The sequence below is a fragment of the Eretmochelys imbricata genome, chromosome 23 (genome assembly GCF_965152235.1).
Source record: "Eretmochelys imbricata isolate rEreImb1 chromosome 23, rEreImb1.hap1, whole genome shotgun sequence".
Classification (NCBI taxonomy): domain Eukaryota; kingdom Metazoa; phylum Chordata; order Testudines; family Cheloniidae; genus Eretmochelys; species Eretmochelys imbricata.
In genome coordinates, this window is record NC_135594.1 from 14,942,821 (window position 1) to 15,010,387 (window position 67,567).

The 67,567-nt window shown below is 65.6% G+C and overlaps 2 protein-coding genes across 2 annotated transcripts in view; both read left to right on the top strand.

Annotated features, from left to right (window-relative positions):
• Window positions 1–9,243: 9,243 nt before the first annotated feature.
• Window positions 9,244–33,397, top strand: PPFIA3 (PPFI scaffold protein A3). Its single transcript, XM_077840547.1, is given in 33 exon segments — window positions 9,244–9,396; window positions 9,398–9,471; window positions 12,433–12,541; window positions 12,784–12,828; window positions 12,831–12,950; window positions 13,427–13,501; window positions 13,694–13,774; window positions 14,034–14,264; window positions 14,494–14,529; window positions 14,531–14,656; window positions 16,522–16,656; window positions 19,319–19,331; window positions 19,334–19,401; window positions 19,821–19,952; window positions 20,841–20,903; window positions 21,085–21,164; window positions 23,798–23,924; window positions 24,278–24,468; window positions 25,008–25,230; window positions 25,623–25,786; window positions 26,038–26,183; window positions 26,485–26,578; window positions 26,671–26,752; window positions 27,164–27,364; window positions 27,910–27,972; window positions 28,115–28,141; window positions 29,984–30,159; window positions 30,570–30,667; window positions 30,871–31,046; window positions 31,358–31,426; window positions 31,678–31,840; window positions 32,185–32,249; window positions 32,347–33,397. Coding segments are annotated over 32 exon segments (3,600 nt in total). The 3' UTR covers window positions 32,244–32,249; window positions 32,347–33,397.
• Window positions 33,398–47,288: 13,891 nt separating this feature from the next.
• Window positions 47,289–67,567, top strand: part of TRPM4 (transient receptor potential cation channel subfamily M member 4) — a 31,196-nt gene continuing 10,917 nt past the window's right edge. The window contains 14 exon segments of the mRNA XM_077840190.1: window positions 47,289–47,315; window positions 47,623–47,690; window positions 48,101–48,278; window positions 48,402–48,582; window positions 49,145–49,311; window positions 49,566–49,743; window positions 50,451–50,515; window positions 50,720–50,902; window positions 62,616–62,715; window positions 63,134–63,249; window positions 63,564–63,893; window positions 64,326–64,454; window positions 64,737–64,866; window positions 66,073–66,218. Coding sequence (XP_077696316.1) covers window positions 47,289–47,315; window positions 47,623–47,690; window positions 48,101–48,278; window positions 48,402–48,582; window positions 49,145–49,311; window positions 49,566–49,743; window positions 50,451–50,515; window positions 50,720–50,902; window positions 62,616–62,715; window positions 63,134–63,249; window positions 63,564–63,893; window positions 64,326–64,454; window positions 64,737–64,866; window positions 66,073–66,218 — 1,998 coding nt within the window.

Genomic DNA, 67,567 nt, shown 5'->3' on the forward strand with positions numbered 1-67,567 from the left:
CTGTGGGCTGGGACGTGTCACCAGGTTGCATGCACTGCTGCATGTCTCGTGGTGGTTTGCAGCAGTGCATGCAACGTGGAGAAATGAGCACGTTCGGGCGAGGCAGGCAAATGCATTTCTCTGCGTGGCATCAGCTGGTGCATTTCTCTGGGCTGCCAGTATGGTGCCTTTCCCTGGGGGTTGGGGCATGTTTTAGGGGTGCACGGTTTGGTGCCTTTCTCTGGGGGTTGGTGGTTGGTGCATTTCCCGGGGGGTGCGGAATAGGGGCCTTTCCCTGGGGGTTGGTGCATTTCTCTGGGGTTGGTGCATTTCCCCAGGGGTTGAGGGTTGGTGCTTTTCTCTGGCGGTTGATGGATTTCTCCCGGCTTTTGTGCATTTCTTGGGGGCGCAGGGTTGGTGCATTTCCCCGGCAGCTGATGCATTTCCCTGGGCTTGGTGCATTTCTCGGGAGTTCAGGGGTTGGTGCATTTCCCTGCAGGATGGTGCATTTCTCAGGGGGGGTGGTGCATTTTTCTGGGGTACGGGGTTGGTGCATTTCTCGGGGGGTTGGTGCAGATCGTGCGGGGTTGGTGCATTTCTTGGGGGTTGGAGCATCCCCCCCCAACGGCCAGGCTTCTCGCGCCCGCCGCACACCGGATGACATCATCCTGAAAGCGAGCCCCCGCCCCCGCCCTTCCTCATTGGCTCCCCCGCCCGGCAGCCCCTCCGCCATTGGCCGCCGGGCCCGGCCGCTCGGAGCCGCCCCCTCCACCCCTGCGACCGGGCGGGGTCTCGCGGCAGCCCCGGACTCTGCCGGGCTCCCGTTGGCCGGGCGGCGCGTCACTCAGGGCTCCCCTTAAAGGGGCCGGCGCCCGGTGGGGCGGGGTGGGGGGGCGGCGCGGAGGGGCCGGGAGCCGCGTCCGGCGGGGCTCCGGCAGCGCGGGGCGGGGGGAGGGGCGCGACCCCCGGGCGTCCGCCGGCTCCGGCTCCGCAGCATCGGCACCGGCCGCCGCAGGTACCGGCGCCCCCCCCCATCTATGCACCCATCCCCTCTCCCGCTGCACCCCCCCTAGCCATGCACCCCCCACCCATCCCCCCTGCCCTGCACCCCCCCCCGCCCTGCATCTCCACCCATCCCCCCCTCCCCAGGCACCCCCCTAGCCCTGCACCCCCCCGCCCTGCATCTCCACCCATCCCCCCTCCCCAGGCACCCCCCAGCCATGCACCCCCACTCATCCTCCCCCGCCCTGCACCCCCTGAGCCCATCCCCCCTCCCCTTGCCACCCCTTAGCCATGCATCCTCCCCTGGATCCTCCCCGCCCTGCACCCCCACCCATCCCCCCAGCCCATCCCCCCCTCCCCCTGCACCCCCCTAGCCATACACCCCCGGCCCCTTCATCCCCCCCTGCCCTGCATCTCCACCCATCCCCCCTGCCCTGGCCCCCCCAGCCCATCCCCCTGCCCCCCTAGCCATGCACTCCTGCCCCTTCGTGCCCTCCGCCCTGCATCTCCACCCATCCCCCCTCCCCAATCCCCCCGCATCTGCACCCATCCCCCCTGCACCCCCCCGCCCATCCCCCCCTCCCCAGGCACGGACCCCTCTCCTTACACCTGCATCCCCCAGCCCGTCTCCCCTGCCTGCCCCCCTAGCCTGCACATGCCCTCCCCTTCCACCTGCATCCTCCCCGCCCCCCCGCACGCACCCCTCTCCCTGCCGCAGGTAGGAGCTGGTCCAGGGCCCCCCCCATCCTCCTGCTCCGGCCTCCGCAGCATCAGACCGGCAGCCACTGCAGGTAGGAGCCGGGCAGGCCCCCAGTGCCCCCCGCAGCCCCTGTGTCCGCCCCCTCCCACTCCCCCCTGCCCCCCTCCCGCTCTCCCAGCCCCTGTGTGTGCCCCCCTCGTCTGCCCCCCCCCCGCTCCTCCGGGCCCTGCACGCGCCCCCCCTGCCTGGCCCACGTGTGCGCCCCCACGCTTTTCCAGCCCCTGCCTGGCCCCTGGCTCCCCCAGCCCCTGTGTGTGCCCCCCTCCCACTCCCCTGGCCCCTGTGTCTGCCCACCGGCCTCCCCCCCCCACTCCTCCACACCCTGCATGCCCCCCCGAATGGTCACTTTGTGTGCCCCCCTGCCTGCCCCCCCTGCTCCCCCGGCCTCTGTGTGCGCCCCCTCTACCTGACCCCTGCGAACCCCCCCACACCCAGCCCCTGCCTGCCCCCGTGCACCCCGGCCCCTGCGTGCGCCCCCCTGCCTGGCTCCCCCCACTCCTCCAGGCCCTGCGTGCACCCCACTGCCTGGCCCCTGCCAACCCAGGCCCCTGCCTGGCCCCCCTGCTCCCCGGCCCCTGTGTGCGCCATCCCTGCGTGCACGTCCCTGCTCCCCCGGCCCCTCTGCTCCCCAGCCCCTGCATGCGTCCCCCTCCCCCACACCCCTGCATGCACCCCGCCCGCCTGGTCCCTCGTTCCCCAGCACTACCCCACACCCATGCATGCGGTGCCTGGCTCCCCCAGCCCCTGCCAGTTCCCCCCAGCACCTGGTGCACCCTGCCCCCTAGCCTGACCCTCCCTCTGCCTGCGCCCCCCCCTTCCTCCCCCTGTCCGCACCCAGCCGCAGGTGTGAGCTGCAACCCTGCCCCCCGCCCCACATCTTCCTGTCCCGGCCTCCCGAGCCCCCACCCCAGCCCCATCGCTGTGTCCCCTCACCTGTGCCTGCCATCCCCTGCCCAGCTGCCCCCTCAGCCACCCACTCCTTCCCTGTCATACCGTCCCCCCCCACCTTCTCCATCCCCCTGCCAACACCCCTGCCCCCCTCTGCTTCATTCCCCCCTGTTCTCTGACTCCCAGCCTCTGTCCTCAGTCCACCACCCCCACCATGCCTGGGGGCCCTGCGTCTCCCCCCCCCCATGTTCCTGGGGGAACCCCTCTGTCCCCTTCCCAGGAGTCCACCCCCAAAATCCATGGGTGAGGGGGCAGGGCAGCTGGACTGTGGGGCTCGGGGGGGGGGGATCCCAGCTGAACCTGCAGGTGGGGGGGGCATGCTTCAGGGGGGCTGGACAGCTCTTTCCGTCCCTTCCCCCAACTACACTGTCTTCCTGGGGGGCAGGGAGAGCCCCCCCAGATTTTCTCTTCACTCTGGTGGGTCAGAGCTGCCCCCTCCCCACCCCCACAGCTCCATCCCCAGTCTGTGGGGCACAAACCGCCCTGACACCCCCACAGCTGGGTGCATGACGGGGGCTGCAGGGTCTGGCCCAGCAGGGCCCCTGGCATGTGTGTGCCCGGCCCGGACGCTGTGGGTGCCACCTGGGCCGGGCTGCTCTGTGCGAGCCCAGCTGGTGCGTGGGCGGGGCACGTGACCGCACACGCCAACACACATGTGTTGGGGGTGGCTGGGACCCCTTCCCCCCCCCCCCCCCCCAGACGTTGACGTAGTTTCCCCCGGTCAGGGCCATGGGGGGAGAAGGGGTTTGGCACGAGGGCCCGTGAGAGGCGTGTCGGGCCGTGTGTTGGCGTGTCGGGCCGTGTGTTGGCGTGTGTCTGTGCCGGGGGGGGCGGGGGGCACAGTCCTGTCGCTGTCTATAAATATCCCAGACGCGGTGTCTCAGGCACAGGCCCTGCAGTGGGGGGAGGGGGGCGCTGGGTGTGTGTGTGTGTTGGGTTATTGCCTGTTGCTCGGGTGTTGCAGCCTGTTTGGGTGTTGCACTGTCGCCGTGTGTCAGTCGTATGTTGTGTGGCGTGTTGCCGTGTGTGTGTGTAGCGCTGGGGGTGGGTGTTGTGTTGCGCTGTTGCCGTGGGGGTGGGTGTTGTGTTGTGTTGCGCTGTTGCCGTGGGGGTGGGTGTTGCGTCGCGTCGGTAGCACATTGGGCTGTAAGTTGGGGTGTGCGTGCGCGTGTGTGTGTAGCCCTGGCTGTGTTGTGCGGTTGCACCGTGGCTGTGTGTCGCGTTGTGTCGGGACCGAGTGGTGCTCTGTGTGTGGTCCAGTGTTGTGTTGTGTGTGCGCGTAGCGCTGTGTGTTGTGTTGTGTCGGGAGCGGGTGTTGGCATTGCACTGTTGCACGGTGGACGGGTGTTGCGTTGTGTCTGTTACAGTGTGCGTGTGTCGCACTGTTGCATTATGGACGGGTGTTGCACCGTGGCTGCGAGTTGCATTGTGTCGGGAGTGGGTGGTGCTGTGTGTGTTGTGTTGCACTGTTGCATTGTATGTCATGTTGTGCTGGGGGGCGGGGGGGTGCTCTGTGTGTTGCATTGCAGTGCTGCATTGTGGATGGGTGCTGCATTGTGTCTGTAGCATGTGGTGGTGTGTCTGTTAATGTGTGTGTGTCATACTGTTGCATTGTGGATTGGTGTTGCACTGTGGCTATGTGTCGCGTTGTGTCTGGAGCGTGTGAGGCCGGGCGCGTGGCCCAGTGTCGCGTTGTGTGTGTCACCTTGTGTCGGGAGTGTGTGAGGCCGTGCGCGTGGCCCAGTGTCGCGTTGTGTCAGGAGTGGGTGAGGCCGGGCGCATGGCCCAGTGTCACGTTGTGTCGGGAGAGGGTGAGGCCGGGTGCGTGGCCCAGTGTCGCGTTGTGTGTGTCACCTTGTGTCGGGAGTGTGTGAGGCCGTGCGCGTGGCCCAGTGTCGCGTTGTGTCAGGAGTGGGTGAGGCCGGGCACGTGGCCCAGTGTCACGTTGTGTCGGGAGAGGGTGAGGCCGGGCGCGTGGCCCAGTGTCGCGTTGTGTGTGTCGCCTTGTGTCAGGAGCGTGTGAGGCCCTGCGCGTGGCCCAGTGTCCCGTTGTGTCGGGAGCGTGTGAGGCCGTGCGCGTGGCCCAGTGCCGCATTGTGTGTGTCACGTTGTGTCGGGAGGGTGTGAGGCCGTGTGCGTGGCCCAGTGTCGCGTTGTGTGTGTCGCGTTGTGTCGGGAGCGGGTGAGGCCGGGCGCGTGGCCCAGTGTCGCGTTGTGTCGGGAGCGGTTGAGGCCGGGCCCGTGGCCCAGTGTCGCGTTGTGTCGGGAGCGGGTAAGGCCGGGCACGTGGCCCAGTGTCGCGTTGTCGGGAGCGGGCGAGGCCGGGAGCGTGGCCCAGTGTCGCGTTGTGTCGGGAAGCGGGCGAGGCCAGGCGCGTGGCCCAGTGTCGCGTTGTCGGGACGCGGGCGAGGCCGGGCGCGTGGCCCTGTGTCGCGTTGTGTCGGGAGCGGGCGAGGCCGGGCGCGTGGCCCAGTGTCGCGTTGTCGGGAGCAGGTGTGGCCGGGCGCGTGGCCCAGTGTCGCGTTGTTGGGAGCGGGCGAGGCCGGGCGCGTGGCCCAGTGTCGCGTTGTGTGTGTCGCGTTGTGTCGGGAGCGGGCGTGGCTGGGCGCGTGGCCCAGTGTCGCGTTGTCGGGAGCGGGCGTGGCTGGGCGCGTGGCCCAGTGTCGCGTTGTCGGGAGCGGGCGAGGCTGGGCCGTGGCCCAGTGTCGCGTTGTCGGGAGCGGGTGAGGCTGGGCGCGTGGCCCAGTGTCGCATTGTGTTGGGAGCGGGTGAGGCCGGGCGCGTGGCCCAGTGTCGCGTTGTGTCAGGAGTGGGTGAGGCCGGGCACGTGGCCCAGTGTCGCGTTGTGTCGGGAGCGGGTGAGGCCGGGCGCGTGGCCCAGTGTGCCGTTGTGTCGGGAGCGTGTGAGGCCGTGCGCGTGGCCCAGTGCCGCATTGTGTGTGTCACGTTGTGTCGGGAGGGTGTGAGGCCGTGTGCGTAGCCCCAGTGTCGCGTTGTGTGTGTCGCGTTGTGTCGGGAGCGTGGGAGGCCGGGCGCGTGGCCCAGTGTCACGTTGTGTCGGGAAGCGGGGCGAGGCCGGGCGCGTGGCCCAGTGTCGCGTTGTGTCGGGAGCGGGGTGAGGCCGGGGCGCGTGGCCCAGTGTCGCGTTGTGTCGGGACGCGGGCGAGGGCCGGGCGCGTGGCCCAGTGTCGCGTTGTTTCGGGAGCGTTTGTGGCCGTGCGCGTGGCCCAGTGTCGCGTTGTCGGGAGCGGGGCGAGGCCGGGCGTGTGGCCCCGTGTCGCGTTGTCGGGAGCGGGCGAGGCCGGGCCCGTGGCCCAGTGTCGCGTTGTCGGGAGCGGGTGAGGCCGGGCGCGTGGCCCAGTGTCGCGTTGTCGGGAGCGGGTGAGGCCGGGCGCGTGGCCCAGTGTCGCGTTGTCGGGAGCGGGTGAGGCCGGGCGCGTGGCCCAGTGTCGCGTTGTCGGGAGCGGGTGAGGCCGGGCGCGTGGCCCAGTGTCGCGTTGTGTCGGGAGCGGGTGAGGCCGGGCGCGTGGCCCAGTGTCCCGTTGTCGGGAGCGGGCGAGGCCGGGCCCGTGGCCCCGTGTCGCGTTGTGTCGGGAGCGGGCGAGGCCGGGCGCGTGGCCCAGTGTCGCGTTGTCGGGAGCGGGTGAGGCCCGGGCGCGTGGCCCAGTGTCGCGTTGTCGGGAGCGGGTGAGGCCGGGCGCGTGGCCCAGTGTCGCGTTGTGTCGGGAGCGGGCGGAGGACGGGCGCGTGGCCCAGTGTCGCGTTGTGTCGGGAGCGGGTGAGGCCGGGCGCGTGGCCCCGTGTCGCGTTGTGTCGGGAGCGGGTGAGGCCGGGCGCGTGGCCCCCGTGTCGCGTTGTCGGGAGCGGGCGAGGCCGGGCGCGTGGCCCAGTGTCGCGTTGTAGGGAGCGGGCGAGGCCGGGCGCGTGGCCCAGTGTCGCGTTGTAGGGAGCGGGGCGAGGCCGGGCGCGTGGCCCCAGTGTCGCGTTGTGTCGGGAAGCGGGCGAGGCCGGGCGCGTGGCCCAGTGTCGCGTTGTCGGGAGCGGGCGAGGCCGGGCGCGTGGCCCAGTGTCGCGTTGTCGGGAGCGGGCGAGGCCGGGCGCGTGGCCCCAGTGTCGCGTTGTCGGGAGCGGGCGAGGCCGGGCGCGTGGCCCAGTGTCGCGTTGTCGGGAGCGGGCGAGGCCGGGCGCGTGGCCCAGTGTCGCGTTGTCGGGAGCGGGCGAGGCCGGGCGCGTGGCCCAGTGTCGCGTTGTCGGGAGCGTGTGAGGCCGGGCGCGTGGCCCCAGTGTCGCGTTGTGTCGGGAGCGGGTGAGGCCAGGCGCGTGGCCCAGTGTCGCGTTGTGTCGGGAGCGGGTGAGGCCGGGCGCGTGGCCCAGTGTCGCGTTGTGTCGGGAGTGGGTGAGGCCGGGCGCGTGGCCCAGTGTCGGCGTTGTCGGGAGCGGGCGAGGCCGGGCGCGTGGCCCAGTGTCGCGTTGTGTCGGGAAGCGGGCGAGGCCGGGCGCGTGGCCCAGTGTCGCGTTGTGTCGGGAGCGGGCGAGGCCGGGCGCGTGGCCCAGTGTCGCGTTGTGTCGGGAGCGGGCGAGGCCGGGCGCGTGGCCCAGTGTCGCGTTGTGTCGGGAGCGGGCGAGGCCGGGCGCGTGGCCCAGTGTCGCGTTGTGTCGGGAGCGGGTGAGGCCGGGCGCCGTGGCCCAGTGTCGCGTTGTGTCGGGAGCGGGTGAGCGGGCGGCGGGGCGCGTGGCCCAGTGTCGCGTTGTGTCGGGAGCGGGTGAGGCCGGGCGCGTGGCCCAGTGTCGCGTTGTGTCGGGAGCGGGTGAGGCCGGGCGCGTGGCCCAGTGTCGCGTTGTGTCGGGAGTGGGTGAGGCCGGGCGCGTGGCCCAGTGTCGCGTTGTCGGGAGCGGGTGAGGCCGGGCGGCGTGGCCCAGTGTCGCGTTGTGTCGGAGAGCGGGTGAGGCCGGGCGCGTGGCCCAGTGTCGCGTTGTGTCGGAGTGGGTGAGGCCGGGCGCGTGGCCCAGTGTCGCGTTGTCGGGAGCGGGTGAGGCCGGGCGCGTGGCCCAGTGTCGCGTTGTCGGGAGCGTGTGAGGCCGGGCGCGTGACCCAGTGTCGCGTTGTGTCGGGAGCGGGTGAGGCCGGGCGCGTGGCCCAGTGTTCGCGTTGTCGGGAGCGGGTGAGGCCGGGCGCGTGGCCCAGTGTCGCGTTGTGTGTGTCGCGTTGTGTCGGGAGCGGGTGAGGCCGGGCGCGTGGCCCAGTGTCGCGTTGTCGGGAGCGGGTGAGGCCGGGCGCGTGGCCCAGTGTCGCGTTGTGTCGGTGAGCGGGTGAGGCCGGGCGCGTGGCCCAGTGTCGCGTTGTCGGGAGCGGGTGAGGCCGGGCGCGTGGCCCAGTGTCGCGTTGTCGGGAGCGGGCGAGGCCGGGCGCTGGCCCAGTGTCGCGTTGTCGGGAGCGGGTGAGGCCGGGCGCGTGGCCCAGTGTCGCGTTTTGTGTGTGTCGCGTTGTGTCGGGAGCGGGTGAGGCCGGGCGCGTGGCCCAGTGTCGCGTTGTCGGGAGCGGGTGAGGCCGGGCGCGTGGCCCAGTGTCGCGTTGTGTCGGGAGCGGGTGAGGGCCGGGCGCGTGGCCCAGTGTCGCGTTGTCGGGAGCGGGTGAGGCCGGGCGCGTGGCCCAGTGTCGCGTTGTCGGAGCGGGCGAGGCCGGGCGCGTGGCCCAGTGTCGCGTTGTCGGGAGCGGGTGAGGCCGGGCGCGTGGCCCAGTGTCGCGTTGTCGGGAGCGGGCGAGGCCGGGCGCGTGGCCCAGTGTCGCGTTGTCGGGAGCGGGTGAGGCCGGGTGTGTTGCGTGGGGGAGCGAGTCCTGCTCCTGGCAGGCAGAAGCGGGCGTCTGGCTTTGGTGACAGCTCTGCCGCCGTGTGTGTGTCTGTTGTGGTGTGTGGAGGGGGGGCCGGGTGCGTGTTCCCCAGGTTTCGGGGAGGGGGAGATACCGCAGGTTGGGCCCAGGGTGTTCCTAACCCTCCCCTGGGGGCTGCTGGACCAGCTCCTACCCTGGGGGGCTGGGCAGGAAGGGGTTTATAACCCCACCCATGGCAGCCATGACCCCCCCCCATGGGGGTTGTCACCAGCTGTTGGGGGAGGGGCCCAGCTTTTACTCCTTATAATGAATCTCCCCCCCCAGTGTTTATGTGGGAGCGGCCGAGCTGGCCACGCTGCCCCACAAAAATCCACAGCGGGGCCTTGGGCCCGATGGGGGGGGGGTACGATTTATAGGAATTACTGAGATAGTTTTAAATTAATGTGTTTTTTTAGTAAGGGACCTACCCCCTTTTCTACGCCCCACTGAAACTTAGGGAGAGAACCAGGCGTCCTGGCGCCCAGCCCACCCTGGTCTAACACTAGACCCCACTCCCCTCCCAGCGCTGGGATAGAACCCAGACATCCGAGTTCTGTCTCATTCTTTCTTCCCCCCCCCTCGTTCCCCCCCACCACCAGTAGGTCGGGGCACTGAGCCCCCCCGCCCAGCCCCACCCCCCGCGGCGCCCCCCCCCCCGCGGGGCCTGCCCCGCCCCCCAGGCAGGATGATGTGCGAAGTGATGCCCACCATCAGCGAGGACAGCCGCCGGGGCTCGGCCTACGGGCCCGAGGACGCCAACTTCGAGCAGCTGATGGTCAACATGCTGACGGAGCGGGAGCGGCTGCTGGAGACGCTGCGGGACACGCAGGACAGCCTGGGGCACGGCCCAGCTCCGGCTCCGCGAGCTGGCCCACGAGAAGGAGTCGCTGCAGAGACAGCTGAGCATCGCCTTTGCCCCAGGTCAGCGCCCGGCGGGGGGCTGCGGGGCGGGAGCGAGGGGCACCGGCAGGGCTGCGGGGACAGGTCTGGGCTAGCAGGGGGTTATGGGGCGGGAGCGAGGGGCACCGGCAGGGCTGGGGGACCAGGGGGCTGCAGGGCGGGAGCGAGGGGCACCGGCAGGGCTGGGGGGGGCGGGGGGGCTGCGGGGCGGGAGCGAGGGGCACCGGCAGGGCTGCGGGGGCAAGTCTGGGCTAGCAGGGGGTTATGGGGCGAGAGTGAGGGGCACTGGCAGAGGTTGGCCAGTACAACGTAGACCAGCCCTGCCAGCCGAGCAAGCTCCCGCAGCGGCAGAAAACGTGTCTGTGCCAGGGTGGATGCGGGCAGAGGTCGGGCGGTAATGCCGCCCTGCCCACCCCAGCCATGCCAGCGACTCCGCAGCTCCGCTCCCCCCCGCCGATCCCCTCACCGCTGTCGGGGCCGAGACGTAGGCGGCAGGGTCTAGTGGTTAGCGAGCTGGAAAGACCTGCAGGTTTGAGCCCCGCGGGGTCAAGTCCGTACGCCTGTCCTCGGGGTGGTTTGGTGGGACGCTGAGCTCAGGATCAGCGGCTGGTGTTTGCCTTGCTTGGTTCTGGCCACCAGCCCCACCCCGGATGACGTGCCCATCCCGTCTGGGGCGTGGGCGGCGGGGGTTGAGCCCCGGGTAGGGAACAGGTTGATCTGTCATTGGATTCGCTCGTGGAGCCCGGTGCCTGGGTTGGCGGGAATGTCATCCCTGTGGGGACGGGGACCTGGCTGGCGACGCGGGTCTCGCCTGGCTTTTTGTCACCCAGCTTTGGTTTCCCGAGACGGCTCCTGTGCCCCCTGGACAGGTGGGACCCGGTCCCACGCTGCTGGGCCGGCGGAGGGTGCAGGTAACGCTGGGAGGGGGGACGGGACGTGACGCCCGGGGGAGGCGACAGCTGCGTCGTGGTGCGAGGACTGGCTGTTCCAGCAGAGCTGTTCCCGCTCTTGGTTCGCTCCCTCCGGCTGGCCTCTGGGCTGAGGGCAGCCCGCGGAGGGGAGGCTGTGACGAAACAGTGGTTTCCTGTAAAGTTTGTGTCACAACCTAGGCGTGCCTCAGTTTCCCTCCGTGCGTTGCCTTGCTCCCCAAGCGGGATGTGAAAAGGTTAACGCAGGGCCAGAGGGGTGGCTCAAACCCAAACTAACAGGTTTCCAGCGAGACAAAGAGTCGCCCCAAGGACAGACGCTCCAGGAGGGCGCCCGGCGGGCAGGACCTGGGAAGGGAGCTGGAGAACCGGGGCTCAGGGACTGGAAGTGGGGCGCCCGTTTCGGAGGAGCTTGGACCTGTTAGACAAAGGCGGGGACAGAGTGGGAGCCGGAGGCCGACCCAGCTTGGCCTGGCCCGGCCCGGCCCATCACGGTGCTAGATCACGGGTCAAACTCTGCCTGTCGGTGCCAGCCCGTGGAGCAGGTGCCGGCTTGCCCACATCTCGCTCCGGGACGGTGGGGGACGACCGGGTTGAACCGTGGGCTGAACACGGCCCGCCCAAGCGGTGGCTGGCTCAGTGCTCCGGCCTTGGGCGGCTTCTCTAAATCTTCGGGGTTGGTAAGAGCCTGGGCCGGAGTCGGGCCCCCTCGAGGGCTGTTTTGGTGGCGAGTTGGAATAGAGCCGCGGCTTTCATGGTTCAAAACCAGGCGTGGTTTTCGAGCTCGGCGTAAAGGCCACGGCGAGTTTTGTGCCTCTCTCGGCCTGTCCCGGTATGGAAAGAGCCGCTCGGGGTGGTCCGAAGAAACGGGACTGGTGCCGCAGCAGGCCGGGCCGAGCCATCCCATAACACGTCCTCGGGGAGACGCTGGAACCTGGCCGGGGGCGTCCGGTCGGCCCGAAGGGCGTCAGGACCGAGTGAAACTGGCTGTGGTGGGTCCTCGGCGCCGTTCTCCGTCCATCACCTGCCCTGATCCCCCGTGGGCCTGGCCGGGTGAATATCGGGGCAGTATTCGCCGCGGGTCCTCTGATTCTCCTGGCTTGGCCCCGACACGGCAGCGGGTTCCCTGTCTCCGCCGGCGGGACGCCGAGGATCCGCGGGAACGTGGCGAGTTTTCCCGGGGACGGACGTCCCCCGAGGTGTGGGTGTGACGCTCCTGGCGGAGCCCGGCCTACGCCCCGCGCCGGGTGTGAGATCCGGCCTTCGAGCCGACCCGTCCTCTCGCAAACTGCTCGGCCGCATCTAGCCGAGCCTCCGACGGTCCCCCTGGGGGCCCGGGTCCATCTTGCCGGCCCGGTGAGGGTCAGCGGTAGCTGGTCCCGTGTGCCCCCATCCCAGCACCCTGCAGGTGACTGCTTATCCCAGGGGTGCGGTCGCTGACCCTGGGTCCGTCGTGCCTTTGATCTCAAGCTGGTTCCGTAGCAAACGAGGCGACGGTTCGTTAAAGGAAGCTGGCGAGTTGTCTCCGGGGGGGGGAAAGGGAGCACGCGACTGTGACTCTTGGTGGGAGCTGGCCCCAGCGGGAGCCGGGTTCGAGACCTGCTTGATCCCACCCACCCACACTGAGAGCACGCTTGTCTGGCCGTGCCGCAGCCCGGTGCAGATACCTGAGGGCAGGGGGAGGCTCAGTGTCTCCCCATGTTTTGCCCCTTCTGATTCCCCCTCGCCCCCCAAACTGCCAGGGTTTTGGCCCCTCGGTCCCTGGGCCGTTCTCTGCAGTTATGGGGCTGATCGGATTCCTGGGCCTGGGGGGGGGTAGACAGGGGCTGTGCTGGGGGATGCTGCGTGGCGGGGGGGGCACAGGCAGGGCTGGGGGCAGTTTTCTGGCTCGGGGGGGGCAGAGGCAGGGCAGGGGGGGTGGGGGAGGCTCCCTGTGGGCCCAGGATAAAGTGCAGCTGGAATTTTGCCAAGCGGTTTTTAACCCTGCAGTGTGTCATCCCGTCCCCCCCCCCCCCCATCTGTCCGTCCATGCCCCCCACCCCACCCCACCCCCAGGAGTTCGCGGCGCTGACCAAGGAGCTGAACGCCTGCCGGGAGCAGCTGCTGGAGCGGGAGGAGGAGATTTCAGAGCTGAAAGCCGAGCGCAATAACACGCGGGTGAGGGGGGTTCCCCCCCCAGGGTCCGTCCATCCGTTCCCACCTCCCTGGCGGGGGGCGGGGGCGATGTCCGTGTCTGTCCATCCGTGGTTGATTCCCGGGGACTGGGGGGGGGGTGTGTGTCTGTCAGTCCGTGTTGCAGCTGTGGGGGGGGGGTTATTCCATGGCACGGCCAGGGGGGGAGGCATGGGGGAGGCGGGTCTGTCCGTCCGTCCCTCAACCCCCCCCCCACCCCCCCGCAGCTGCTGCTGGAGCACCTGGAGTGCCTGGTGTCGCGGCACGAAGCGGGTCGCTCCGCATGACCGTGGTGAAGCGCCAGGCCCAGTCCCCGGCCGGCGTCTCCAGTGAGGTCGAGGTGCTGAAGGCTCTGAAGTCCCTCTTCGAGCACCACAAGGCGCTGGATGAGAAGGTGGGGGGGGGCATGGCTGGGGGGGGGCTCGGGGTGTGGGGGGGGGGCCTGGTTGGGGGTAGGGAGTTGGGCTTTTGGGGGGGTCCGGTTGGGCGCTGGGGTGGGGGTCTGGCTGGGGGGAGGGTCGGGGTCTGGGGGGGGCCTGGTTGGGGGTAGGGAGTTGGGCTTTTGGGGGGGTCCGGTTGGGCGCTGGGGTGGGGGTCTGGCTGGGGGGAGGGTCGGGGCCTGGGGGGGGCCTGGTTGGGGGTAGGGAGTTGGGCTTTTGGGGGGGGTCCGGTTGGGCGCTGGGGTGGGGGTCTGGCTGGGGGGAGGGTCGGGGGCTGGGGGGGGCCTGGTTGGGCAGTCAGGATCTAGGTGTGATGGGGGGCATGGGGGTTGGGCGCTGGGGTGGGGGTGGGGGGAGGGCGTTGGGCTCGGGCGGGGGGAGGGGGCTGGTCTGATCACAGCCCACTCCCCCCCCACCCCCCCCTTTGCAGGTCCGGGAGCGGCTGCGGGTGGCCCTGGAGCGGGTCGCGGTGCTGGAGGAGGAGCTGGAAATGTCCAACCAAGAGGTACGGGCACCTGGGGGGGCGGGAGGGGGCCAGCACCCCCTGCCTAAAGCTGAATGAGTTGCGGGCGGGGGGGGCACTCCCAGCCCAGGGCACTGCTGCGGGGAAGCTCGCAGCACCCAGGAGTCCCCCGGGTGGGGGGAGGGGCATGGCACTGCTGGGGGAAGTTCACGGCTCCGATGTCTGCCCCGCCAGTCCCTGTCCTTGCGGGAGCAGCTCGCCCGGCGTCGGTCCGGCCTCCAGGACGTGCCGAAGGAGGGGGACGCCCCGACCTGTGTGAGAGGGGCCCGGGGGAGCGGTGGGGGGAGGTTCTGGGGGGAGCTGGGGCTCAAGGGGGAGTATTGGGGGGGGTGGGGCTGGGCGGGGGGTGCGCTTGAGGGCTGGAGATATTGGGCAGGCTCTGGGGGGGTCTGGGGGACTCAGTGGGAGGTGTGGGGATGCTGGGGATATTGGGGGTGCAATGGGGACTGTTGGGGGGGGCTCAGGGTTCTTTGGGGGGGGGCCCCCGGGTCCCTAACATCTCCCCCCCCCCCAGACGGCGGTGGCAGCGGCGAACGGGGCGGGGCCCCCCGAGGGGTGGGCGGGGCGGGCGCCGGAGCCGGAAGAGCTGCTCGAGCGCCAGCGGGAGGAGCTGGCCCAGCTGCGGGACCGGCTCCGGCTTCTCTGCCGGCAGCTGGCGGAGCTGGAGGAGGAGCTGGCGGCCGCCCGGCGCGACCTGGCCAAGGCCCAGGAGGGCAACGCCAAGCTGCAGCGTGACCTCAAGGAGGTGAGCCGCCCCCCCCCCCCTCCCCCCGAACCCCTTCCAGGCCCAAGAGCCCCCCAGGATCCTCGCCCACAAGGCAGGGAGCCCCCCACCCCCGTGCTCATCCGCCCGGGGCAGGGACCCCCTTAAGCCACTGGAGCCCCCTGGGGCATCAGGGCTGGCCCTGGCTTGGGGGGGGGGAATCTGTCAGGCCCCCCCCAACCACACCAGCTGCCCCCCCTCCACCCGCCAGGCTCTGGCGCAGCGGGAGGACATGGAGGAGCGGATCACCACGCTGGAGAAACACCACGCTGGAGAAACGGTACCTGAGTGCCCAGCGCGAAGCCACGTCCCTGCACGACGCCAACGACAAGCTGGAGAGCGAGCTGGCCTGCAAGGAGTCGCTGTACCGCCAGGTCAGAGCCCCCCCAGGGCCCCCCGCTGCCCCCCCAAACTCCCTGGGACCCCCCCCCCATGTGCCCTGCAAGGAGTCGCTGTACCGCCAGGTCAGAGCCCCCCCCCCAGGGCCCCCCCGCTGCCCCCCCAAACTCCCTGGGACCCCCCCAATGTGCCCTGCCAGGAGTCGCTGTACCGCCAGGTCAGAGCCCCCCCCAGGGCTCCCTGCTGCCCCCCGAACCCACTGGGACCCCCCCCATGCGCCCTGCCAGAAGTCACTGTACCACCAGGTCAGAGCCCCCCCAGGGCCCCCCCCGCTGCCCCCCGAACCCCCTGGAATCCTCCCCCCCCATGCGCCCTGCCAGGAGTCGCTGTACCGCCAGGTCAGAGCCCCTCCAGGGCCCCCCCCGCTGCCCCCCCCCAAACTCCCTGGGACCCCCCCAATGTGCCCTGCCAGGAGTCACTGTACCGCCAGGTCAGAGCCCCCCCCAGGGCTCCCCCGCTGCCCCCCGAACCCCCTGGGACCCCCCCAATGTGCCCTGCCAGGAGTCACTGTACCGCCAGGTCAGAGCCCCCCCCCAGGGCCCCCCCGCTGCCCCCCGAACCCCCTGGAATCCTCCCCCCCCGTGCGCCCTGCCAGGAGTCGCTGTACCGCCAGGTCAGAGCCCCTCCAGGGCCCCCCCCGCTGCCCCCCCAAACTCCCTGGGACCCCCCCAATGTGCCCTGCCAGGAGTCACTGTACCGCTAGGTCAGAACCCCCCCAGAGGCCCCCCTGCTGTCCCCAGAACCCCCCTGGGACCCCCCCCATGTGCCCTGCAAGGAGTCAGGGTACCGCCAGGTCAGAGCCCCCCCAGGGCCCCCTGGAAACCCCTCCCAATGAGCCCTGCAAGGAGTCGCTGTGCTGCCAGGTAAGAGCCCCCTCACTGTCCCCCCCAGGGCCCCCCACAACCCCTTGGGATCCCCACTTCCACCAGAGCCCCCCAGGGTCCCCCAGTATTCCAAGCAAGGAGTCGCCGTACTGCCAGGTGCCTGCCCCCCCCACCCGCAAGCAGAAGTTCTGAGGGCTGGACTAACCCTGGGGGGGGGTGTCTCTGACTCTCGGTGCCCCCCCGAGCGAGGAGAAGGGGCGGGGGGGCTGTGGGGGGGGTCTCTGACTCTCTGTGCCCCCCCCCGAGCAAGGACAAGGGGTGGGGGGGCTGTGGGGGGGTCTCTGACTCTCGGTGCCCTCCCAGAGTGAGGAGAAGGGGCGGGGGGCTGTGGGGGGGGTCTCTGACTCTTGGTGCCCCTCCAGAGCGAGGAGAAGGGGCGGGGGGCTGTGGGGGGGGTCTCTGACTCTCGGTGCCCCCCCAGAGCGAGGAGAAGGGGCGGGGGGGCTGTGGGGGGGGTCTCTGACTCTCGGTGCCCCCCCAGAGCGAGGAGAAGGGGCGGGGGGCTGTGGGAGGGGTCTCTGACTCTCGGTGCCCCCCCAGAGCGAGGAGAAGGGGCGGGGGGGTTGTGGGGGGGTCTCTGACTCTCGGTGCCCCCCAGAGCGAGGAGAAGGGGCGGGGGGGCTGTGGGGGGGTCTCTGACTCTCGGTGCCCCTCCAGAGCGAGGAGAAGGGGCGGGGGGGCTGTGGGGGGGGTCTCTGACTCTCGGTGCCCCCCCAGAGCGAGGAGAAGGGGCGGGGGGCTGTGGGGGGGGTCTCTGACTCTCAGTGCCCCCCCAGAGCGAGGAGAAGGGGTGGGGGGGCTGTGGGGGGGGTCTCTGACTCTCGGTGCCCCCCCAGAGCGAGGAGAAGGGGCGGGGGGGCTGTGGGGGGGGTCTCTGACTCTCGGTGCCCCCCCAGAGCGAGGAGAAGGGGCGGGGGGGCTGTGGGGGGGGTCTCTGACTCTCGGTGCCCCCCCAGAGCGAGGAGAAGGGGCGCCAGCTGCAGGAGTGGCTGGAGGACGCCAAGGCGAAGCTCCAGCAAACGCTGCAACGGGCCGAGACGCTGCCCGAGATCGAAGCCCAGCTGGCCCAGCGCGTGGCCGCCCTCAGCAAGGTGGGGAGAGGCGGGGGGCAGGGGGAGAGAGGGGGGCAGTACAGCGGGTGGCTGGGAGGGTCGAGGGGGGGCAGGAAGGGGGGCAGTGGCGGGGGAGGGGGCAGGACAGCGGATGGCTGGGGAGGTCGAGGGGGGGGCAGGAAGGGGGGCAGTGGCGGGGGAGGGGGGCAGGACAGCGGGTGGCTGGGGGGGTCGAGGGGGGGGCAGTGGCGGGGGAGGGGGCAGTACAGCGGGTGGCGGGGGGGTCGAGGGAGGGGGGCAGTGGCGGGGAGGGGGCAGTACAGCAGGTGGCTGGGGGGGTCAAGGGAGGGGGGCAGGAAGGGGGGCAGTGGCGGGGGAGGGGGCAGGACAGCGGGTGGCTGGGGGGGTCGAGGGGGGGCAGTGGCGGGGGAGGGGGCAGGACAGCGGGTGGCTGGGGGGGTCGAGGGGGGGCAGTGGCGGGGGAGGGGGCAGGACAGCGGGTGGCTGGGGGGGTCGAGGGGGGGCAGTGGCGGGGGAGGGGGCAGGACAGCGGGTGGCTGGGGGGGTCGAGGGGGGGGCAGTGGCGGGGGAGGGGGCAGTACAGCGGGTGGCGGGGGGGTCGAGGGAGGGGGGCAGTGGCGGGGAGGGGGGCAGTACAGCAGGTGGCTGGGGGGGTCAAGGGAGGGGGGGCAGGAAGGGGGGCAGTGGCGGGGGAGGGGGCAGGACAGCGGGTGGCTGGGGGGGTCGAGGGGGGGCAGTGGCGGGGGAGGGGGCAGTACAGCGGGTGGCTGGGGGGGTCGAGGGAGGGGGGCAGTGGCGGGGGAGGGGGCAGTACAGCGGGTGGCTGGGGGGGTCGAGGGAGGGGGGGCAGTGGCGGGGGAGGGGGCAGTACAGCGGGTGGCTGGGGGGGTCGAGGGAGGGGGGGCAGTGGCGGGGGAGGGGGCAGTACAGCGGGTGGCTGGGGGGGTCGAGGGAGGGGGGCAGTGGCGGGGGAGGGGGCAGGACAGCGGGTGGCTGGGGGGGCAGGAAGGGGGGCAGTGGCGGGGGAGGGGGCAGGACAGCGGGTGGCTGGGGGGTCGAGGGGGGGGCAGTGGCGGGGGAGGGGGCAGGACAGCGGGTGGCTGGGGGGGTCGAGGGGGGGGCAGTGGCGGGGGAGGGGGCAGGACAGCGGGTGGCTGGGGGGGTCGAGGGGGGGGCAGTGGCGGGGGAGGGGGCAGGACAGCGGGTGGCTGGGGGGGTCGTGGCGGGGGGGCAGGAAGGGGGGGCAGTGGCGGGGGAGGGGGCAGTACAGCCGGTGGCTGGGGGGGGTGGAGGGAGGGGGGTAGGAAGGGGGGCATGGCGGGGGAGGGACAGGACAGCGGGTGGCTGGGGGGGTCGAGCGAGGGGGGCAGTGGCGGGGGAGGGGGCAGGACAGCGGTTGGCTGGGGGGGTCGAGGGGGGGGCAGTGGCGGGGGAGGGGGCAGGACAGCGGGTGGCTGGGGGGGTCGAGGGAGGGGGGCAGTGGCGGGGGAGGGGGCAGGACAGTGGGTGGCTGGGGGGGTCGAGGGGGGGGCAGTGGCGGGGGAGGGGCAGGACAGCGGGTGGCTGGGGGGGTCGAGGGAGGGGGGGCAGGAAGGGGGGCATGGCGGGGGAGGGGGCAGGACAGTGGGTGGGTGGCTGGGGGGGTCGAGGGGGGGGCAGTGGCGGGGGAGGGGGCAGTACAGCGGGTGGCTGGGGGGGTCGTGGCGGGGGGGGCAGGAAGGGGGGCAGTGGCGGGGGAGGGGGCAGTACAGCGGGTGGCTGGGGGGGTCGTGGCGGGGGGGGCAGGAAGGGGGGCAGTGGCGGGGGAGGGGGCAGTACAGCGGGTGGCTGGGGGGGTCGAGGGGGGGGCAGGAAGGGGGGCATGGCGGGGGAGGGGCAGGACAGCGGGTGGCTGGGGGGGTCGAGGGGGGGGCAGTGGCGGGGGAGGGGGCAGGACAGTGGGTGGCTGGGGGGGTCGAGGGGGGGGCATGGCGTGGGAGGGGGCAGGACAGTGGGTGGCTGGGGGGGTCGAGGGAGGGGGGGCAGGAAGGGGGGCATGGCGGGGGAGGGGGCAGTACAGCGGGTGGCTGGGGGGGTCGAGGGAGGGGGGGCAGGAAGGGGGGCATGGCGGGGGAGGGGCAGGACAGTGGGTGGCTGGGGGGGTCGAGGGAGGGGGGGCAGGAAGGGGGGCATGGCGGGGGAGGGGCAGGACAGCGGGTGGCTGGGGGGGTCGAGGGAGGGGGGGCAGTGGCGGGGGAGGGGGCAGTACAGCAGGTGGCTGGGGGGGTCGAGGGAGGGGGGGCAGTGGCGGGGGAGGGGGCAGTACAGCGGGTGGCTGGGGGGGTCGAGGGAGGGGGGGCAGTGGCGGGGGAGGGGGCAGTACAGCAGGTGGCTGGGGGGGTCGAGGGAGGGGGGCAGTGGCGGGGGAGGGGGCAGGACAGTGGGTGGCTGGGGGGGTCGAGGGGGGGGCAGTGGCGGGGGAGGGGGCAGGACAGTGGGTGGCTGGGGGGGTCGAGGGGGGGGCAGTGGCGGGGGAGGGGCAGGACAGCGGGTGGCTGGGGGGGGTCGTGGCAGTGGGGGATGAGCCCACCCCCTGGGCGGCTAGAGTGGGGGCCCGGGCGACAGCTCCTCTTCCCCCGGCCCCCCGGCCAGGCCCCGGAGGGTGGGGCTGCGTGGCTGAGCCCCCCCCGTCCCCCCCCAGGCCGAGGAGCGCCACGGAATTTCGAGGAGCGTCTGCGCCAGCTGGAGGTGCAGCTGGAGGAGAAGAACCAGGAGCTGCAGCGGGTGAGGGGGGGGCCGGGGGGGGGTGTCGCAGGACTCCTGGGTTCTCCCCCCAGCTCTGCTGCCCCTCCCCGTCCCTGGGAGTTTGGAGGGGACTGGGTGGGGGGGGAGGTGGTGAGATGCGGGGGCCCTCCGTGGGTTGCTCTCCAAGTGGGGGAGACGTACTCTGGGGGGTGCTCTGTGTCCACAGGGGGGAGGAGCTGTCTGACCATGGGGCAGGTGCTCATGGGGGGGGCGGGGCCTGTCCCCAGCTCTGGGGGGGGCTTCGGGATATGGGGGGGGGCCCTCTGGAGCATGGGGGCGGGGGGCACAGGGAGGTGGAGGGCTTTGAGGGATGGAGGGGGGCCTGCAGGGAGGTGGGGGGGGGGGCCTCTGGGCCATGGGAGGGGGATCCCCGTGACCCCCCCGCCCCCCCCCCCCAGGCCCGGCAGCGGGAGAAGATGAACGACGAACACAACAAGCGGCTCTCGGAGACGGTCGACAAGCTGCTGTCGGAGTCCAATGAGCGGCTGCAGCTGCACCTCAAGGAGCGAATGGGGGCCCTGGAGGAGAAGGTGGGGGGCTGCGGGTCGGGAGTGAGGGGCACCGGCCGGGCTGGGGGGGGCAGGGCCGGGCTGGCAGGGGGCTGCGGGTCGGGAGTGAGGGGCACCGGCAGGGCTGGGGGGGGCAGGGCCGGGCTGGCAGGGGGCTGCGGGGCGGGAGTGAGGGGCACCGGCAGGGCTGGGGGGGCAGGGCCGGGCTGGCAGGGGGCTGCGGGGCGGGAGTGAGGGGCACCGGCAGGGCTGGGGGGGACAGGGCCGGGCTGGCAGGGGCTGCGGGGCGGGAGTGAGGGGCACTGGCGGGGCTGGGGGGGGATCAGGCCTGGCTGGCAGGGGCTGCGGGCGGGAGTGAGGGGCACCGGCAGGGCTGGGGAGGGGCAGGGCCGGGCTGGCAGGGGGCTGCGGGGCGGGAGTGAGGGGCACCGGCAGGGCTGGGGGGGATCAGGCCTGGGCTGGCAGGGGGCTGCGGGGCGGGAGTGAGGGGCGCCGGCGGGGCTGGGGGGCAGGCCTGGGCTGGCAGGGGGCTGCGGGGCGGGAGTGAGGGGCGCCGGCGGGGCTGGGGGGGCAGGCCTGGCTGGTAGGGGGCTGCGGGGCGGGAGTGAGGGGCGCCGGCAGGGCTGGGGGGGCAGGGCCGGGCTGGCAGGGGGCTGCGGGGCGGGAGTGAGGGGCACCGGCGGGGCTGGGGGGGGGGTCAGGCCTGGGATGGCAGGGGCCTGCGGGTCGGGAGTGAGGGGCACTGGCAGTCCTGGGGGGGCCCAGGGCTGGGCTAGCGGGGGCTGCGGCAGATCTCAGAGGGGTCTGGGGGCTGTGGGTCAGGAGTGAGGGACAATGGCAGGGCAGGGGGGGGTCTGGGACCTGCGGGGGGGGGTAGGGGTCCGTGGTCTCACCCCATCTGCCCCCCAGAACACGCTGAGCGAGGAAATCGCGGACATGAAGAAGCTGCAGGACGAGCTGCTCTTGAACAAGGTATGGGGGGGCGCGTGCTGCCTGGGGGTGGAGCTCGGGGTGGGGGCTGGGCACAGGGGGCTGTGCTGGGGGGATAGGGGGATGCTTGGGGTGTAGGCAGAGTGGGGATCCCAGGCTGGGGGGTTCAGGGTATGGGGAGCTCTGCTGCACTGACCGTGTCCCCTCCCCCACAATCCCCTAGGATCAGCTGCTGGCAGAGATGGAACGGATGCAGATGGAAATCGACCAGCTGCGGGGCCGACCCGTCTCCTCCTACTCCAGGTAACGGACTGATACCGTGTCTCTCTCCCCCCCGTCCGGCTCCCTGGTCCCTGGCAGACCCGGGGCGGGGGTTACTGGGTGGGTTAAAGTGGAGGAGGGGGCTCCTGAGGGCGATGGGAGGGAAGAGAGGGGCTCTGGGGGGTTTCCTCAGGGGGCTTTGGTTTTCTGAGTGGGGGAGGGCAAGGTGGAGAAAAACGGATGATTTAGAAAAGAAACCAAATCCAGGTGTATCGTTGTAAAAACCAGTTCTGGTTGGAACAATAGAAACGAACGAAAACCGCGGAGTGGGACATTCGTGGCCGAGTTTGGCCGGAAGCCGGAGCGGAGTTTGGACAGGGGTTAAAGCCGAATGGGGGAGAAAATTCCCCTCGGTTCAGTTTCTTTGGCTAGGTCCCTTCAACGTCCAGCTCAGCCAAGGTTCGGAAACCGATGGGGGTTTGGAAAAGGAGAGCTGGTTTTCCTCTTCCCATCTCTGCCTGAAAACCCGGAGAGGGAATGAGATCCGTTCACTCCAAACATGGGACAGGCACTGGGACTGCAAACACCCGGTTCAATTCACCGGTCGCGGCTTACTAATTAATAAGTGTTCAACTCAGCCCGTTTCACAAGCAAAATGGGTCTCGCGCGCAGTTTTATTTAGCTAATTTAAAAAAAAAAATGAAAATGCTGGTTTGGTGCATTTTAATTGAATTTTAATTTCAAATCTAGCTTGACACAAATCTCAAGGTTTAAAAAAAAATCTAGTAAAGAGGGAACACGTCGTTCACCATTTTCTAAGGTCAGACGAGATGGAAAAATGACGAATCTGACTATATCTGTGTAATTGCTTAAAAACCCTGCCTAGCTACAGCCTGGGACATTTTGTGTAAAAATTTTCAGGAAATTGATTTTTGTTTGCTACAAAAATTAAAAATGCAGGGTGCAAATCAGTTCAAACAAATCAGTTTTCAGAGTAAATATGAGGGAGCTGCTCTTGGGGGAATTCTGCGCCAAAAAATTAAAAGTTCTGTGCACAATAGTTTCAAATTCTGCAAATTTTGTCAAAATAACACAACATAATCACAGCAGTTTCAATTATTCTTGGTCATTTATTTTAGAATCTCTGTCAGCAAGTACGTCTGTAACAATACAGACAACAAAAAAGATTCAGAAAATGTTTTTTGACAAATAGATTTCTTACTAGGCATATTAATACTGAACTCGGAGCAATAATTCATTTAAACTACAAGACAGAACCATATTTCCCGCACCACCGAGTAGCCGTGCCAAGACTGGGGGAGTCAGGGGTAATGGAGGAGCTGAGGGAGAGGGAAGTAATTTCTGGGAAGGAGCCTTGGTGTGAACAGTATGGAACAGGTTATTTTGCGGGGTGGGGAGGGATTGTTCGGGAGCTTCCCCCATGCAGACCCTGGCTGACCCCTAGCCTCTCCCATTCAGTCAGGCAATGTGTCCCTCCACCTCCACTCAGGCACCCACTCCCCACATCCCTATGTAGCCCTGCAACCCACCCCCATCTGGCCCTGTACCTCCCTCCCCACTGTGGCCCTGTGCCTCCACTCCCATTCATCCCCTGCCCCAGTCTGTCCTAGCCCTTATGAGCCCCTGTCTGACCCCTCAGCAGCCCACACTGTCTGTCTCCCCATAGCCCCTGTCTCCTGACCTGGCCCGACAGGCTCTGCGAAGAAGGCTCTGCAGGCTCTTTCTCTTCCCTAGCTTGCTGGGAGCTGCTGCTTTGTTCTGTTACCACAGTGCCCTCCGGTGGGCAAAAGGTGGAACTGCAGCAACTTTTCAGCCAAAGCTTTTTTGAGCAAACAAACTAAAACTATGCGCAGCTCATTCGTTCTGCGCACGCAGGAGTGAAGAGAAAAGTGAAAGCTGCGAAAAGCGCTTTTACGCTATACGTTAGCTGTACACACATCGACGCATCTGTGTCTTCCACTCCAGCACCGTACGCTAACAGAGAGTCTCGCAGTTACCGACTTTACTGTTCACGGGCTTTTCCTAACAGAATCAGTATTGTCCCACGCATTCAAGCGGTTGAAAATTCAGGGGAAAATCCATTAAAATCGCCCTTGAATAATAGCTCTTGAGAAAACGCTGGGATTTTTCCTTAACCCCTGAAGAGACAGGGCCTCGGCTGTCGCTAGGCTTGGCAGGTCCGGTTTTTAATTTGTTTTTAAATGTGGAATTCACGGTGAACCGAGACGGAAATTCACTGCGCAGCAACAGAAGGGGAGGTCGGGCGGCCAACGTGTTGCTTGGGCTGGAGGATCTTTCCCCAACGTGCGATGGGGGACAACTGGCGTCCGAAACGGTTTTAATTGTCTCCCGTTCATTGCCTGACTTTCCCGCCCCTTAACCACCCATCTTTTCCCGTAGCTGTGAAAATGGGAATCGATCCAGATTGGGGAAAAAAATGCTTCAAACCAATCACCCCACCCCCCCAAATTTTGTGCAACTGAGAAAATAGGGTGATGAAAATTGGGGTGTTACCCCTTGCAGCAAACTCCCCCCATGTCTGCTCCCCAGCCCCCATTGTGTCCCCTGCCCCAACCCCTGGCCAGGTGGCTCACGCAGCAGGTGGGGAAACTGAGGCAACAGCCACTGTCCCGAACACAGTACTGTTCCCGCAGGTCCCTGCCGGGCAGTGCCCTGGAGCTGCGCTATTCCCAGGCCCCCGCCCTGCCCGCGGACCCCTACGCCGGCGCCCCCCGCAGGCACAAGAAGGGGCGCTGGGCCGTCAAGGATGAAGCCACTAAGGTGATGGGGCGGTGGGGTTAGGAGGCGGGGGACTGGCTGGGTGGGGGCAGGTTTCTGGCTGCTACTAACTGTGTCCTTTATCTCCCCCGCCCCGGATCTGCCCCCACCCCCGGTGAGTACTTCACCATCTCCTGCTATTGGGATGGAGGGCAGGGCTGGAGGGGTGCGGGGGGGCAGGGTTGAGATCACTTCCCACCCCTGGTGGCCCCCAGGAATTGGGGGTGGGGCCCTGTGCTGCGGGGCGGGGTGCTTTGGGGGTGGGCGGGGGCCGTTGTGGGGTGGGGCCTGTGCTGCAGGGCAGTTGTGGGGTCTCCCCCCATCTCCTCCTCCCCATCTCCTCGCAGGCCCCCCAGGAGTGGGAGCGGGCACAGCAGGCGGGGGGGCTGGCCCAGCCCTTCGAGGGGGGGCTGGATGGGTCGGACGAGGAGGAGCGCGACCCCCTCTTCGGCTCAGCCGACCTGCTCTCGCCCAGCGGGCAGACGGACGTGCAGACTCTGGCCATAATGCTGCAGGAGCAGCTCGAGGCCATCAACAAGGAGATCAAGTGAGACACACCCCCCCCCCCGCCCCTGGGACCCACCTTCCGCTCTCGGGACCCCCCCACACTGTGCGGGGACCCCATCTGAACTCCTATGGGACTGCCGCCCCCAGGGACACCCCCTGAGTGCCCCCATGAACCTCCCGGGGAACCGCTCTAAACCTCTACGGGACCGCCACCCCCTAGGACCCACTTATCGCCCCTGGGGCTCCCTGAGCGCCCCCCCCCCGAACCCGCACCCCCTGGGAACCCCACATCGCCTCAGGGACCCCATCTGAGCCCCCAGGGACCCACCTACCACCCTGAGGGACCCCCTTTGAAACTCCCAGGACCCACCTAATCCCCCGGGGATGCCCTCTGAACCTCCTTGGGACCCCCACATTGCCCTGGGAACCCCACTCCCTGGGACTCACCTGCCATCCTCGGGGACCCGCTCACATCATCCCTGGGGACCCCTTCTCCATCCCCCATAACCACCCCACAGCCAAGGGATCCCCCTGGGGCCCCTGCGGCTGGCCCCCCCGTCACGGCTGTGCCCCCCCCAGGCTGATCCAGGAGGAGAAGGAGTGTACGGAGCTGCGGGCCGAGGAGATCGAGAGCCGGGTCAGCGGCTCGGCGCTGGACGGGTCCCTGGGCCGGTACCGGGCTGGCGCCTCCATCCCCCCGTCCGTCACCAGCTCCACCCTGGCCAGCCCCTCGCCCCCCAGCAGCGGGCACTCCACCCCCCGCCTGACGCCCCACAGCCCCGCCCGCGAGGGGGACAGGATGGTGAGTATCAGTTCCCCCCCCCAGGCACTGCCAGCTCCCCCACAGTGGGGTGTCCTCCTCCCACCCCCCAGCAGATCCCCATCCCGCCCCACCCCCAGCGGCTGCGAGCTCCCCCCCACCAGCAGGGTGTGTCCCTCCTCGGGCAGCTCCCCCTCCCCAGAGGGTGTCTCACCCCTGGGCACTGCCAGCTCTCCCCCCAGCGGGGTGTTGTCCCCCCCACAGCGGGGTGTCGTTGTCCCCCAGCACCATCAACGGGTTTCCTTCCCCCAGAGCAGGGTGTGTGTCCCCCACCAGCACCTTGAACTTTCCTACAGCAGGCCCATCCCCGCCACGGACAGGACCCCAGTGCAGCGTGCTTCCCTAAGGCAGTGCCCTCTGCTTCCCCCCCACAGAACCACGTGCCCAAGGAGGAGGGGCGTGGGGTGGAGGAGAAGGCCCTGGTGCCCTGTGAGACGCTGCCCCCCGCCACCCCCCGCACGGCCCGGCTGGAGCGGGTGAGCCAGGCACTGGCGCTGCAGGCCGGAGCCCTGGAGGACGGCCGGGACCTGAGGGCAGGGTGAGCCAGGGAGTTCTGGGATGGGGAAGTTGGGGGGAAGTGACCCAGAGGGGAGGGGGGGTTCTGGGATGGGGAAGTCAGAGGGCAGAGACCCGGGGGGGGGGGTGGAACGACACGTTTTGGGGTGGATCAGCAGAGTGCTGTCATTCACCCGGGGCAGGGACCCAGGGTGGGGCTGGGAGTGGTCAGGGGATGAATTATTGGGGAGCAGGGGCACCGTTAGCCTGTATTGTTCCCCCACCCCACCCCAGGCTGCTTCCCGACGGGGCCAACAGCAGCCAGGACTCGCTGCACAAATCCACCAAGAAGAAAAGCATCAAGTCGTCCATCGGGCGCCTCTTTGGGAAGAAGGAGAAGGGGCGGCTGGGCCCCCCAGGCCGCGACTCACCCTCCCTGCGTAGGTGTCCGTCCGTCTCCCGCCCCTCGCGGGACCCAGGTGTCCGGGCCCCGGGATCCCCTCCCCCAACACACACACCCTGCTGCAACCCCCTCGCCCCTCCCAGACCTGGGGGAAGAACCCAGGAGTCCTGGCTCCCAGCCCCCCCCTGCTCTAACCCACCCAAACCCCGCTCCCCTCCCAGAGCCGGGGAGAGAACCCAGGCATCCAGGCTCCCTGGCTGGGTGTGGGGGGGGTTGGGCTGGCCAGCAGTCGGGATGCGGAGGGAGACGCTCACTTCTTTTCTCTCCCCCGCAACAAGCCGGGACCCCGTCGGACGAGACGTCCCCTGCGGACCCCCTGGGTCTCTCCAAGCTGGCTGGGCCGGTGGACAAGGACCGACGGAATAAGAAGAAGTGAGTGGTGGGAGGGGCAGGGGGCTATGGGCAGGGGATGGAGGGCGGGGGGGGGTCCCCTCAGTCTCACCCCCCCACTCCTGCCCCCTTAGGCACGAGCTGCTGGAGGAGGCCTGTCGCCAGGGCCTTCCCTTCGCCGCCTGGGACGGACCCACCGTCGTGTCCTGGCTGGAGGTGATGGTGGCACGAGGGGGCCGGGGAGGGGCAGCGGGCTGGGACCCAGGCGTCCGGGAAAGAAGTTGGGGGGGGGGGCAGCGGGTTGGGACCCAGGTGTCCGGGGAAGAAGTGGGGGGGGGAACAGCGGGCTGGAACCCAGGCATCCGGGGGAGAAGTGATGGGGGGGAGGGGGGGGCGCGAGGCTGGAACCCAGGTGTCCGGGGGAGAAGTGATGGGGGGGGGGGGCGCGAGGCTGGAACCCAGGCGTCCGGGGGAGAAGTGATGGGGGGGCGGGCGCGAGGCTGGAACTCAGGCGTCCAGGGAAGGGGGGGGAACAAGGTTGGAACCCAGGTGTCCGGGGGGGGGGGTGAGTGGGGGGGCTCCGGGCACCCCCAGGCGCTCTAACGCCCCCCTCCCCCGCCCCGGCAGCTGTGGGTGGGGATGCCGGCCTGGTACGTGGCCGCCTGCCGGGCCAATGTGAAGAGCGGGGCCATCATGGCCAACCTGTCGGACACGGAGATCCAGCGGGAGATCGGCATCAGCAACCCGCTGCACCGGCTCAAGCTACGCCTGGCCATCCAGGAGATGGTGTCGCTCACCAGCCCCTCGGCGCCCGCCAGCACCCGCACGGTATGGCCCCCCTGGGGTCCCCCCGGTGCCCCCCACCAGCACCCGCATGGTGTGGCCCCCCCGAGAGCCCCCGGCGCCCTCATCAGCTTCCATCTGCCAGCATCTGCACGGTACAGCCCCCCCAGCACCCCGGTTGCCCTCCTTCCACCCGCCAGCACCTGCAGGGTATGGCATCCCCCAGCACCCTGCTCCCATCAGCTTCCACCCGCCAGCACCCACACAGTACGCCCCCCCCCCCCCCAGGGTCCCCAAACCGGTTCCCCCCAGCACCCCCTCCCATCAGCTTCCACCTGCCAGCTCCAGGCCCCCCTCGGGTCCCCACAGTGCCCACCCCACTTGGCTCCTGCCTGGTACAGCCCCCCACGGCCCCACCGCCATGGTGCCCACTGGCTCCTGCTCCGTGCGGGCCTGCGGGTGCTCCTGCCCCACTCCCCACAGCGCCTGGAAGGCTGGGACTGTCCCCTCCTAAAGCGATTTAATGGTGAAATCTCTCTCTCTCGCCCACCCCGTGTCCTGTGCCCTCGTGACCTGACCCCCCCCCCCAGTCCACGAGCAACGTGTGGATGACACACGAGGAAGTGGAGTCGCTCACGGCCACAACGAAGCTGGTGAGTGAGAGTCGTGCACAGGGGGACACGGGGGCGAGGGGGGGGCATTGCTGACCCTCGGGGGCTGGAGGCGCCCAGCTCTGGGGTGCGCGGCCGGGCACTAACCGCTCTCTCCACCTTCCTTCCCACTGCGCCCGCTCAGGAGAGCAAGGAGATCAGCTGGGAGCAGGTAGGGGAATGGAGCCGCTGGGCAGGACTATGGACTGTGAGGGCGTGGCCCAGGCTGGGGTGGGCGTGGCCATAGGTTTACCACATTTCAAATCTGCCCTGGGTTTCCTGTAGCCGGTTGTCCCGGAACGGGCCGGTTCTGATGCGAACGTTTGGTCTTTGCGGGGGAACGGGGGGTATTGCGATTGCTCGCCCCGTCGCCCTGACCTCCCGTTCTTTTATATATGCCTCGCACGTCTCCTCGCTCTCGTGCGATGACGCCACCCCCCCCCTCGCACGCACGTGGCGTGCACACACGGGGTGGGCGGACAGCTGCTGTATTTCCAACCCTTGTGAGCTGCATATGTGGGAATGTGGCTGGGGGGCACGGGGGGGCGGGGCCTAGGCAGGGGGGCGGGGCCGAGGGGGGGCGTGGATATGTGAGGATGAAGCCCAGCGCTAGGGGTGGCCTACCCAGTGTGTGGGCGGGGCCTAGGCAGGATGTGGGCGTGGCTGGGAGGTGGGCGGGGCCACACGTGCTCTGTCACTCATGTTTCTAGGTCAGTCCCTGGCTTTTCTACCCAGCCATGGGGCGTCCCACTGACCCTGTGTCATGGGGGGAGAAAGGAGGGATGGACTGTCCCATTGTCCCTGTTTTGGGGGGGAGGGATGGACTGTTGCACTGTCCCTGTTGGCGGGAGGGGGGGAGGAAAGAGGGATGGACTGTCCCATTGTCCCTGTTTTGGGGGGGAGGGATGGACTGTTGCACTGTCCCTGTTGGCGGGAGGGGGGGAGGAAAGAGGGATGGACTGTCCCATTGTCCCTGTTTTGGGGGGGAGGGATGGACTGTTGCACTGTCCCTGTTGGCGGGAGGGGGGAGGAAAGAGGGATGGACTGTCCCATTGTCCCTGTTTTGGGGGGGAGGGATAGACTGTTGCACTGTCCCTGTTGGCGGGAGCGGGGAGGAAAGAGGGATGGACTGTCCCATTGTCCCTGTTTTGGGGGGGAGGGATGGACTGTTGCACTGTCCCTGTTGGCGGGAGGGGGGAGGAAAGAGGGATGGACTGTCCCATTGTCCCTGTTTTGGGGGGGAGGGATAGACTGTTGCACTGTCCCTGTTGGCGGGAGCGGGGAGGAAAGAGGGATGGACTGTCCCATTGCCCCAGTTTCGGAGAGGAGGACGGGGCGGGGGGGGGAGGAGGGCTACATTGTCCCACTGTCAGGGGGGTGGTCTTTTTGGCAGTATCCTGCACATCAGCCCTTCCTGCAATCTGTGTTGGTATCTGTGATGTTGGCAGTGAATTGTGGGCTTTGGCTTAATCCCTCTGCAGCGGGGGGGTTGGGAGGACACAGGGGTCAGAGGGTGTACAGCGGGGTCATGGGGCAGGGACGGCTGTTGGTTGCTGGGCAGCAGGGTCAGAGGTCAGGGATGTTCGGAGGTTGGGGGAGTGGTGGGGAAAGGTCCCGGGTCCCAGCGCAGGGAGAGGTCAGGGGTCAAAGGGTGAAGAGGTCAGGGGCTAGGAGGCCATGAGGGATGTAGGACAGGGTGAGAATTTGGGAGTTGTGCCAAGGTCACAGTGTAGGGGTGAGAGGTCATAGAGCAGGTCGCAGTCTCAATAAGGGGTTGCAGGTCATAGGAGGTCATGGGGTGGGCAAAAGGTCAGGGGTCGCAGGGCAGGTGAGAGGTCAAAAGGGTGGGGTAAAAGGGCAGGGAGGTCACAGTGTGGGTCAGGGGTCAAAGGGCAGGGAGGTCACCGTGTGGGGTCAGGGGTCAAAGGGCAGTGGGGTCGCAGGGTCACCGCTGGGGTCAAAGGGCAGGGGGCGCGCGAGGAGTCAGGCGCTGACGTGTTCCCCCCCCCGGCAGATCCTGGCCTACGGCGACATGAACCACGAGTGGGTGGGGAACGACTGGCTGCCCAGCCTGGGCCTGCCCCAGTACCGCAGCTATTTCATGGAGTCGCTGGTGGACGCCCGCATGCTCGACCACCTCAACAAGAAGGAGCTGCGGGGCCAGCTCAAGATGGTCGACAGCTTCCACCGGTGAGAGACGGGGGCTTCCCCCGGGCCCCTGCTCCCCCCGCGCTGCCCCCCCTTCCCAACAGGCCCCCTCGCTCCCCCCGCGCTGCCCTTCCCCCACTGCCTCTCCCGCTCCCCCCACGCTGCCCCTCCCCCACTGCGCCTCCCCCCGCTTCTCCTTCTGACCCTCCACCGGTGAGAGACGGGGCCCTTGTTCTTCCCCCCCACATGCTGATCTCAGCTTCAACCCCCTAAACGGCTGATCTACTGAACCCCACTTCCCCAGGGCCTCCCTAATCTCTGAACCCTTGGGGGTGGGGCTTTCAGTAGCTGCCGGCAGCCCCATGGGATGGCAGGGAAGGTGGGGGGCTCCCTACCTCTAACTTCCCTTTCCTGTCCGCCCCGCCCCTCCCCTCCCCCCGTCCCACCCCAAGGGTGAGTCTTCACTACGGGATCATGTGCTTGAAACGCCTCAACTACGACCGCAAGGAGCTGGAGCAGCGACGGGAGGAAAGTCAGAACCAGCTCAAAGGTATCGCGCCCCCCACCCCCACGGACAGCAGGGGCTGCGGGTCGGGAGTGAGGGGCACCGGCAAGGCTGCGGGGAGCCCAGGAATGGGCTAGCAGGGGGCTGTGGGTCGGGAGCGAGGGGCACCGGCAGAGCTAGGGGGAAGGCAGGGGGCTGCGGGTCCAGACTGAGGGGCCCCATGTGACCCTGCCCCCCCTGCCCCCCAGACGTGATGGTCTGGTCCAACGAGCGGGTGATGTGCTGGGTCCAGCTGATCGGGCTGAAGGAATTCGCCAACAACCTGGCGGAGAGTGGGGTGCACGGGGCGCTGCTGGCCCTGGACGACGCCTTCGACTGCAGCGACCTGGCCCTGCTCCTGCAGATCCCCACGCAGAACACCCAGGTCAGTCCAGGAGGGGCCTGGGGGGGCAGAGGAGCAGAACTGGGGTGGGGCAGGAAGTGGGGGGGGAGGGATAGGGGGAGGGGAAGGGGGCTGGGGAGCAGAGGGGCGCGGGAGCTGGGTGGGAAGGGAGGGGGGAGCTGGGGGCAGGGCAGGAAGAGGGTCTGGGGGGTGCCTGTCTTCAAGGAGAGCCCAGGCTTTGATCTGGGGGTTCAGAGGGGGTGCAAGGCCTGATAGGGGTATTGGGGAGGAGGGGGCCCCAATGGCACCTGATCCTCTGTCTCCCCCCACCCCCCCTTTTCTCTGGGCTGCAGGCGCGGCAAATCCTGGAGAAGGAATTTGGGAATCTCATCGCTATGGGAACGGACCGGCGGCTGGATGAGGTCAGAACCCCCCCCCCACACACACACACACCCCTATGCCTCCCCCCCTTGAAACTTCCTCCCTGGGTGCTGGCCCCCTCCCCGACTCTGTCATCCCTGACTCCACAGAACAGGCCCTCCACACAATGCCCCCACCTGGCCATGGGCCCCCCAGGAATCATCCCCTCCCCCGGCCCAGTCCACGCTGTGTTTCAGGGCCGGGAGAGGGGTGCCCAGGCCCCACCCAGCTCTGTGACCTCTGACCCCCCCAGGACAGTGCCAAGACCTTCAGCCGCTCCCCATCGTGGCGGAAGATGTTCCGGGAGAAGGACCTGCGGGGGGTGAGCCCCGACTCAGCCGAGATGCTGCCCCCCACCTTCCGCGCCACCACCATGGCACCCCCCAGCGTGCAGCTCCGCAAGGTGCAGCCCGAAGGTATGGGCACGGCACTGCTCTGGGGGTGGTTGCAGCCTCCGGGTGTGGGAGAGGTCCCTGGCAGGGGACGCTGCTGTGGGGAAGCTCGCAGCGCTGTGTGGGAGGGGGGCGTGTCCTGGCTGGGGGCGGGGGGGCTTGCCCTAGCTGGGGGCATGGCTGTGGGGAAGCTCGCAGTGCTGGGGGGGAGGGGGCGTGTCCTGGCTGGGGGCACTGCTGTGGGGAAGCTCGCAGCGCTGGCTTAGTTCTACCCTAGGATTTCTGGTGCCTTTACCCTGACGATCCCAGCTCGGGGGGCGGGGGGGCTGTTGTGTGACCTCTGATCCCTCCTTGTCCCCCTCCCCCAGGAAACTCCCTGGCCAGCCAGCGGGGAGATGGTGTCTCGGTGCGAACCTATTCCTGCTAGCACTGGGTGAGTGTGGCCGGGGGGGGGGGGGGGAGATACCCTGTCCCAGGGGCTGCTGGGGGTGGGGGGGAATCCAGTCTCATTCTCTGCTTTCCCCCCCCAGGTGCCAGGGACCCACAGACGGACGCTGCTGCTGGAGGGGGGGGTTCTGCCCCCCCTCCCAACGAGGGGAGGGGCCTACATCTGTTCCCTCCCCCAAAAAACCACTCCTGCCCCAGCCTGCAGGGGACATTGCTGCTGCTGTGGGTGGGGGACACCCCCGGACCTGTGGACACTGAGGAGGTACCGGGGGGCCGAGCCCCCCCCGGGAAGGGGGAATCCGGGGCATGACCCCCCACACCTGTCTGTTTGGAGTTTATTTGTTATTGTTCTGTCAAGGGGGGGGAAGAATGTGAATGGGGTTAAAGGCCCCCCCAGCCTTGTAGCCCCCCCTCCATGCCTGGCCTAGAGCCCCCCAGCCTAGCCCTCCCCCTCATCAATCCCCCCCCTCTGGATTTGTAGCCCCCAAGTCTGGTATCTCCCCACCCCCCATGGTGGCATCCTGTATCCCCTCCTCACCCCAGGCCCTCAAAGGGTTAACTCTGTGCTGCTAAAAGTGGGGGGGCCCCATTGGCCCCCCTGAACCCCATCCCCCTATGGGCTGCTTCCTGCCCCCCTGGGCTGGGCCACCCCCTGCTTTACCCGGGTGGGGGCTTGCCCTCCACTCCCAAAAGGCCAAACAACCCCCCCCACAGCAGGGGGGGGGGAACATCACCCCTTGGGGGGCATCAGCCTGAAACAAAGGCTGCTCTGTTGGGGGGGGATCCTTATCCCCCCCAGACTGCCCCAGAGGGGGCTGGGCTTCGGGGGGGGGAGTGTCAAAACATGGAGAGAGGGGGGCACTGCGGGTGCTAGCCTGGGGGGCCGGGCCCGGGGGGCTCTGGCCTGGCGGGGGGCTGGCCTGGGGGGGGTTCCTGGCCCTGGGGGGCCGGCCCGGGCGCTGTACCATAAGAGTTGTATTTTCTGTGCATATCTGTGGCGTGGCTGCTGGTGGAAATGACTTTTGCTGCCGTTTAACGAACCTTCGTTTAAGGCCCCCCCCCCAGTTAATTTAAGTTTATTTTTGGGGCCCTGTTTTTATTTGGGGGGAGTCAGGGGGGGTTTTGCATGAGGGGAAAAAACGGAGGAAAAACTTTACAAAAAAAATGCTGTTGCGGGGGGGGGGGCCGTGACAGCCGGTCCCCCTTGCCGGGGGCCGGAAAACATTTAAAAAAGAAAAATGTTTATGAAAAAAACCTGCTTCATTTGTCCAGCGCCGGGCGGGGGGGCCCTAAAACCCAGCACGGGGTGGGGGGGCCCTAAAACCCAGCGCCCCCGCCTGGGGGCCACGTCCCAGTGCCGGGTGGGGCAGGAACACCCAATCTCCCCCCAACGGGTGCTGCGGGTCCACCCTTGCAAGGGATCCATATACCCAGCCGCGTGCCCCACCCCAGAGCTACCCGGCTTGGGGGGGGGTGCTATGACTCCTCCTCCCCACCAAAAAAAAATATCTCAGGTGGGGGGAAGGGGGCCAATTTTATTCACAGGGAAACAATCACCAAAGAACAAAACGTACAACTTGGCGGGGGGCGTGGCACTGGTGGGGGGAGCAGGGCAGCGTCGGGGGGGGATGAGATGGGGGCATCAAAGAAGGTAAGTGGGGGGGCAAAGTAGCACAGCGCCTGGCCGGGGTGGGGCTATAGCTCTGGCTCCCCCCCCACTGCCCTCTGAGCAGGGCTGTGACTCCCCCCTCAGGGCCTTGTTGGCACTGGGCACTGGGGGGGGGTGACATGGGGCAGTGCAGTGAGCAGTGCGGGGCTCGTGTACCCCCCACACACACACCACCCCCTCCCCTGGCAGGGCCACCTGCTCCTTAGCCCCCTTTAACCCCTAAGGGTCAGAGGTCAGCCAGCTTCTCTCCCCTCCCCCCCCCCAATATTCTCCCCACGAGCCTTTCACTGATCCTGATGTTTGAAGATGGACGAGAGCGACCTGGGGAGGAGAGGAAAGGGTTAAACTCCTGGTGACACCCCCCCCCCCAGCCCCCTGGAACTGGGATCCTGGCCCCCCCAAAGGCTTAAACTCCTGGAGACCTCCCTGGAACTAGGGTCCTGCCCCCCCGCAAAGGGTTAAACTGGTGATTCCCCTCCCCCTGGAACTAGGGTCCTGCCCCCCCAAAGGGATAAACTGGTGACTCCACCAGAAGTGGGGGGGTCACATCGCTCACCCCCCAGCCCAGGCCTCTTCCCAAGCTGAACCCCAGCACCTTGTGCCCACCCCCCAGCAGGGGGCGCCCTGGCCTCTGGGGGGTGGCGGTCTCACTTACTGGACCAAGGCCCCAGAGAGCTGGTCCATGATGCCCCCTGCAAAACAGAAGCACAGAGGGGTCAGGCGAGCGCCCCTCCCCAGGACCCCCTCCCCCCGGGGCCGGGCGGGGGGGCACTCACCTGGCTGGCAGCCCGCCTCACAGAGGAGGGGGCATAGGGAGCAGAACTGGCAGTACTGGCAGTGGAGGGGAAGGAGAGAGAGAAGTTAATTACTACCAGGGCACTGCTGGGGGGAAGCTCGCAACGCGGGGGTCACTGCTGTGGGGAAACTGCCAGGGCCGGAATCTCCAACCAGGGCACTGCTCTGGGGAAGCTTGCAGCAGCAGGGGCACTGCTGTGGGGAAGCTCATAGTGCTGGGTTCTCCAGCTGGGGGCACTGCTGCGGGGAAGCTCACAGCGCTGGTGTCCCTGCCCGGGGGCACTGCTGCAGGGAAGCTCACAGCGCTGGTGTCCCTGCCCGGGGGCACTACTGGGGGGAAGCTCGCAGCCCCTACCTGGCAGGCCTCGCAGTGCTTGCTGGTGTCACCCTCCTTGCACGGGCACTTCTCACATTCCCCGCAGTGCTAGAACGAACCACCAGGGGGGAGCATGTCAGGGCTGGGACCACAAGCCACCCACCCACGAGCCAGGGATAGAACCCAGGAGTCCTGGCTCCCAGCCCGCCCCCCCCCTCCAACCACTAGACCCCGCTCCCTGCCCAAAGCTAAGGAGAGAACCCAGGAGTCCTGGCTCCCAGCACCCCTGCTCTAACCACTAGACACCAGTGCGACAGAGTAGGAGTATTAACCTGGTAATGTTCCGTGGGAATTTTACTACTTTACTATCCTCTGCTAACATGGGGTGTGCCTCAGTTTCCCTCGGGTGCTGCAGCAACACTAGCTGGGAATGGGAAACAAGGGGGTGACTTCACTGAGGGATGATACCTGACGCCCAGCACAAAGGGTGGCGGTTTCCCTGCGTAACCTGAGCCCAGGAGGGGGATGGGGCCAGGTGACACCTTCTGCCCAGGAAACTGGACAAAGGCTGGAGAGGGTTTCAGTTTAGAGCTGGCGGGGGAGGTGGCTAGGCCCAGAACCTGGGTCTGGGCTCCCCACCCCCAAAGAGGGACCTGACTGCGGGGTCCTGTTCTCTGTACCTACAAGCTCTGTTTTGGGCTGTGTTCCTGTCGGCTAATAAATCTTCTGTGTTACTGGCCGGCTGAGAGTCCCGGGGAATCGCAGGAAGTGTGGGGTGCAGGGCCCTGACTCTCCCACACTCCATGACAACTGGTGTCAGCGGTGGGATGTACTGCACCCCGGGGATGGCGCTTCCTGCAGTGAGTGACTGGGGAGCAGTAAAATGAAGGGGGATTGACGAGTACCAGGTGTACTGAAGGCTCAGAGAGGCGGTTTTGGGGGGCGGAGAAGCTACGTTTAACACCTAGGAGTGGGTGACGAGTGAGAAGGACTGTTGCAGTAACGGGGTCTTCCTGGGGACTGTGATGAGCAGTTCCAGGGGCGGAGGAGTCTGGGGCTTGACCCTGGAAGGGAGGTGGTGACCTGAAGAAATGCTGGCACGCTCGGGGTTCTTCCTGGAAGCTGGGGGAGCTGAGAGCACCCAGGCCTGCGAGTCCACGACAACTTGGGACCAGCAGGGAGATGTATAACCATCGCCTTAAGAGGGAGTTGGAGGAGGAGGACCGCTTGGATGAACCGATCCCTGTCCCTGAGGGGAGCAGCCTGGCAACGCGGGCACCAGCTTCTGTCCCGGCTGGGAGGGGTCAGACTGATGCCAAGGGCACTCCGAGGCCCCTCCAGTCTATGGCTAGGGGAGGGGCTGGAAGGAGCCAGGCGAACCCCGGTGACACCGTGACCCCCGTGGCCAGCAGGGGATCCTCATGACCAAGCTCCCCAGCACTGGAGCTGAGGCAGCTGGAATGGGAGAGGGAGATAAAACCGAAAGAGCAGGAGCTGAGGCGGCATGAACTGGAGGATGGGGAGAACCAGCGGCAGCATGAACTGGAGCTGGCCAGACTGAAGAGCAGAGAGCCCCCCACTGTGGCGAGTGAGGGGGGGACCCAGGACTGCCCGGAGCTTTGATCAGTGTATCCTGGCCCAGTGGAAGGAAGGGGAGGACATAGATGAATTCCTGATGGCCTTTGAGGCGGCCTGCAGGCTGCACAGGGTTGACCCTGCCAACAGGCTCCGGTTCCTCACCACCTTACTGGACCCCAGAGCTGTGGGGCTGTGATGAAGTGGGACTGTTCTTAACGTTTCCTCTGAATAGTGTGGGGGTGCCTCAGTTTCCCCTAGGCAGTTCTTAAGTATCTAGGTGGTAGGATAAGGGTGTATGATCCCTGCAGAGCCCTAGAGGGCAGGTGTGTGCAGGAGTCTGGACACAGAGACTGGCCAACACCCTGTTTCCTGGCAACTGATGGCCTGGGCCCTTCCCCCCTGCGAGGTGAGAGCTAAAGGGTTGGAGAACAAAGGAATCCGGTGACCTCCTGGCCCGGGGAAAGGAACAAAGCCCAGAGGAGGAAGGGCTGGAGGGGGTTTCAGTTTGGGGCTGGCTGGGACATGGAGTGAAGGGCAGACGTGGTTGTCTGGCTCACAGCCCCCCAAAATGGACCCGGCTGAGGGGTCCTGTTCTCTGCACCTACAAGCTCTGTGTTAGACCATGTTCCTGTCGTCTAATAAACCTTCTGTGTTACTGGCTGGCTGAGAGTCACGTCTGTCTGCGAAGTCGGGGGGCAGGACCCTCTGGCTTCCCCAGGAGCCCCGCCTGGGCGGACTCGGAGCGGGAAGCGCATGGAGGGGCAGAGGATGCTGAATGCTCCTAGGTCAGACCCAGGAAGGTGGAAGCCGTGTGAGCTGTGTGTCCTGAAGACAGTCTGCTCACAGAAAGGAGACTTCCCCAGAGTCCTGACTGGCTTCCTAGCGAGCAGTTCCAGAGCATCGCCCGGGGACTCCGTGACAACTGGCAGAGGTGGGATGTACTGCACCCCATGGATGGCGCTTCCTGCAGTAAGTGACTGGGGAGCAGTAAAACGAAGGGGGACTGACGAGGAAGAGGCATGCTGAAGGCTCAGAGAGGAGCGGTTTCAGGGGACGGTTAACCCCTGGGAGTGTGTGACCAGCGAGAAGGACTGTGCAGTAATGGGGTCTCCCAGGGGACTGCGGTGAGCAGTCTCAGGGGCGGAGGAGCCTGCGGCTTGGCCCTGGGAGAGAGAAGGACTTTTGCAGTAACAGGGTCCCCCTGGGGATTGCAGCGAGTGGTCCCGGGGCGGAGGAGTCTGCCGCTCGACCCTGGCAAAGAGGTGGTGACCTCGAGAATGGCTGGCATACGAGGGGTTCTCCCTGGAGACCATGGGGAGCTGAGAGCACACAGGCCTGTGAGTCCACAACAACTTGGGAAGAGCGGAGTGACGGCCTGTCACCGTCTCCTTAAGAAGGACATTGTAACCCTGTGCAGAAAGAGAGGGTTGAGCATTGGAAAGTTCACCAAAGCAGAGTTCATCGTGCAGCTGGAGGAGGATGACCACTCTCAGGGACAGATTCCTGACCCCAAATGGGGCTATAGCAGGATCTGGGAGCAGCTGCAGTGGGAGCCAGGCATCCCCAAGACTCCTGTCCCCGAGCAGACAAGGGTCTTCAAGATCGGGTTCCCCATCCGGGGATCGGAGATGGATGGGATTGGAGCTGAGTCCGAGAGAGCCAGAGGACTGTAAGAGAGAGCAAGAGCCCGAGAAAGAGCTGCAGAAGCAGCAGCAGCATGAACTGGCGGTGAGGGAGCGGAGAGGCCTAGGGGACCTCCCCGGGGTGAGTGGGGATAGACCCCGGGGGGCCAGTTCGGCAGGGAACCTCGAGACTAAATTGCTGCCCCTGGTTAAGGAGGGGGGGGGATGTGGATGCCACCCCACTGCCTTTGAGCAGGCTGGAGATTTGAACCAGGGGGACCCTGCGGAAAAGCCCCAGTGTCTAGCTCCCTTGCTGGGTCCCAAGGCCGTAGACTCCATCAGCCAGATGGGTGGGGAGGTGGACAGGCTCCCACTCCTGACCCCAACCTATATGTCTGTGTGGAGTTTCCTGGGGTCAGGCCCCTCGGACCCCCAGTGGGAGCGGAAGGTGATGGTCACTGGGGAGACATTTCTGGGGTGGCGAGATCCTGGGACAGAGAGAACTGTTGTCAGGCCCTGGGTGGTGCAGCCTCCGATGCTGAGGGGCCGTGTGAGCTGGGTGAGGGTCCCAGGGACGAAGCCCCTCGCCCTGCCTATGGCCCAGATCCCTGTGCAGACCCAGGAGGGGTGGGGCTGGCTGGCCGCTGGGGTGCTCCAGGACACCAGCTGTGAGACCCTGTTGTGGGGTGACTGTGTCTCTTTGGGACAGGATCCAGGCCCTGCTCCAGTAACTGCCAAGAGTTTGAATTTGAATCCAGGGAACCAATTGGTGGAGAGGGAAATGGTCAGTGAAAATGCAGATGACCTGGCTGGCAGTTGGGAGGAGCTGCTAGGCTCAGGCTACCTGCCAGCCTGTAACCAGATCCCTGGGGCTCCCCACCCTCCTTGCACACCGGAGAGGGGGCTCACGCTGGCTCTGATGCAGTGAGGAAAGCAGCGAGCTCGCTGCCTACCCCCACTGGGACAGCAAGGGCAGCGCTGAGCACAGTGGGAGCTGAGACCCCAGCTGAGTGGGGGGAGACACAGGCAGGGCAGGGGATCTGTGGGGAGTGGCAAGGTGCTTGGTAAGGAAAGTCTGGATGAGCCTAGGCAGCCTTGTGAGCTGATGGCTGTGTCTAGTCAGCAGGGCGGGAAGGAGAGGAGTGTGGAAGAGGAGTGTCCCTGGACCTTACCTGTTAGCTGGGTGGAGAATTGGGACAGGGAAGGAAACGTGCCTGTGTCTGTCAGGGGTATTGACTTGCCCATGGAGGGAGCTACCCTGATCTCCAAGCAGTTGACTGTGACCAGCCTTGTGTGCTGGGACAAGGGGAATGAGATCCCAAGCTGGGTGTCTGGGAAAGGAGAAAGTGTGTCCGGCTCTTCTTTGTCTGTGGAGCAGACAGAAGGGGCCTTTCAGCCTGTGATGGTTGAGGGTCGTGCAGTTGTCTCAGAGTTGGTTCTGGATTCAGCTAAAGCCCAGGAAGGGAAGGGTCCGAAGTTTGTGTCTGCTCGGGAGAATGGCGCTGTAACTAGGTCACATCCAGTTAGAGTCTATGTAAAACCCCAGAGTCCAGACAATTCTGGTGCTTGTATTTTGCCTGTTGCTCATGTGTTGTTGGGAAAGGGTGCAGCAACTCTGACTAATAGTGTGAGAACCTAGCCAGGGCACAAGGAGAGCATGAAGGTGATTTGATCCTGTTACCTACTGAGGGTGTGGAAACATGTAGCAGGAAGGAAAAGATTTTCCTGAACTTGTGTGTGGCAAAGGGAAGGAGAATGCTTCTGACCTTTTATCTAGGAAGTCTGTCAGTTTGCCTGAAAGGGGATTGTGGAGGAATCTGCCAGATGGGCCAGAGGTAATTCTGGATGTAAGGGAGACCCAGAAGGTGTCTGTTGTTGCTCAGGAAAGTGTTCCTCGAGAGCAAGCCCTAGGTAAAGAGGGTAAGAGCAGAATTTCTGGGAGGGGTGAATTGTTGCATAGAAAAGCCCTAGGGAAAGGAATCCTCAGGTAGTCTTTGCAAGCAGTTTACTGCCACTGAAGGGTGTGAAAGTGATTTAATCAAGAAAGTTTCAGTTCCTAACAGCCAGAAATTTTCTGTTGTGAATGAAGCCACTGACTTTCCTGTTGAAAGATCCAGTGTGGAGAGCTTTGGGAAGGTCTCAGAGGGAGTGAAAGCTGTAAAGAAAGTTAAACAGTCCCACTTCGTCACAGGGGCTGTACAGCCGAATGGAAGGGGCGGAGGCAGAGGACTATGAACTGCTCCAAAGGCCCTGCTCCAAAGGCCCTGCTCCGTGGGTTTGGGCTGACACCCGAGGAGTGCCGGGAAAGGTTCTGGAGTCAGCGTAAAGCCCTTGAGGACACATATCTGGGACTGAACAGACTACAGGCGCCCTGGGAAGGCCCTACAGGTGCACCGTGCCGTCATACCAGACCTTCTGTTAATATGACGAAGCCATATTACAACGGGGGGAATGTGGTGTTGGCCGTGTGTGGACAGTGGGAGGAGCAGGGAGATGACCCTTTAGTAGACCTATTCCCAGAGACAGGAGCTGGTTCCCCCCTGGAAACAATCCTCCTCTCTGATCGGCTCGCCCCTGCCCAGCGAGCTGAGCTCAGAGGGGTGCTGCATCTGTACGGACAGCCGTTTTCCACCCAGCCTGGATGCACTAATCTGACTGTCCACCGGGTGCAGAAGGGTCACATCCCCCTATAAGATGCTCCCCTTTCCGAGTCACAGGGAAAACTGCTCAGGACCTGGAAAGAGAGGTCAGGGACATGCTGGCTCTGCGGGTGATCCAGCCGTCTGCCAGCCTTGGGGCCTCGCCAGTGGGGTGCTGGTCCCCAAAACAGACAGGTCAATCCGGTTCTGTGTGGACTATGGGAAGCTCAATGCCATCACCGTGTCTGATGCCTTCCCCATGCCCAGGCCTGACGAGCTCCCAGACAAGCTGGGGGGAGCTTGGTACCTTACTACCGTGGATCTTACAAAGGGCTGCTGGCAAGTGCCGCTGGATGCAGATGCCTGGCTGAAATCGGCCTTTATCACCCCCTGGGGCTCTATGAGTTCCTGGCCCTGCCTTTCGGCCTCAAGGGAGCACCGGCCACCTTCCAGCACCTGGTGGATCAGCTCATGAGGCGGGTGGAGGGTTTGGCCGTGGCATGTACATTGCGTACACCTGTGTCCTTAGCCAGACCCGGGAGCACCACGTGTCCCAGATTAGACAAGTGCTGGACCGACTCCAGGGGGCTGGGCTGACCATCAAAGCGGAGAAGAGCAAGGTGGGGATAGCGGAAGTGTCCTATCCGGGCCACCGGGTGGGGAGCGGCCGCCTAAAGCCGGAACCAGCCAGGGTGGAGGGGATCAGAGACTGGCCCGCTCCCCAGACCACAAAGCAGGTCCAGGCCTTTGTTGGGATGGCGGAGTACTATCGAAGATTCGTGCCCCACTTTAGCGCCATAGCCGCCCCCAATGCTGAGCTGTGCAAGAAGGGGAAGCCAGACGAGGTGGTCTGGACCGAGCAGTGCCAGGAGGCTTTCCGGGCGCTGAAGGAGGCTCTGGTCAGTGGCCCAGTCCTGGCAAACCCAGACTTTGACAAGTCCTTTACGGTGTTCACCGACGTGGCAGACGTGGGGCTGAGGGCGGCGTTAAGGCAGGATGGTGAAAAGGGGGAGAGACACCCCATCGGGTAGAATCATAGAATATCAGGGTTGGAAGGGACCTCAGGAGTTCATCTAGTCCAACCCCCCGCTCGAAAGCAGGACCAATCCCCAATTAAATCATTTGGGTACTTGACCAAGAAGGTGTTACCCCGGGAGCAGAACTCCGCAGCCATCGAGAACGAATGCTTGGCCATGGTGCGGGCCCTTAAGAAACTTCAGCCCTACCTCTTTGGGCGACACTTCGCTGTGTACCCCGACCGCTCCCCCGACCGGGCTGCACCAGATGAAAGGAGCCAAGGCCAAGCTCCTGAGGTGGAGCCTGCTCCTGCGGCATTATGACAGGGACGTGGTCCATGTGACAGGGAGTGCCAACATGATAGCGGACGGTTTGTCCTGGAGAGTGGGGCCCGAACTTCCCCAGGTCACTGGTTTAAGTGACCCCGTGTGACGAAGCAGAAATGTTCTTAATGTTTTCTCTTAATACTGTGTAGGTGCCTCAGTTTCCCCTAGGCATTTCTTAAGTATCTAGGTGGGGCGATAAGGGGGTGTGATCGTTGCAGAGCCCTAGGGGACCAGTGTGATGGGGTCTGTACAGAGAATGGCCGACACCCTGTCTCCTGGCAGCTGATGGCCTGGGCCCCTCCTCTGCAAGGTGCCAACTGAGGGGGCTGGAGAACAAAGAGACCAGGTGGCCTCCTGGCGCAGGAAAGAGACAAAGGCCAGAGGAGGGTGGGAGAGTCTCAGTTTGGAGCTGGCTGGGGAAATGGAGGGAGGCCCAGATGGGGCTCTGGGCTCCCTGCCCCCCAAGACGGACCTGAGAGAGGGGTCCTGGTCTCTGTACCTACAAGCTCTGGTTTTAGACCATGTTCCTGTCGGCTAATAAACCTTCTGTTTTACTGGCTGGCTGAGAGTCGCGTCTGACTGCGGAGTTGGGGGGCAGGACGCACTGGCTACCCCAGGACCCCCCACCCCCACCCCGTGCGGACTTGCTGCGGGAAGCGCAGGGTGGGACAGGGAAGGCTGGAGGCTCTGAGGTCAGACCCAGGAAGGTGGAAGCTGGGGCAGCGTCTTGCCCTGGGAACAGTCTTCTCCGAGAGAGGAGGGTCCCCCAGAGTCCTGGCTGGCTCCACATGGAGCAGATCCAGAGCATTGCCCGGGGACGCCGTGACACCCTGCTCAGTTCAGTCTCGAAGGGGGAAGAGATGTGACGGAGTAAGGAATGAGGAGCTTTCACCTGGGAATGGTGCAGGGGAGTTTTACTAGTTTTCCGTCTTCTGCTAACACGGGGTGTGCCTCAGTTTCCCTGGGGTGCTCCACCAATACTAGATGGAGATGATGAGTGATGATACTGGGCCCAGGTGACAGCTTCTGCCCAGGAAACTGGACAAAGGCTGGAGGAGGGGCCAGGGGGTGGCTGGGGAAGGCCGCTGGAGGGAGTTTCAGTTTGGGGCTGGCTGGGGAGAAGGGGAGAGGCCAGAACCGGAGTCTGGGCTCCCCACCCCGCAAGAGGGACCTGACTGAGGGGTCCTGTTGTCTGTACCTACAAGCTCTGTTTTGGGCCGTGTTCCTGTTGGCTAATAAACCTTTTGTGTTACTGGCTGTCGGAGAGTCACAGTGAATTGCAGGAAGTGCAGGGTGCAGGGCCCCGACTCCCCCACACTCCATTCCCAGAGCCAGGGATTGAACCCAGGAGTCCTGGCTCCCAGCCCCCAGGCCCCCCCGTGCACAGACTCTAACCACTAGACCAGTGAGGAGGGGCCTGGGAGGATATATGGGGGTTACCTTGCAGAAGGCGCAGTATTGGCAGACGGAGCCCGGCTGGTAGCTGTCCTCTTCTTCCTCGTCCTCTTCATCTTCCTCCCCCTCTGCAAGGACAGTCACAGCTACTGCCCGGACACCTGGGTTCCATCCCCAGCCCGGGTTGTGGGGGGAGTGAGGTCTGGTGGGTTAGAGCCGGGGGGGGGGAGGGCTGGGAGACAGGACTCCTGGGTTCTCTCCCCCTCTCTTTCGCCCCACAGCACTGCAGCTCTGAGGGGGGGGGGGGGGCTGACCCTGCCAGCACCCCGCCCCCCCCCCCCACACACACACACATACACTCCTGGCCAGCCGTGGAGCTGTCACATTGGCCCTGGCAGGCAGGTCCTGACTCCGACCCCCTCACCCTAGACAAACAACGCGCCCCCCCGGCAGGCCCACGGCCTTGGGATGATGAACTGCCTGAGCCCCCTACCATGCCCCCCCCACCCCCAAGTGCCCCCTTGCCCTCCCAATGCCCTCCTGAGCTGCCCCTGGATGATCCCTGCCCCCCACTGTGCCCCAGCCCCCGTCCCCCCAGGTTCAGGGGCTGCTCTCACCATCATCTTCCTCCCCCTGGCGCGCCCTGCCCCCTCTCTTCTCCTCCTCCCCAAGGGGCTTCCTCAGGACCCTCTCCTCGGACTCGTCCCCCTCCTCCTCGGACTCATCCGACTCGTCGCTGTGCCCGCGATGGCCATCCTCGTCTTCCTCCTCCTCCTCGGGCTGGGGGTGCCCATGGGCCTCGTCCTCATCCTCCTCAGCGTCATGGTGACGGCGCCCATGGGCATCCACTTCCTGATCATCGTGGCGATGGTGCCTAGGGGCATCTTCTTCCTCATCGTCGTGGCGACGCGGCCCGGGGGTATCTGCCGCCTCATGGGACGGCTGCTCCTCATCGCCGTGGTGATGGTGGCGGTCACCGTGGGGATGGGGCTGCCCCTGGGGTTCTACGTCGCCGTGGTGACGGTGGTGGCCAGGGCGAGGGGCCTCGTGGGGAGGCCGCTGCCCCTCCTCGCCGTGGTGGTTGCCGTGGTGATGTAGCTGCCCCTGGGGCTCCCCGTCACCGGGGCCAGGGTTGTCAGGATGCTGCGGCTGCCCCTGGGCCTGCTGGGGGGGTTCCATGTCGCCGTGGCAATGGTGGCCAGGGCTAGGGTCGTCATGGCAATGCGGCTGCCCCTGGGCCTGCTGGGGGGGTTCCACGTCGCTGTGGCGATGGTTGCCGTGGGCCGCGGGGGGCTGCAGGGCGCAGAGCAGGCCCAGCAGGAGCCAGGCTGTGGGGGGGGCCATGGGGGCGCAGGACGGCGCCGAGCAGCATGGAGCCACGGATGCCCCGGGGTCCTCTGAGCGACGGCTGCAGCTGTCCAGCTTCCCCCCACCCCGCCAATGGTGGCCTGGCCCGGCCCCTGCAGGCCCCTTGTTGCCCTTATTCGAGATGTCCCCCTCCCCCTGAATGCCAGGACAGGCTATAAATAGCAGCCCCCGCCCCGGCAGCTGGGTCACCCAGCTCGGGGTATGGGTCCTGTAGTGGGGGCAGGGCTGGGAGCCAGGACGCCTGGGTTCTCTCCCCGGCTCTCGGTGACCTGGGGCGTGGAGGGGGAGGGGAAAGAAATTAGTGGCTCGGTTTTAGCTCGACCTCCCCGTTCCCCCCCCCAATAGAGGGCAGCAGCATTCGGGGCAGGAATGTGCTGATGGGACCCGAGGAGGGCAGCAATGGGGGGGCGGGGGTGCTATAAATACCCGGCTGCCCGCGGCCCGGACGCTCACTGCCGGGCGAGGGGCCAAGTCGGGTGTCCCATTCCCAGCCATGGGCATCCATCCAGGGCGCTGGGCCAGCCGGGCACCGAATGCCCCACGCATGACCCGTAGGGGACGGACCCCCCCCTTCTTTCCCAGACCCCTCCCCCCCTAACCACTGGACCCCACTCTCCTCCCAGAGCCAGGGAGAGAACCCAGGAGTCCGGGCTCCCAGCCCCTCTGTTATGAAGCTCCTATGCAGGAGACAGCTGCTGGGGTGGGGGGACTTTAGGGGCCCCCATAGGCAGCCCCCCCCTCATAAATGCAATGTCCCGGCAAGGGGAATGAGCCCGGCTTTGAGAGGACACACTAATGCAAACCACCCTCATGCTGCGGGGGAGGCAAACAGGGGTTTGGTGCCTGAGAGAGTGTGAGGCGGGGGCTTCCATATCCCGGGGGGGAAGGGCTTGGCTCAAAGACGTGTCCCCACCCCCCCCCCGGGATCGGTTCCCTCCCCATCCCTTCCGGGCTGGATAGAGGGTGCGGTGCGGATACACCTGATGATTGCTCAGGGCGTCCTGGCTGTGAACTCTGCCCCAGGGTAGGGCCCCCTTTCAAGGAGGCCTGAGCTGGCCCTGCCCCAGTGCAGGGGAGCGAGGGGAGGCCTCCAGATTGAACAATCCACCCCCTCCCGTCCCCGTGATGAAGCGGGACTGTTCTTAATGTTTCCTCTGAATATTGTGGGGGTGCCTCAGTTTCCCCTATGCAGTTCTTAAGTATCTAGGTGGTGGGAGAAGGGTGTATGATCGTTGCAGTTGTCATCAGGTACCGGGGCAATGCTCTGGACCTGCTCCCCATGAAGCCAGGCAGGACTCTGGGGGAGTCTCCTCTCTGGGAGCAGCCTGTCTGCAGGACACACAGCTCCCCTGGCTCCACCTTCCTGGGGCTGACCCCCAAGCCTCCAGCCTCCCCTGCCCCTCCGGGCGCGTCCCCCAGCGACTCCACCAGATGGGGCTCCTGGGGGGGCCAGGGGGTCCTGCCCCCTGACTCTGCAGTCAGACGTGACTCTCAGCCAGCCAGTAACACAGAGGTTTATTAGACGACAGGAACATGGTCTAACACAGAGCTTGTAGGTGCAGATAACAGGACCCCTCAGCCGGGTCCATTTTGGGGGGCAGGGAGCCAGACAACCACATCTGCACTTCACTCCAGGTCCCCAACCAGCCCCAAACTGACCCCTTCCAGTGCCCCACCCCTCCCGGGCTGGGCTTTGTCCCTTTCCCCGGGCCAGGAGGCCACCTGATTCCTTTGTTCTCCAACCCTTTCGCTCTCACCTTGCAGGGGGGAAGGGCCCAGGCCATCAGCTGCCAGGAAACAGGGTGTCGGCCATTCTCTGTGTCCAGACCCCTGCACACACCTGCCCTCTAGGGCTCTGCAAGGATCATACACCCTTATCCCACGCCCTAGAGACTTAAGAACTGCCTAGGGGAAACTGAGGCACCCCCACACTATTCAGCGGAAACATTAAGAACAGTCCCGCTTCCTCACACCCACACCCACCCCCTGGAGCTGAGATCAGAATCCAGTCCTGACTCCATTGCAAACAGGAGTGCCTCCGGATTGACCCTGGGCGCTGAGAACAGAACCTGACCCCCCTGCAGTCAGTGGTGACTCCAGATTGACTGGCAGCAGGGTGTTTCCTGCCTCCCCCTCCACACACACACCAGCGCGTGGGTGTCTCGATCTGGTCAGGCTGGTTTCTGGCTGGGTGGGGCCACGGCACCGGAGAGAGTTCGACTCACCTTTGCCAGGTGAGACGCTGGGTTCCCTGGGCTCCAGACGCTGCAGATCTGACAGCCCCAGCCTAGCCTGGCACCATGGGCAGGGACAAACAGCGAGATCAGGTACGGGGCCCCTTGCCCCAGGGCTGAGACGGGCAGCATGGGGCATCCAGACGCCAAGCTTCCTGGGTGTAGGGTGCACCTGGGGGGCAGGAGACAGCCCCCCCCCCAGGGTGGGGGGGCTGTGAGGGGATTGGGGGGCTCTGAGGGTCCCCTCTCCAGGACTGGGGGGGCTCTGGGGATTGGGGGGGCTCTGAGGGTTCCCTCTCCAGGATTGGGAGGGCTCTGGGGATTGGGGCATTGGGGGGGGGTTCCTCTTTCTCAGACCCTGACCTGGCTCCTCCATCCCCCCCCCCCACCACCACTCCAGGCCTGGATCCCCAAACGCTTCAAGAAGAAAACCTGCACAACCTACATTGAGGATCCACAGGACGCGGGGTGAGTGGGGTCCCCCCCAACGGGGATGCCCTAAGGCTGCTCCCCCAGTGCCCGGGGATCTGCCAGTGCCCTCCCTCCCGCACTGCAGGTATTATTGTCAAATGCAGGCCGGGGTGTCTCATCACATGCAGCAGCCCCCCGTTGACCCCTCTGTCCCCCAGTGACCCCTTCCTGCCCCCCAGTGTCCCAGTGATCCTGTCCCTGTCCCCCAGCACCCCTGGTTCTCCTCCCAGGCTCCCCATGACCCTATCTCCTCCCCACCTCTACCAGTGCAGGCCCCTGGGACCCCCCCTTCCCCACAGTGACCCCCTGCTCCCTCCCGTGTCCCAGTGACCGTGTCCCTGCCCCCCTGCACCATGCTTTCCCAGTGCCACCCCTCAGCCCCCCCATGACCCCCGTCTCCTCCCCAGCACCCCCCCTCGGTGCCAGTGCGGGAGCCCCCGGGCCGAGCACGTCTCTGTGGCCGTGGAAGACGCCTTCGGCACAGCCATCGTCAGCAAATGGGACTCGGCCCAGCACACCACGGAGGGGCCCACGGACGCCTTCGGGGAGCTGGAGTTCGTGGGGGCCGGTGGCAAATCCAGCAAGGTGAGGGGCTGTGGGGCGGGAGTGAGGGGCACCGGCAGAGCTGGAGGGGGAGGGGGGGAACCTGGGGCTGCGGGGCGGGAGTGAGGGGCACCGCCTGACCGGTTCCTCACTGCCCCCGGCCAGTTCATCCGCCTGTCGGACTCCTCGGACCCTGCGCTCGCCTACAACCTGGTGACCGAACACTGGAAAACCTCCCCTCCCAACCTCGTGGTGTCAGTTGTCGGGGGTGACGGGGAGGCCCCCGTCCGGGCCTGGCTCCGGGACCTGCTGCGTAAGGGGTTGGTGAAGGCGGCGCAAAGCACAGGTGGGCCCCCCCCCGCCCTCTCCCGGGCCAAGCAGCGGTGGAAAGCTGGGCGTGCAACGCACTTGTGTGTGCAAATGCCGGCACGCTCTGTGCAAACGCCAGTGTGCTCCGTGCAAACACTGCCGTGCTCCGTGCAGAGGCCGGTGCACTCAATTCCAGCGCTGCCAGGAGCCATGCAAACGCTGGCGCACGCTGTGCAAACACCAGGGCACGCCGTGCAAATGCTGCCGTGCTTCGTGCAAATGCCGGTGCGCTCTGTGCTCTCGCACGTGTGGGTGCAAAAGGGCACGCCCTGTCCCACTGGCGGGGAAGCCCTGCCACATGCTCCGAGGCTGCTGCACTGCTGAATGTGCTGGTGCCCGGACTCTGCGTGCCCAGCAAGACCCCGAGGTGCACACGCCCCCCAGGCCTGAGGGATGGGTCACGTCTGTGCCTGTGTCCCATTCAGGCTCTGGGTGTGACACGGCGGGGAGGGGAGATGGGGGTACGTGGGAGTGGGGGGGCACTGGGAGGGGTGTGTTCCACTCTCAGCCTGTGCCACGCTCCCTGCCCACCCCCCCAGGTGCATGGATCATGACCGGGGGGCTGCAGGCCGGCATTGGGCGACATGTCGGGGAGGCCGTCCGGGACCATGCCACAGCCAGCACCAGCCCCTGCACCCGCGTGGTGGCCATGGGCGTCGCGCCCTGGGGCATCGTTGCCAACCGCGAGGCCCTCGTCAATCCCAAGGTACAGGTGGGGGGATCCTGACAGCGGGGGGGGAGGGCGTGGGCCACTGGGGGCTCTCTGGGGGGAGCCTGGGGGAGCTCCAGTCTGGGTACCAGGGAGAGGTCTCTGTGGGGGATGGACTGGAGGCTGGCGGGGGGAAGGATCGAGCTGGGTGCTGGAGGGTCTCTGTGGGGGGGTCAGGTTGGGTGCTGGGGTGTCTCTCGGGGGGGTCCGGCCTGTCACCAAGCCCCCCCTCCCCCGCTGTCCCCCACCAGGGCTCGTTCCCTGCCCACTACTGGTGGGTCCCCCCTGCGGGCACCACCTGCCCCCTGGACAGTAACCACTCGCTCTTCTTCCTGGTGGACGACGGTTCCCGGGGGCGCCCCGGGGGCGAGAGCCGCTTCCGCGCCCACCTGGAGAAACACATCGCCCAGCAGAGGGTGGGCGCCGGGGGTGAGTACCCCCTCCCGGTTACCCTGGTTACCCCCGGCCTGGTTACCTCACTTGCACCCAGCTTGGTTACCCTTGGCCTGGTTACCAGGGGGCCCGGTTACCACAGTCACACACCCCCGGCCCGGTTACCATGGTCACACGCCCTCGGCCTGGTTAGCCCCCAGCCCGCTTACCACGGTTACCCCGGGCCTGGTTACCACGGTCACATTCCCCTGGTCCGGTTACAAGTTACCCCCAGCCCGATTACCATGGTCACAGCCCCCTGGTTACTCCCTGGCCAGGTTACCATGGTTACTCCCCCTGGCCAGGGTTAGCATGATTGTACACACACACCACAGCCATGGGTACCAGGGTTAGTCGCCTTTCCTGAGCCCTTAACCACATCTGCCCTCCACCCCCCGTGACTCGCCCCCTAAGTTCTGAGTGCCCCGCCTCAGGCTGCCCCCCTTCCCTCCCCTGGGCGAGATCCCCTGAGCGGGTCGTAGTCTCCCCCACCCAGAGAGAACCCAGGTGTCCTGGTCTCAGGGGTGGGGAGAGAACCCAGGCGTCCTGGTCCCAGGGGTGGGGAGAGAACCCACAAGACCAGCCTGTGCCTACACACTAGTTTTTGGCTATTCCCTGGGGCCGGATCTGTCACCCGCCCCCTCCTGCCGGCCCCCCCCCCCCCCCCGGCACTGACAATCCCTCCCCCGATCGCCGTCTTGCAGGAACTGGCAGCATCGAGATCCCCGTGCTGGTAATGGTCATCGGGGGCAACGCGTCCATGGTCACGGTAAGGGGGGGACTGTGGGGGAGAGATGGACACAGCCCCGGGGGACTGGGGGAGGGGAGGGGAGGGGAATGGGGGGATGGAGGGGGAACAAGGGGAATGGGGGGGCAGGGTGTGGGAGAGGGACACGGGGGGGGGGGGATTGATGGCTGTGGAGTGGGAGGGGGACACTCTGCCACTCTGCTGACCCCCCCTTCCCCCCTCCAGCGCGTGCGGGAGGCTGCTGAGGCGGACATCCCCTGCCTCCTGGTGGGGGGCTCCGGGGGTGCGGCCGACTGTCTGGCCCAGATCCTGCAGGACGTGCAGCCGGGCCAGGAGAGCCGGGTGCTGATCCAGGAGAAGCTGCAGGGACGCTTCCCGCCCGCCGACGTGCCAGGCCTGGCCGAGCAGGTACCACAGCCCCCCCGGGGACCCAGGCATCTGGGGGCAGGGGACTCAAGGGACTGACCCCTCAGCCCACCCTCAACGGGACCCAGGGTGGAGCGGAGCCCGGCACTGCGGGGAGCGGGTTCATGGGGTGTTGGACCTTGTGATGAAGTGAAGACTTTCCCTTGATATGTTGTATGTGAGTGTGACAATGTGACAGAGCAGGGAGGGGGGAGTGTTGACCTGGGAATGTGCCCTGGGGATGGGAGACCTGAGAGCCTGTCACCTGAGCCAGGAGGGGGCGGGGGAGGTAACACCTCTGCCCAGGAATGTGGACGGAGGCTGCAGCAGGGAACCTGCTGGGGGGGTTTAGTTTCAGTTTGGGGCTGGGTGGAGGAACACAGGGAACCCCAGGGCTGGGGTCTAAGCTCCCTGCTCCCCCAGAAGGACTTGACTGAGGGGTCCTGGGTGTACCCACAAGCTCTGTTTTGGACTGTGTTCCCGTTGTCCAATAAACCTTCTGTTTTACTGGCTGGCTGAGAGTCTCAGTGAATCCCAGGAAGAGGGGTGCAGGGCCTGGACTCCCCCACACTCCGTGACAGCTGGTGCTAGCGGTGGGATGTACTGCACCCCGTGAACGGCACTTCCTGCAGTAAGTGACTGGGGAGCAGTAAAACGAAGGGGGATTGACGGGGACCAGGCGTGCTGAAGATTCAGAGAGAGACGGTTTCAGGGGGCGGTTAACCCCTGGGAGTGTGTGACCAGAGAGAAGGACTTTTGCAGTAACAGGGTCCCCCGGGGGATTGCAGCGAGCGGTCCCAGGGGCGGAGGAGTCTGCAGCTCGACCCTGGCAAAGAGGTGGTGACCTCAAGAAGGACTGGCACACGAGGGGCTTTTCCTGGAAACCGTGGAAAGCTGCCCGGCCTGCGAGTGGCCAGCAGGGAGATGTACGCTAAACGCCTTAAGAGCGACCTGGTGGAGCTGTGCAGGCAGAGGGGGCTGCGCACTGGGAGGTCCACCAAGGAACAGCTGATTGCCCAGCTGGAGGAGAGGGATCGCTTGGATGACCCGATCCCTGTCCCTGAGGGAAGCTGCCCGGCGGACGCAGCGTGGGCCCTGGGGCCTGACTGGGCTGGGAGGGGTCAGACTGCTGCCCAGGACATCCCGAGACCCTTCCTACCTATGCCTGGGGGAGGGGTTGGGGGAAGCCCAGCGAATACCGAGGGCACCCTGACTCCGGCAGCCAGCAGGGGACCCTCCCGGCGGAGCTCCCCATCCCTGGAGCGGATGCGGCTGGAATGGGAGAGGGAGATGAAAATGAGGGAGCTGGAGGATCATGAAAATCAACGTCAACATGAACGTCAGGAGAAGGAGAGGGAACGTCAGGAGAAGGAGAAACAAAGACAGCATGAACTGGAGCTGGCCAGGCTGAGGAGCAGTGGGGCCCCGGCTGCGGTGAGTGAGGAGGGACCCAAGACTGCAAGGAGCTTTGATAAGTGCTTCCTGGACCAGCGGAAGGAGGGGGAGGACATAGATAGCTTCCTGACGGCCTTGAGAATGCCTGCAAGATGCACAGGGTTGACCCTGCAGACAGGCTCCAGTTCCTCACCCCCTTACTGGACCCCAAAGCCGTGGAGGTGTACAGCCGAATGACAGGGGCGGAGGCAGGGGACTATGAACTGTTCAAACAGGCCCTGCTCCGTGAATTTGGGCTGACCCCCGAGATGTACCGGAGAAGGTTCTGGAGTCAGCGTAAAACGCCTGAGGTCACCTACCTACAACTGGTCAACCGGATGCAGGGGTATGCCCGCAAGTGGACAGCTGGGGCCCAAGCAAAAGAGGACCTGCTTGACCTAATCGTACTGGAGCAGCTGTATGAACAGTGCCCTTCCGACCTGAGGCTGTGGTTGGTGGACAAAAAGCTCGAGAACCCCCAGCACGCAGGGCAGCTGGCCGACAAGTTTGTGAACAGTCGGTCAGGGGGTAGCAGGGAGGAGTCCCAAAAGAACAGGCCCCCCCCGATGCAGAGAGAGAGTCACCATGGGGCCTCCCAGCGGGGAAATAGGGAGAACCCCCTCCAAAGGGGAACGCCTGGCGTCGGGCCCCTCCGACCCGCTCGAGGGGACCAACGTGACCTGAGCTGCTATCACTGTGGCCAGACAGGCCACGTACAGACCCAGTGTCCCGGGCTCAGGGACAAACTGAGCAGACCCAACCTACCCAGGGTTAACTGGGTAGGGACTCAGCCGGACGAGGGGCAGACGACCCAGGCAAGGGGGGCTACCAGTTTACCACCTGCTCAGGAGGGAAGAGTACCCCCGGCCAGCTCCGCCAGAGGGCTGGATGCTCTGGACTCAGGGTGCTCGGTTTACAGGGTGGGCGCGGGGCTGTCCCTCCGGAGAGAGTGCCTTGTTCCCCTGGAAGTGGACGGGAGGAAGGTCAATGGATACTGGGATACGGGCGCGGAGGTGACGCTGGTCCGGCCCGAGGTGGTGGCCCCAGATCAGGTGGTACCCAACACCTACCTGATCCTGACAGGGGTGGGCGGGACCCCATTCAAGGTGCCCGTGGCAAGGGTACACCTGAAATGGGGGGCCAAGGAGGGCCCCAAGGATGTGGGGGTACACCACCATTTGCCCACTGAAGTTTTGATGGGGGGAGACCTAGAGGACTGGCTAAGCAAGCCCCAGACCGCCCTGGTTGTGACCTGTAGCCAGAGCCGGCGAGGGGCACTGCACCCTGACCTCGGGGAGGGTACCACACCGGAGGCGCAGGACCCTACCCTGGTGGGGAGGGAGCGCCGAGGGGCACGGCTCAGAGAGGCGGAGGCCTCAGACCCGGCCAATGAGAGGGAACCGGGCCCCATCCCTTCCCCAGCCGCTGAGTTCCAGGCCGAGTTGAGGAAAGATCCTTCCTTGAGGAAGCTCAGGGACCTGGCCGACCTCAGTGTGGTACAGACCATGAGGAGAGGCTGCCAGGAGAGGTTCCTGCGGGAGAAGGGGTTCCTGTACCGAGAATGGGCTCCCACAAGGGAAGTAGAGTCCTGTGGGGTCAGGAGGCAGCTGGTGGTCCCCCAGAAGTATCGCCGCAAGCTCCTGTACCTGGCCCATGACATCCCCCTCGCAGGGCACCAGGGAATCCGGTGCACCCGGCAGAGGTTGCTACAGAACTTTTACTGGCCCGGGGTCTTTACCACGGTCCGGCAGTATTGCCGATCCTGTGACCCCTGTCAGAGGGTGGGGAAGGCCCGGGACAAGGGGAAAGTGGCTTTGAGACCTTTGCCTATCACAGAAGAGCCTTTCCAGAAGGTGGCCATGGACATCGTGGGGCCTCTCAGCAAGACGACCCGGTCGGGGAAGAAATACATTCTGGTGGTGGTAGATTTTGCCACCCGCTACCCCGAGGCAGTGCCCTTAGCTTCCATTGAAGCAGACACCGTGGCCGATGCGCTCCTGACCATTTTCAGCCGAGTGGGGTTCCCCAAGGAAGTCTTGACAGACCAAGGCTCCAACTTCATGTCAGCCCTGCTCTGGTGCTTGTGGGAGAAATGTGGGGTCCGGCACGACTGGGCCTCAGCTTATCACCCCCAGTCCAATGGGCTGGTGGAGAGGTTCAACGGGACGCTAAAGATGATGCTGAAAACCTTTATGAACCAGCACCCGCAGGATTGGGACAAGTACTTACCTCACCTGCTGTTCGCGTACAGGGAGGTGCCCCAGGAGTCGACCGGATTTTCGCCTTTCGAACTGTTATATGGCAGGAGGGTGAGGGGCCCCCTGGACCTGATGAGAGACGAGTGGGAGGGGAAGGCCACTTCCGATGGAGAGTCAGTGGTGGAGTATGTCCTGATCTTCCAAGAGAGACTGGCTGAACTCATGGGCCTGGCCAGGGAAAATCTGGCCAGAGCCCAGAGGAAGCAGAAGGTCTGGTATGACCGCACGGCGCGGGCCCATGCCTATGCCACCGGGGATCAGGTGATGGTTCTCATCCCCGTGAGAAAGAACAAACTACAGGCCGCCTGGGAGGGCCCTTTCAAGGTTGTCAAGCAGCTCAACGAGGTAAACTATGTGGTGGAGCTGTCGAACCGGGCGCACCACCGCCGGGTGTACCATGTGAATATGATGAAGCCATACTATGCCAGGGGGAATGTGGTGTTGGCCGTGTGTGGACAGTGGGAGGAACAGGGATATGACCCTTTAGTAGATCTATTCCCTGGGGCCAGAGCTGGTTCCCCCCTGGAAACAATTCCCCTCTCGGATCAGCTAACCCCTGCCCAGCAAGCTGAGGTCAGGGGGGTGCTGCATCCGTACCGACAGCTGTTTTCCAACCAGCCTGGACGCACTAATCTGACTGTCCACCGGGTGCAGACAGGGTCGCACCCGCCGATAAGATGCTCCCCCTTCCGAGTCACAGGGAAAACTGCTCAGGACCTGGAAAGAGAGGTCCGGGACATGCTGGCTTTGGGGGTGATCCAGCCATCTGCCAGACCTTGGGCCTCGCCGGTGGTGCTGATCCCCAAAAAGGATGGATCGGTCCGGTTCTGTGTGGACTATCAGAAGCTCAATGCCATCACAGTATCTGATGCCTACCCCATACCCAGGCCTGATGAGCTCCTAGATAAGCTGGGAGGAGCTCGGTACCTTACCACCATGGACCTTGCAAAGGGCTACTGGCAAGTGCCGCTGGATGCAGATGCCCGGCTGAAATCGGCCTTCATCACCCCTCTGGGGCTCTATGAGTTCGTGACCCTGCCTTTCGGCCTCAAGGGAGCGCCGGCCACCTTCCAGCGCCTGGTGGACCAGCTACTGAGGGGGATGGAGAGTTTTGCCGTGGCGTATATTGATGACATCTGTGTCTTTAGCCAGACCTGGGAGGACCACGTGTCCCAGGTTAGACAAGTGCTGGACCGACTCCAGGGGGCTGGGCTGACTGTAAAAGCAGAGAAGTGCAAGGTGGGGATGGCGGAAGTAGCTTACCTGGGCCATCGGGTGGGGAGCGGCCGCCTAAAGCCGGAACAAGCCAAGATGGAGGTGATCAGAGACTGGCCCACTCCCCACACCAAAAAGCAGGTCCAAGCCTTTATTGGGATGGCAGGATACTACCAAAGATTTGTGCCCCACTTTAGCGCCATAGCCAACCCCATCACTGAGCTATGCAAGAAGGGGAAGCCAGACAAGGTGGTCTGGACCGAGCAGTGCCAGGAGGCTTTCCGGGCGCTGAAGGAGGCTCTGGTCAGTGGCCCAGTTCTGGCAAACCCAGACTTTGACAAGCCCTTTGTGGTGTTCACCGATGCCTCAGACACGGGACTGGGGGCGGTGTTGATGCAGGAGGATGAAAAGGGGAGAGACACCCCATCGTGTACCTGAGCAAGAAGTTGCTACCCCGGGAGCAACACTACGCGGCCATCGAGAAGGAGTGCCCGGCCATGGTGTGGGCCCTCAAGAAACCAGAGCCCTATCTCTTCGGGCGACACTTCACCGTCTACACCGACCACTCTCCCCTGACCTGGCTGCACCAGATGAAAGGAGCCAACGCCAAGCTCCTGAGATGGAGCCTGCTCCTGCAGGATTACGACCTGGACGTGGTCCACGTGAAGGGAAGTGCCAAGCTGATAGCGGATGCGCTGTCCCGGAGAGGGGGCCCCGAACTTCCCCAGGTCACTGGTCGGCGTGACCCCCCCTCAGTTCATTCTCGAAGGGGGGAGAGATGTGACGCAGCAGGGAGGGGGGAGTGTTGACCTGGGAATGTGCCCTGGGGATGGGAGACCTGAGAGCCTGTCACCTGAGCCAGGAGGGGGAGGGGGAGGTGACACCTCTCCCCAGGAATGTGGACGGAGACTGCAGCAGGGAACCTGCTAGGTGGGTTTATTTTCAGTTTGGGGCTGGGTGGAGGAACACAGGGAACCCCAGGGCTGGAGTCTAAGCTCCCTGCTCCCCCAGAAGGACTTGACTGAGGGGTCCTGGGTGTACCCACAAGCTCTGTTTTGGACTGTGTTCCTGTGGTCCAATAAACCTTCTGTTTTACTGGCTGGCTGAGAGTCTCAGTGAATCCCAGGAAGAGGGGTGCAGGGCCTGGACTCCTGAGTCTTACTGTTTTGCGTGAATGCTGTGTATGCCTCAGTTTCCCTGTGTATTGCGCCAGTGTCTGGGTGGTGGAAATAAGCAGGTGTGACTTATCCGGGGGCAGCTCCAGCTGCCTGCAGGGATGCTCTGGCCGCCCCTTTGTAAATGGAGACCCCGGAGGAGGATGCGACCAGGGGACTCTGGCCCTGGAAGTTAGAGGCTGCAGGAGGAGCAACGGGCAAGGCAGGGGCCAGGCAGCTGGAAGCGAGTGAGTCTCGGCTGGCTGGGTGGGCATGGGGAGGACCAGGAACACAGCGTAGGGCAGAGCTCTGCCCTCCCTCTGGCCTCTCTCTCCTTCCTGGTAGGGTGACCAGCTGTCCCGATTTTATAGGGACAGTCCTGATTATTGGGTCTTTTTCTTATATAGGCTCCCATTACCCCCCACCCTGTCCTGATTTTTCACATTTGCTGTCTGGTCACCCTACTTCCAGGGCACAGAGTCACCTGGTCGCAGCCCCCACAAAAGTCACACATGCTTATTCCCGCTACCCAGGCACTGGTGTAATACACAGGGAAACTGAGGCACACATAGTATTCATGCAATACAGACTCACATACAACGTAATTGTCACGGAGTCCCTGGGCGATGCTCTGGAACTGCTCCCCATGAAGCCAGTCAGGACTCTGGGGCAGTCGCCTGCCTGTGAGCAGCCTGTCTTCAGGACACACAGCTCACACAGCTTCCACCTTCCTGGGTCTGACCTCGGAGCATTCAGCATCCTCTCCCCCTCCGTGCGCTTCCCCCAGCGAGTCCGCTCAGGCGGGGCTCCTGGGGAAGCCAGAGGGTCCTGCACCCCATCTTCGCAGTCAGACGTGACTCTCAGCCAGCCAGTAAAACAGAGGTTTATTAGATGACAGGAACATGGTCTAAAACAGAGCTTGCAGGTGCAGAGAACAGGACCCCTCAGCTGGGTCCATTTTGGGGGGCAGTGAGCCAGACAACCACCTCTGCCCTTCACTCCATGTCCCAGCCAGCCCCCAACTGAAACTCCCTCCAGCCCTTCCTCCTCTGGGCTTTGTTCCTTTCCTGGGCCAGGAGGTCACCTGATTCCTTTGTTCTCCAACCCTTTAGCTCTCACCTTGCAGGGGGAAGGGCCCAGGCCATCAGTTGCCAGGAAACAGGTGTCAGCCATTCTCTGTGTCCAGACTCCTGCACACACATGCCCTCTAGGGCTCTGCAATGATCATACACGCTTACCCCACCACCTAGATACTTAAGAACTGCCTAGGGGAAACTGAGGCACCCCCACACTATTCAGAGGAAACATTAAGAACAGTCCCACTTCATCACATCTCTCCCCCCTTCGAGATCGAACTGAGCGGGGTCACTTTAGCCGGTGACTTGGGGAAGTTCGAAGCCACCAACGTTCCCATGGATGCCCCAGCACCTCTCCCATTCCTTGGTAGGAGTTACACCAGGCCCTTCCAGTTTCACACCCTCCCTTAGGTCGGGGGTGGTCGATAGCACTCGCAGGCCGCATGTGGGAATTTATGCGGCCCGTGCCCTTTGGCCACCCCAAAACCCCAGGGAGTCAAACTGGGATTGGGTCTTCTCCCCAACAAGCTGGCCAAACACAGCCACTTGGTTATAGGACTGTTTAACTTTCTTAACAGCTTTCACTCCCTCTGAGACCTTCTCAAAGCTCTCCACATTGGGTCTTTCAACAGGACAGTCAGTGGATCCATTCACAACAGAAAATTTCTGGCTGTTAGGAACTGAAACTTTCTTGATTAAATCACTTTCACACCCTTCAGTGGCAGTAAACTGCTTGCAAAGACTCCATGAGGATTCCTTTCCCTAGGGCTTTTCTATGCAACAATTCACCCCTCCCAGAAATTCTGCTCTTACCCTCTTTACCTAGGGCTTGCTCTAGAGGAACACTTTCCTGAGCAACAACAGACTCTTTTTGGATCTCCCTTACATCCAGAATTACCTCTGGCCCATCCGGTGGATTCCTACACAATCCCCTTCCAGGCAAACTTACAGACTTCCTAGATAAAAGGTCAGAAGCCTTCTCCTTCCCTTTGCCACACACAAGTTCAGGAAAATCTTTTCCTTCTTGCTACAGGTTTCCACACCCTCAGTAGGTAACACAATCACATCACCTTCATGCTCTCCTTGTGCCCTGGCTAGGATCTCACTCTGATTAGACAGAGTTGCTCCACCCTTTCCAACAACACACTAGCAACAGGCAAAATACAAGCACCAGAATTGTCCGGTCTCTGGGATTTTACATAGACACTAACTGGATGCGACCTAGTTACAGGTTTCAGAGTAACAGTTGTGTTAGTCTGTATTCGCAAAAAGAAGAGGAGTACTTGTGGCACCTTAGAGACTAACCCATTCTCCTGAGCAGACACAAACTTCGGACCCTTCCCTTCCTGGGCTTTAGCTGAATCCAGAACCAGCTCTGAGACAACTGCACTATTCTCAACCATCACAGGCTGAAAAGCCCCTTCTGTCTGCTCCACAGACAAAGAAGAGCCGGACACACATTCTCCTTTCCCAGACACCCAGCTTGGGACCTTTCTCCCCTTGTCCAAGCACACAAGGCTGGTCACAGACAACTGCTTGGAGATCAGGGTAGCTCCCTCCATGGGCAAGTCAATACCCCTGACAGACACAGGCACGTTTCCTTCCCTGTCCCAATTCTCCACCCAGCTAACAGGTAAGGTCCAGGGACACTCCTCTTCTACTCTCCTCTCCTTCCCACCCTGCTGACTAGACACAGCCATCAGCTCACAAGGCTGCCTAGGCTCATCCAAACTTTCCTTACCAAGCACCTTGCCACTCTCCACAGATCCCCTGCCCTGCCTGTGTCTCCCCCCACTCAGCTGGGGTCTTATCTCCCCCCTTGCTCAGCACTGCCCTTGCTGTCCCAGTGGGGGCAGGCAGGGAGCTCGCTGCTTTCCTCACAGCATCAGAGCCAGCGTGAGCCCCTTCTCCAGTGTGCAAGGGGGCAGGGAGCATCTCTCTGTCCCACCCAGCCCCAGGGGTCTGGTTACAGGCAGGCAGGTAGCCTGAGCCTAGCCGCTCCTCCCCCCTGCCAGCCAGGTCATCTGCATTTTCACTGACCATTTCCCCCTCCACCGATTGGTTCCCTGGATTCAAATTCAAACCCTTGGCAGTTACAGGAGCAAGGCCTGGATCCTGTCCCAAAGAGACACAGTCACCCCACAACAGGGTCTCGCAGCTGATATCCCGGAGAACCCCAAAAACCAGACAGCCCCACCCCTCCTGGGTCTGCACAGGGATCTGGGCCATAGGCAGGGCGAGGGGCTTCGTCCCTGGGACCCTCACCCAGCTCACCCAGCCCCTCAGCCTCGGAGGCTGCACCACCCGGGGCCTGACACCAGTTCTCTCTGTCCCAGGATCTCGCCACCCCAGGAATGTCTACCCATTGACCATCACCTTTCGCTCCCACTGGGGGTCCTAGGGTCTGGCCCAAGGAAACTCCACACAGACATATAGGTTGGGGTCAGGAGTGGGAGCCTGTCCACCTCCCCAACCATCTGGCTGATGGAGTCTGTGGCCTTGGGACCCAGCAAGGGAGCTAGACACTGGGGCTTTTCCGCAGGGTCCCCCTGGTTCAAATCGCCAGCCTGCTCAAAGGCAGTGGGGTGGCATCCACATCCCCCCCCTCCTTAACCAGGGGCAGCAATTTAGTCTCGAGGTTCCCTGCGGAACTGGCCTCCCGGGGTCTATCCCCACTCACCCCTGGGAGGTCCCCTATGGCTCTCCGCTCCCCCACCGCCAGTTCATGCTGCTGCTGCTTCTGCAGCTCTTTCTCGGGCTCTTGCTCTCTCTTACAGTCCTCTGGCTCTCTCGGACTCAGCTCCAATCCCGTCCGTCTCCGATCCCTTGATGGGGAACCCGATCGTGAAGACCCTTGTCTGGTCGGGGACAGAAGTCTTGGGGATGCCTGGCTCCCACTCCAGCTGCTCCCAGATCCTGCTATAGCCCCGTTTGGGGTCAGGAATCTGTTCCTTAGCACAGTCATCCTCCTCCAGCTGCAGGATGAACTGTGCTTTGGTGAACTTTCCACAATGCTCAACCCTCTCTTTCTGCACAGGGTTACAATGTCCTTCTTAAGGAGACGGTGACAGGCCGTCACTCCGCTCTTCCCAAGTTTCTGTGGACTCACAGGCCTGTGTGCTCTCAGCTCCCCACGGTTTCCAGGGAGAACCCCTAGTGTGCCAGCCCTTCTCGAGGTCACCACCTCTCTCCCAGGGTCGAGCTGCAGACTCCTCCGCCCCTGGGACCGCTCGCTGCAATCCCCAGGGGGACCCTGTTACTGCAAAAGTCCTTCTCTCTGGTCACACACTCCCAGGGGTTAACCGCCCCCTGAAACCGTCTCTCTCTGAATCTTCAGCACGCCTGGTCCCCATCAATCCCCCTTCGTTTTACTGCTCCCCAGTCACTTACTGCAGGAAGCGCTGTCCACGGGGTGCAGTACATCCCACCGCTACCACCAGTTGTCACGGAGTGCCTGGGCGATGCCCTGGAACTGCTCCCCATGAAGCCAGGCAGGACTCTGGGGCAGTTGCCTTTCTGTGAGCAGCCTGTCTGCAGGACACACAGCTCACATGGCTTCCACCTTCCTGGGTCTGACCTAGGAGCATTCAGCATCCTCTGCCCCTCCGTGCGCTTCCCCCAGCGAGTCCGCTCAGGTGGGGCTCCTGGGGAAGCCAGAGGGTCCTGCACCCCAACTTCGCAGTCAGACGTGACTCTCAGCCAGCCAGTAAAACAGAGGTTTATTAGATGACAGGAACATGGTCTAAAACAGAGCTTGCAGGTGCAGAGAACAGGACCCCTCAGCTGGGTCCATTTTGGGGGGCAGTGAGCCAGACAACCACCTCTGCCCTTCACTCCATGTCCCCAGCCAGCCCCAAACTGACTCACCCTCCAGCCCCTCCTCCTCTGGGCTTTGTTCCTTTCCCGGGCCAGGAGGTCACCTGATTCCTTTGTTCTCCAACCCTTTAGCTCTCACCTGGCAGGGGGGAAGGGCCCAGGCCATCAGTTGCCAGGAAACAGGGTGTCCGCCATTCTCTGTGTCCAGATTCCTGCACACACCTGCCCTCTAGGGCTCTACAATGATCATATACGCTTACCCCACCACCTAGATACTTAAGAACTGCCTAGGGGAAACTGAGGCACCCCCACACTATTCAGAGGAAACATTAGGAACAGTCCCACTTCGTCACAGTAATGGGGGAAAATCTTCACTTCTTACAGACCTCCCTCCCCAGTGGAGTGGATCCTGGCGCTGTAGGGAGGGGGGTGATGGGATGTTGGACCTGCCCCCCCCCCCCCCGTGGAGCAGATCCTGACAATGTGGGGAGGGGCTGTGGGAGGGGGGTCATGGGGTGTCAGACCTGCCCCTCAGGTGGAGCGGAGTCTGGTACTGTGGGGAAGGGGGTGCAGGGGTGCAGCGGGATTATGGGGTGTCCAACCTGCCCCCCAAGGCAGAGCGGATCCTGGTGTTGCGGGGAGCAGGATGCAGGGGGGTCACGGGGTGTCAGACCTGCCCTCTAGGTGGAGTGGATCCTGATGCTGTGGGGAGAGGGGTGCAGGGGTTTGGGGGTGTCATGGGGTGTCGGACCTGCCCCCCCAGGTGGAGGAGATCCTGGCGCTGCGGGACCTGGTCACTGTCTATTCGGATGAGGAGGGGCTGGAGGAGTTTGAGACGGTGCTGCTCAAAGCTCTGGTCAGAGGTGAGCCGCCCCCTCCCTGGCCCCCCACAGAGTTCCCCCCATGCTGCTCTTCCCCCTAGGATCTCCCCACCCTCCCCAGGGTATCCCGCACTTCCCCCGCTGCCACCTTCCCGCCCTCCCCACCTCCCGGAGTATTCATGGTTATGGGGCTGGCTGCACCCCACAGCAGCTGGGCCCAGCGACTGTCCTCCTGGTCTGGGGGAGAGGGAGCCCCCCAGGTTGGTCCACCACAGCAGAGACCCCAGCCCGGATTCAGCGCGGATCGGTGGCTCCCCACTGAGCCCCATGTGGACACATTCAAGCTGCATTGACGCGGCCTGCCTTTGGGCTGAGCCCTCCCCATCCCCGCCAGGCTGCCAGGGTGGGGAAACTGAGTCACACAGCTTCCACAGCCATCCCGCCCCCTGCCCCTCCACAGGCGGCCACCTGACCGGTGAGGCCACCCAGTACCTGGACGAGCTGCGCCTGGCTGTGGCCTGGAACCGCGTGGACATCGCCCGCTCTGAGCTCTTCCGTGGAGACATCCATTGGGAGGTGAGGGGGGGCGGGGCAGGGACCCTGGGGGAGGAGCTGGGAGGACCCTGAGGGAGGGAGATCCCAGAAGGAGGAGCTGGGGGCCCCCAGGGGAGCAGGGGGAGGGGAGACCCCAGGGGAGGAGCTGAGGGGGAGCTCTGGGGGGTAGGGGGAGGAGGGACCCCCATGGGGAGCTGAGAGGGGAGCTGGGGAGCCGGCACAGAGGCGAGGGGGGGACACTCTGGTGGGGGGTGTCCAGGGTCCTTGGGGGCTCTTGCGGGGCTGGTGCTCACAGGGCAGGTGCTAACCTGGGTTCTCTCCCCCCCGCCCCGCAGCCCCACCTGCTGGAGGAGCCCATGCGGGACGCGCTGCTGGGGGACCGCCCGGCCCTGGTGCGTCTGTTCGTGGAGAACGGGCTGGACCTGGGCAAGTTCCTGACCTGGGGGCGCCTGGGGGAGCTGTACCGGGGGATCCCCGAGGCCTCGCTGCTGCACCAGCTGCTGGCGCGGCGCCAGGGGGGGCCCGAGCCCCCCCACTACCAGCTTGTGGAGCGCCCCCCCGACTGCCCCCTGACCCAGGTGGCCCGCCTGCTCCGTGAGCTGCTGGGCGACGTCTGCGCCCCCTTCTATGCCAGGCTGCACCCCCTGGGCTCCAAGGGAGCTGGGGTATGTGAGGGGCCAAGGGGGGCAGGGACGTGGGAGGTGGGGAGCACGGGGGGCCTGGGGTACATGGCCAAGGACATGGGAGGAGGGGGTGCACTGGGGGGCTGGCCGGGGGGGCAAAGGGGGCAGGGATGCGAGAGGAGGGGGTGTACAGGGGGCCTGGTGTACCTGCAGGGACAAGGGGGCCGGGTTACTTGATGGGGGCAGGGTGGGGACCCAAGGGGGCTGAGGTATGCTGGGGGGCTGGGGTATGTGGGTGCAATAAGATGGGGGTCACAATGGGGCAGGGGTATGTGGGGGGGCATAGGGGGCAGGAGGCTGGGGTGGGACCCTGAGGGTTGCAGTGGGAGGTGGGGGAAGACGGGGGGGCTGCCAGCAGGGGTCTCCTCATCCACGTGGCTCTGACCCTTCCCCCTTTTCTCCCCGCCCCCCCAGAAGAAGGGTCCCCTGCTGGACGGGGACCCCCCCTACCGCGACCAGTGCACCCGGAACCCCTGGACTGACCTCTTCATCTGGGCTGTGCTGCTCAACCGGGGCGAGATGGCCACGTACTGCTGGGAGATGGTGAGGGGGGCCCAGGGGGTGGGGAGCTGGGGGGTGGGGGGAGACCCCTGGAGATGCTGGGGGGAGGGGGAGACCCCTGGGGGAAGGGGAGCTGGGGGAAGACCCGAGGGGATGCTGGGGGCAGTGGGAGACCCTCGGGGGAGTGGGAGTACCACGGGGGGGGTGCTGGGGGGAGTGGGAGACCCTCGGGGGGAGGTGGGAGTACCATGGGGGGGCGCTGGCAGGGATGCAGATCCGGGGGTCGCTGGGGGGTGTCTCTCTCTGTAACCCTCTCCCCCGCAGGCCCCGGACGCTGTGGGGGGGGCGCTCGTGGGGGCACGGATCCTGCGGGAGCTCTCCCACCTCGAATCGGATGCGCAGGAGGCCGTGGACATGAAGGAGCTGGCCATGAAGTTCCAGACCCTGGCCATCGGTGAAGGGGGCGGAGATGGGGGGCAGGGCAGTGGGGGGGGTGCAGGGGGGGTGCAGGGGGCGGTATTGAGGTGATGGGGGATGGGCGTGCAGGGGGCGGTATGGGGCATGCAGGGGCAGTACAGGGGTGCAGAGGGCAGTATGGGGGTTCAGGGGGCAGTGCAGGGGGGTGCAGGGGGTGATGCAGGGGGCAGTATGGGCGGATGGGGGTGCATGGGGTGGTATGGGGCGTGCAGGAGCAGTACAGGGGTGCAGGGGGCAGTGCAGGGGGGTGCAGGGGGTGATGCAGGGGGCAGTATGGGCAGATGGGGGTGCAGGGGGCAGTATGGAGGGTGCAGGGGGTGGTACAGGGGTGCAGAGGGCGGTATAGGGGGTGAAGGGGGGATGGGCGTGCAGGGGGCAGTACGGGGGTTCAGGGGCAGTACAGGGGGTGAAGGGGGCGGTATGGGGGGGCAAGGGGGGATGGGCAGGCAGGAGGCGATATGGGGGGTGCAGGGGGTGATATGGGGGTGCAGGGGGCAGTACAGAGGGGTGCAGAGGGTGGTATAGGGGGTGAAGGGGGGATGGGCATGCAGGGGGCAGTACGGGGGTTCAGAGGCAGTACGGGGGGGTGCAGGGGGTGGTACAGGGGTGCAGGGGGTGGTATGGGGGGAGAAGGGGGGATGGGCAGGCAGGGGGTGATATGGGGGTGCGGGGGGCAGTACAGAGGGGTGCAGAGGGTGGTATAGGGGGTGAAGGGGGGATGGGCATGCAGGGGGCAGTACGGGGGTTCAGAGGCAGTATGGGGGGGTGCAGAGGGTGGTTCAGAGGTGCAGGGGGAGGTATGGGGGGCGAAGGGGGGATGGGCAGGCAGCGGGTGATATGGGGATGCGGGGGGCAGTACAGAGGGGTTCAGGGGGTGGTCCAGGGGTGCAGAGGGTGGTATAGGGGGTGAAGGGGGGATGGGCATGCAGGGGGCAGTACGGGGGTTCAGAGGCAGTACAGGGGGGTGCAGGGGGTGGTTCAGGGTGCAGGGGGAGGTATGGGGGGGTGAAGGGGGGATGGGCAGGCAGGAGGCGATACGGGGGGTGCCGGGGGTGATATGGGGGTGCAGGGGGCAATACAGGGGGTTCAGGGGGTGGTACAGGAGTGCAGGGGGTGATACGGGGGTGCGAGGGGGGCTGGGAGGTCCCGGGGGTGTCACCATTGACCCCCCCCCATCCCCCAGGCGTGTTTGGCGAGTGCTATGGGAACAGCGAGTCTCGGGCCTCTCAGCTCCTCGTGCGTTGCTCCCACCTCTGGGGAGGCGCCACCTGCCTGCAGCTCGCCTGGCTGGCCGAGGCCCGGTGCTTCTTTGCCCACGACGGGGTGCAGGTACGGGGGGGCGGGTACAGGGGCGGGTATGGGAGGGCAGGTACGAGGCGGGTGCAGGTACGGGGGGCAGGTACAGGGGCGGGGCGGGTATGGGAGGGCGGGTACGAGGCGGGTACAGGGGCAGGTATGGGAGGGCGGGTACGAGGCGGATGCAGGTACGGGGGGGCGGGTACAGGGGCGGGGCGGGTATGGGAGGGCTGGTACGAGGCGGGTATAGGGGGTGGATCCGGGGGGGCGGGTACAAGGCGGGTGCAGGTACGGGGGGGCGGGTACAGTGGCGGGTATGGGAGGGCTGGTACGAGGCGGGTATAGGGGGTGGATCCGGGGGGGCGGGTACAAGGCGGGTGCAGGTACGGGGGGGCGGGTACAGGGGCGGGTATGGGAGGGCAGGTACGAGGCGGGTGCAGGTACAGGGGTGCAGGTACGGGGGGGCGGGTACAGGGGCAGGTATGGGAGGGCGGGTACGAGGCGGGTGCAGGTACGGGGGGGCGGGTACAGGGGCGGGGCGGGTATGGGAGGGCTGGTACGAGGCGGGTATAGGGGGTGGATCCGGGGGGGCGGGTACAAGGCGGGTGCAGGTACGGGGGGCGGGTACAGGGGCGGGGCGGGTATGGGAGGGCAGGTACGAGGCGGGTATAGGGGGTGGATCCGGGGGGGCAGGTACAAGGCAGGTGCAGGTACGGGGGGGCGGGTACAGGGGCGGGTATGGGAGGGCAGGTACGAGGCGGGTATAGGGGGTGGATCCGGGGGGGCAGGTACAAGGCAGGTGCAGGTACGGGGGGGCGGGTACAGGGGCAGGTATGGGAGGGCAGGTACGGGGGGGCGGGTACAGGGGCAGATATGGGAGGGCGGGTACGAGGCGGGTATAGGGGGTGGATCCGGGGGGGCAGGTACAAGGCAGGTGCAGGTACGGGGGGGCGGGTACAAGGCAGGTGCAGGTACGGGGGGGCAGGTACAAGGCAGGTGCAGGTACGGGGGGGCAGGTACAGGGGCGGGAATGGGAGGGCGGGTACGAGGCGGGTACAGGGGCAGGTATGGGAGGGCGGGTATGAGGCGGGTGCAGGTACGGGGGGGCGGGTACAGGGGCGGATATGGGAGGGCGGGTACGAGGCGGGTATAGGGGGTGGATCCGGGGGGGCAGGTACAAGGCAGGTGCAGGTACGGGGGGGCAGGTATAGGGGCGGGTATGGGAGGGCGGGTACGAGGCGGGTACAGGGGCAGGTATGGGAGGGCGGGTACGAGGCGGGTGCAGGTACGGGGGGGCGGGTACAGGGGCGGGGCGGGTATGGGAGGTCGGGTACGAGGCGGGTATAGGGGGTGGATCCGGGAGGGCGGGTACGAGGCGGGTG